Genomic DNA, 64084 nt, shown 5'->3' with positions numbered 1-64084 from the left:
AGCAAAAGACAAGGAAGGGAAGCCATTTCCTAACTACCTTCAATTTGCAAAGTTTCACCGTCAGGGGGGAGGAGGCGTGGCACTCTTTTTTTTGGGGGGGGGGGGGGGGGGGGGCCCTATGAACCTACTGTGCATAGGGCCCAGAATCTGGTGCTACGCCCCTGCGCATACCAGCACGGTCAGCTCCTTTTGTAGTCAGGAGGGTGGTCAGTTCCTGGTGATCTGTACGCAGTGTGAATCATCTGCCCCACAAGTAAGTTCTCCATTTCTCTACAGCCCACATGCATCCAAGGGCCTCTTTCTCGACTGTTGAGTATTTGCGTTCAGCAGGAGTGGAAGCAAAAGCGACTGTGCGCTCAGTGTGGTTGGGTTGGATCTGTGAAAGCACAGCGCCAAGGCCGTAATCAGAAGCGTCAGTTGTGACGATGGTATGAGATCAGGGTTGAACAGAGCTAGGGCTGGGCTCTCCACTAGCAGCTTTTTCACAGTCTCAAAACTGTTCTGTGCATCATCTGACCAGCTGAACTCGTTGTACTGGCGAATGCACTGACGCAGAGGCTCTACTACTGTGGCAAAGCTCGGAATGAACTTACTGTACCACGACAAAAGTCCCAGAAAAGAACGCAACCTGCCTGCATCAGTAGGAGCTGGAGCATGTAGAACAGCAGTGATGTGGGCCTTGTCTGGCTGAATGCCTTCGGCAGTCACAGTATGTCCAAGGAAAAGCAGACTCACCCTGTTGAAGTGTGCAACCCCATACAATTACATCATCAAGGTAGTTAGCAACATTAGGAACGCCTTTAAGTACAGTGGCCAGCATCTTCTGAAAGGCAGATGGTGCAGAGGCCAGTCCATAAGGGACACGGCAAAACCTAAAAAGTCCTTCGTGCGTGATGAAGGCAGTCAGGTCACGACTCTCCTCGTGCAATGGCAACTGAAAGTATGCACTCTCCAAATCAATGGTGGAGAACACTGTGGCCCCGTGCAGCAGGCTCAGCATCTCATCAATGTGTGGGAGAGGGAAGGAGTCCACAACCACAGCCTTGTTGGGCTCACGCAGGTCCACACACATACGGATCTTACCAGACTTCTTTTGGACGACCACAATTGGAGAGACCCAGGGGGATGCATCTATCCTCTCTATCACACCTGCATGAAGGAGATGTTGGATCTCAGCGCTTACAGCATTCCGCACAGACAGGGGTAAGCGGCGTAATTTTTGACGTACAGGCGTGGCAGTATGGGACACTTTCACCTTATGCACAAAACCTTTTGCACAGCCAAGGGTGGATGTAGGCAGAGGAGCAGTGGTCATGACAGGAGCAGAAGTCATCGCAGCAGCAGGTTGAACAGCAGCGCCTCTGAAGCACAGGCTCAGGCCATTGATCAAGTCCATGCCTAGCAGAGCAGTACCAGACTCCACGATGAAGAGGGAAGTTTGGCATGTAGCATCATTCCAGGACACTGTTACTGGTAGACAGCCAATGACTGGAATAGGAGCACGAGAGTAAGTCACTAATTTAACTGTAGGAGGCAGCTAATGTACATGTTTGAAGTGTTTATCGAACAAGCATTTCGGCAGAATGGACACAGAAGAGCCAGAATCCACTGTGAGCTCCACAGGCACTGTAGTAGTCGCAGTCTCAATGTTAACTGTGCATTTAATTTAGTCAGAAACAGTGTGGTCATGCAGATAGAGAATCTGTACTTCAGGCATGTCAATTTCACGCACAGAACGTGTTCCGGAGGAGCGACACACTCTGGCAAAATGTCCTGATTTATTACATGTCTTGCACTTGACAGAGACAGCAGGGCAGGATGCATCATTTGCAAGATGTCGGTCCGATCCGCAGCGCGGTAACAGGTTCGTGAAGAAGGTACGGCAGGACGAGCAGGAGGACGCGAAAAAACAGCAGCAGCAGACGTTGGCTTTGCAGAAGGAGGTTTATGGCGGCGTCGTGCAGACGATGTAGCAGACACAGCTTGCACAGGTGCCACGCGATCGCCAGCAATGCGTTTCGCTTGTTCACCAGCAGCCTCTATCTGTGTGGCAAGGTTAACGGCTCTCTGCAACGTTAAATCTAGCTCGAGGAGCAGCCTTTCACGTATGCGAGGATTGTGCACGTATTCCACTAACTGATCACAAAGCATTTCGTCTAAGTTAGCACCAAAGTCACATGTATTGCCCAAGTCTCTTAAAGCAGCAACGTACTGTAGCACAGATTCATGAGGGGCTTGAACACGCTTTCGGAAAGCATGGCGCTCAGCCACGACATTCCGTCGAGGAATAAAGTATTTTTCAAGCGCTTTAATAGCGGCTTCAAGAGTCTCACCTTGATCTGGCAGTGTGTAAAAGAGTCTCTGGCCCTCAGTTCCAAGGCAGTGGAGAAGGAGTGCACGTTTGCGAGCATCTGGCCAACCGTTTGTATTCGATGCTACCACTTGCAAGTAGTTGTTGAACATCTTCAGCCACGTTTGGAGAGGTAATGCAGGTTCTCCTGGGCTTAGCAAAAACGGTGTTGAAAACGGTGTGGAAACAGACATCTTTAGTCTTGGTGGGTACGTAGACTCGTCGCCAATTTGTTGCGTTGTAAGGTGTATTAATAAAGTAGTAGTTGCACTAAACTAAACTGTATTCTTAAGCTAGTAGTTCAGGAGTAATACACGGACACGTCATTCCTCATTCCTTTCTTTACTTCTTCTCAATTCCGAATCATCTTCTTTCATACTAAAACATCTTACATTCAACGCATAGTCGCCACCTAGTGGTGGTGCGTTATAGAACACAACAAACTTGAAGGACAGTATGTTCTGATCGATGATAAACAATCAGTAAAGGTATTCCTGTCTGTCCACACAGACCGGCATCCAATTTTTTGCCATGTCAAAGGTAAGTTTTAGAGATGCCACTGTGTGGACTGTTGAAGAATGATCTCAGTGCACACAATTAATTCAAAAAGCGTTTTGATAAGTGGAGGTAAACACAGACTTTAGGTAGGCTATACTTGCATTGTAGTGTTTTATGTACTTTTCAGTAATTGCATTCAAAGTGAATAGGCTGTTCTTTAGCAACAACATCGTGTGACATGGATCTTAAATCTGCAGAAACCATTCTGGGCAATGGTTGAGAAGCTTTTTATTAAAGAAGTTCCAAAACAGCGGTGTGGAAGCAGAAGCGGTGTTACATTTCATGTCGAATAAGACGTCTTCTTTTAATTATAGATTTACATGGCATTCCTCCACACATACAAAGGTGTCTTCAGGGTTATTCACTGGCATTTCCCCACTCGGCATCTCTCTCTTTTAATTAAGATGAGGTCGACTGAGTCCGGGTGACGTCGCGAATGTAGTTGGGTGACTCCCCTCCGCGCGCACTATGCTCTGAGTCTGTCGCTCGCACTCACCAGGTCACCATCGAGAGAGCGAAGCTGCAAGATTGGTTTTGGCTTTTTTTTTTAAACTGTTGCAAAAATGTCGGATATGAGACGTAGCTCCACAATGAACAGCTTCATGAATATGGCGTCTATAGGGGAATTCGATCCGCTAACGGCTGCCATTCCCGCCACCAAAGTTGAAATCACAGTGTCGTGCAGGTGAGTGTGCTAGAGCGTCCTTGGTTATTAAACGTCTCCGGTGCGCTGCCCGAGCAGAGCCGTGCAAATGCAATTTTAGCAAGCTGTCATGCTTAACAGTATTTCTACCGTAATAGTCAGTTTTACACTGGTGGGAAACATCACGTCTCTGTATATTGTTTGATGATATAGGTATGCAAAATTATAAAGAATACCAAAACTGCAATCTCGGATGAATGTAAAATGTGTAGCCTATATGATGAAGGAATTTTGTGTCCGTATAGCGAGTGTATTGCATTTTGAAGTTTTCTATCCTTCACCCCAAACGCGTGCTGTTTTATTTTGTCTTCTATATACCTAATATATTCAGTAATAATACATTTGATTTGTTTTTAAGCATTTTTCGCTTAAATTACTCAACTAAGTAGATGCGTACAATCGAACTAACCTGCTTCTAGGGTGAGCTGTGGCTTAGGGCACTTTGAATTCATTGACGCTCTACATTGGCCATGACATGAAGTGAGTAGAAAAGACATTAGGGATGATTCACGGATGGCACCGCATTACCCTGAGGTTGGCGTCTCATAGCGGGGTCTCGCCCGCTCTTTCCTCGTAAGACTCGCGCTTAGAGTCAGCCGCAGTCTCAGGTCTACCGGATCCCTGAGCATCACGCGCTCAAGTGCATCATGTCGGTAACAGCTGTTAGAACCATTCAGGATTAGAGCCTGTATTTTTTTTAATTAAATGCACCGTCTTGTCATCTTACTCAATGCATCGCGAATCAAATAGGCTATGTTACGTGTTGTATGAATAGCCGAAGTTACTAGATTGTTTGTGAACAGTCAGTAGCCTACACGTCTTGTAAATCCTGAGATGTGACTGAGGGTAATATTGATGGTTCAGAAAATAACACCTAAAGGCACTTGTTTAAGAAACACTACTCACATAACTTACTTACAAAAACCAGTCATGTGCTGGTTTATACCAAGACCAACTATGTATTGGCTGTATTCTGTCATACCTGAAATAAGTGGATTAAAAACCTCATAGTAGCAGTCTTGGTGAATCACATGGCTACCTGTGCTTGTAAGTATCAATTAGGCCTGCCTGTCACCTAAGACTTTCTACTGGAATCTGAAAGATGAGTCAATTCTAAAGAATATTTTTTTAGGCCAACCCAATTAAATGCAGTAATACTCACTCTTACTCATACTGACAAGGCATTCTGACTTTGTTCACATCAAGATGGCAAGCATTTATCGGTCCACAGGTGGATTTTGGTTGACTCCCCACTGGTGGTGTGGAGTGCCACATCTGGCCCGCTCTTGCACCACTATCATCTTTAGTTAAACTTACCGTGGATATTAAGAAAATAACATAACATTTTAGCAATTCCTGGAATTTTTTAAATCCTATCCGTGGCATAGTCTATTTCAAATATCAGCTGCAACAGACGAAGTTCATGGTACTAGAAGGCTCTCAAGATAAAAAATGCATTGTCAGTTACACACCAAAAAAATATTGAGGGTTGGTGGAATGGAATAAGAAGATTTATTTTTTATTTTTAAGCAAGTGGCCAAAAGGTGAGCTGTTTGTCTGTAACTCACGGGAAAATCCAGTGGGCTGACAGTCTGGCCTTTTGCTATCTGGGCAACGGTATGTCTGCAGCGCTGTGCTACTGATCGTGTATGTACATATGTACATGCCATTGGATGTGTATCCACTTCACCCTGTTTTCACCTTGCATCTCATCGTTCTCACTCCTGATATGGCCTTTGGCAGATAGCCCATACTTTTGTGTGGTGTTCAGTGCTACAGGTTTTCTGTTTAATAAGGCATTACTTGCCATGAATGCCTTGTGTTTTCTCTTAGGGTTTTGGCCTTGGTTTCTATAAGGTTGCTCAAGGACAGTTCTCATTGTTAATGGGCTATACTGTACATTACAAAACAATTAATTGTAAAATGTAGATGTTTTGGGGCCCTTTTAATACTGTGATTTTTCAGTGATTGTTACGTGACAGTTGGAGAAAAACGCTCCATGCAGAAATATAGCAATTAATTATGCACTGTTTTCAACTGCAGATTTCATCCCGGAAGCAAAATTGCGAGATTTTTCAGTTTCAGCAAACTTTCCTCACTAATGGATTTGGCCTAACATACTGATGTTTAGACATCTGGATGAGTTTTGAAAATAAACTGTCTGAGGCAGAAGATTGAATAGATGTTTCTTGAGTTCCTCTCTGATGTCACTAGGTGTTCCCAGTAGATACCTCATACCAATAAATGCGTCTTTTGGTCCATTAAGCGTCTGAAAGCTTTCATATTAAAAAATTGACTGACGCTGTCAGACTGTCATACAATTTGCCAGAAGCTTCTCATTCTCTGTCTCTCCTATCAATACCTTACTGTTCACCGAGGTAGGGGGTGGACTAACATTGGTGTTAAGTCTTCTTCCTTTTAGCCTTCATCCCACAATCACAATCTTTGTCATAGGGTATGATTTTATACATATCCAGAATTCAAAAGCAGGATAAATAGGTTTTGATGGTTATATAATGATTCTAACTGTCCTTATTCAGAGATGAAGATATTAAACAAAAATAATGACTGCAAATAGGGCAGTTCTCCCTCCCAGTCACAGACAAATCAGCTGCACAGTGTCGCTGTTACAGCAGGAACATCACAAGTGCATTTATAAAAGAATATGCAAGGGGAATGCAAAGAGGGACTCTGGGCCACTGAATATTCCAGAACAACATGTACCCAGTTTTATCTGCTTTTAAGACATAATTACTTTTCTGTGACAACTGCGCCATGTCCCAGGTTCCAATCCAAATAGCTGATGCCTCCAGTTTCCCCAAATGGTTGTTGTATAATCTTATCATTGGTTCCCATGATGCAGTCAGAACTGCTTTGTTTTTGACTTTTGCCATGTTTCATGCATCAGAAGACGATGCAGCCCCTATGGATGAACATGACCTTCACCATTCCTACCTCCTGCAGCCCCTATGGTTGAACACAACCTTCATCATTCCCACCTTCTGCCACTCAAAAGAATGGCTGGCACATATACCAGTTCTGCCTCCATGACCGATCAGCACATCGACTCTTCTGAAGGGTTATTTTGAGTCCTTCATCAGACCCATTGATCAGAGGCGAAGGTCATTTCCCCTGTGACCATCTTTAACCGTGGGAAAGTCGTTGTCAGTATTGGTTATTTGAGCAGTGCTTTCAAGGCAAGAAATCCATTCATGTGGGAACTCCAGACCCTCTGCCCTGTGTACAGGTGTGGATAGACTGACTTGAAGGGACTGTGAGGTGAAGATACTATAAAGTATCAGCTGCATCAGTTGATAACAAAATATAATTTACCTTACTGGTTTCTAACAGTGTGATGTATTTTATACCACAACTGACAAAACAAAAAGAATGTGATTGATGCAGTACTCTCCAATTCCTTCTGTGCCTTGCTGTAAGAATGATGCACTCAACATCCCCCTGGCACATACGTAGCTCTAGGGCACAGGGGTTTTAGCTTATTTCCATGTCACTGTCAGCCATTTTGTTTAAAGGTCTGATAATCAGATATTTACATTGAATCAATCCTGTAATGACAGCAAGGGGAGCAGCCAGTGCTGTTCATCAATGGAGCATGCTTCAGCAGTAATGCCTTAAACTGTCCCTGGATGGTAAGGGTGACTTGTTTTAGTCCTGACATTTGAGATTCATCAATCACATAGACATTGCATATTCCTGTATGCTGTTTACTGTACAACAGTGTACTTAAAAGCACTTTGAGCTGCATTCTGTTGCATTAAAGGGGCTATATAAATAAAGTATTTTTTATTATTATTATTATTATATTAGAAGTAAATGACTGAACATGATATTATTTAATCACAACTGCTCTAACAGTTTTGATGTTTCATTATATTATTACGGCAATTATTATTGCCGTGCTCCTCAATCAGACATCTATCTGCCAAGTCAAATGATAGCCTCTGAAATGTAGTTTAAGCATATATGGGAAGCATTATGACTATGTCCGAGTGATGTGGAACCAAAGCCTCCTATGGGTAGGGGACTGATGGGATTTTAAATGGGAAAGTGGTGTTATGTGGAGACTACATTGTAAATCTTTCATAAGGAATTCTCTGCTCTGCATGCTTACCTTCGCTTTCCTAGAATTGCTCCCAACATGAAAGTGCCTTGCAGATTGCCAGGGTGGAGGAGTTTTTTCCCTAGGCATTTTTCTGTTCATAATGTTGATTGGATTAATGGGCACAAAGCTTTGCATATACAGTATAGCTATCCCGACTACCAGTTATCAGAATGTCCGACACCTCAGAAGCTTTTCTTCTCTGCTGCTATCAAAGAGAGCTCAAGATCCTCTAAAGACTTCACTATTGTGAATACCATAGAAATGTAATGAATCTGCGTGACAGAACTGATACTGTCATATGCAGTGGATTTTCTTTTAAAAGCTTTACCACTAACACAAACTAAAATACACCACCACCAGAGTCAATGGTTCAGTGAGTGTCCTTTTCATGGATGACCAGTTTGAAATGGATGACTCTCCTTCTACTCACTGTTTTCACAGTTTGTACATTTTGTAGATAATTCTGTATTATCTGCCAAATGAATTGCTGTCCCCTCAAGTGACTGTGAATTGGGACACACAGTTGTGCTATCCAGCCAGTCTTGACACCATAATATTAACATGTTGATACCATGAGTTTTGCTGCGTAGGATATCCCAAAACACAGCGGGAGAAAATGGTGTGTGAGATGGAGAATTGTGGAGTGTTTGTGGTTTGTGCTGCGACACAAGTGTTCCCACTTTAATGGGTTTTATTGGATGTGGAGAGAGGCTATGCATATGCAGTGACACAATCAGCCTAGCCCAAAGCAACATCACACCATCTTCATATCACTTCGCCTGAGCACCAGCGGAGCAGCTGATCTAGATACATCACTCCCAATCAATCGCTGAGAGATGTTTGGGGGGTTTGCATGACTACTTAAGGAAAGCTTCAGCCCTCAGCTGTTTCTGCCCGTTTCATGCAATAGATGTTTTTGGGAGTCCTATTGAATAAATCATGTCATCATTTCGGGTCTGTGAACACCCTCCACAGAGAAAAAAGGAACAGGTCATGAAAGGTTTATGATTTAATGTAGGATTTGGCAGGACGTCAAGCAGCATGTTGCAATGGTGAACATCTTCCTAGGTTGGTGTTGCATGCTATATAACTCATTTTTTGGGGCTCTCTAAAATCCATGCTTGATGTGCATGTGAGTGTTATGGTGCAACTGCGGTACAGTACATTTCAAAGCTAAAATAAGTATTACATGTAGTTGGATAAAATCAATGAAAAATATATTTTTATACCGAGAAATCGAAAACAAACAATCCCTCCTTAAGTGCAGGTGTGAATGATTTGAAATGGATTCAGATAGGCTGTATTTAAGACCTAGACTTGTATGTTAAAGGCAGTATGCTTTTGATTTTTAAAGTTTCTATTTATTTAGGTATTAGGCAGGGCCGGATTAACAAATCATAGGCCCCTGGGCACAAAATGTCTGAAGGCCCCCCCCCCCCCCCTCCCCGAAAAAAATCTGGAAAAAAAAATTCTATATATTTTTTTTATTATTATTATTTTAACACACATAATGACACATAAAGCCGGCTTGGTCTTACTCCGCCGACTACTGCGTTGTGTTCAGGTGCATAGATATCACAGGACACTGCAGTTCTTTTAAGACACTTTACTTTTAGTCTCTCAGTGTGTAGATTCCAAACTCTTTTGTTGGCAGGCAAAACATAAACAGACAAAAGAAAAGGACAACTGAAACATATGGGCTACACTACACGACAGAAAAACTAAAACTAGCATAGTAAAATAGGTAACGCACGAGGTTAGCTATATCTAATCCCAAAACTTACAAAACAGCAAATACATCCCAAAATCCCAAAACAAACTAACCAACTCTACATGCCCTGACCACAAAACATATTAATGAACCCCCGTGTGCACCACAAATTTATCTTAAACACATATATTACTAATCTACATTAAATGATTATGGACACGCTATTAACACGTACCTTTTGTTGGCAGGCAAAACATAAACTGAGCCAGGCACGTAACGGCAGCCTATAGCCATTAAACCAGCCAGTAGAGGGCGCACTTACTCAACAAAATAACAATACAATCCTAGCTATAATGAAAGAAATCAAGATTTTGGTGAAATAAAACTTATATACATAAAATAATAAATAAAAGATTGCACACATATTAATAATTTCTAAACCTGTTACATTAAGCACTGCTCATTGCATCAAATAACTATAACTTCACTAAGAGGGGAAATCCGTTGCCACAGCCGTCCCAGAGCACAATGACAGCAACAGGGCCTAGAAAGGAACCAGGCAAAGAAAACCAGTAAATTTACAGCGTCAAATGAGTTTTGTCTAAAAGAGACAGAGATAAATAAATAAGCTTTCTTACCTTTAGCAGAACTGCTTCTTTCTTGATTTTGCGCAAGCAAAGGTGTTGACTACATCCTCAAAGTCCAACTCTTTCACCAACTCCGATTCAATGGTGAGCAGTGAGAGCGCTGTGAGACGCTTCTGTGTCATAGTGGTTCTCAGTTCATTCTTCAACCGGGAGAACGACCTCTCGCCTTCTGCGTTGGTAAAGGGCAGAGTTAAGAAGAGTCGGAGTCCCACAAAGACGTTTGGAAAGGTGCTTTGGAGTCCATGTGTGTGAAGAAGCTGTAGCATTGTTGCTGGGGAGCGTTTTTTCTCATCTTTGACAAATGTCTTGAAATGGAGCAGTTCTTCGCCAAAGTCTTTGTCCAGATCATCTGGATACACGGATGAGAGGCTCGAAGCGCATTTACGCACGTTCTCGGAGTCTGTGTCAAGGTTCAACAACACACTGAACAATGCGTTCAATTCCGTGTATGCCCCGATCCGTTTGTTCAGACACGACACCAGCTTGTCAAGGAGGCATAGTACGTTTCCACCTGGAATCTTCTGCTGCCGTGCAGGCCAAGCAGGGCATCGCTGTCTTCTAGTTCACCTGGAAAATGTTTTCTTTTTTTGACCCGTTTAATCTCCTCTTGGTACAGATGACAAACGCCTTCAATGTCACGAGCAGCATTCTCGTATTTTTCATCTCATCTCTCTCTGATGCCACATATGCACGCAGTGACTGCAAAAGGCGCTCTGCGGTGTCCAGTGTGATGTTGGTGTTTTGAAGCGCCTCTGTGGTGATCTTGAATCTTGACAGTATGTTATCCCACACATGTGTCAGGACCGCTGTCTCCAACTTGTCGAGATGTGCGCATAGTGATGCGGCCTCACGCCTGGTTTCCCCCTTCTCCTCCGGGTCGGTCGAAAATCTCCCCAAAGCCTCTCTGATGGCCTTGTAGTTTTCTCGCAGTGCCTTCGTGGAATCCGCCCTGCATGTCCACCTCGTATTGGAAAGTGGCTTTAGGGTCCTCGTCACGTCAGTGTTGTGGAAAATTTTATCCCAGCGGTGGGTGGACCTCGCACAGAACACATAAAGTGACTGAAGAAAGTCGAAGTAATTCCTTGCACTTTGGCAGCTGTCTTCAATACTATTCACTCCCACGAGATTGAGGGAATGTGCTGCGCATGGTACGTAATGAATTAACGGGTTGATTTTTTTTAGGTGAGCTTGGAGACCATTATATTTCCCGGACATATTGCTGGCGTTATCATAACTTTGGCCTCTGCAATTTGAAAGATCTAAGCCGAGATCGGCTATCATTTCCTTGACACAACCAGCCAGACTCGCTCCTGTGTGGCTGTAGATTGGCTCGAAGCCAACGAACCGCTCAAGAATGTTTCCTCCTTCACTCACGCACCTGAGGATGAACGTCAGCTGATCGGTGTGCGACATGTCGGGTGTTGAATCCGTAATGATGGAGAAGTACTTTGCACACTGAATTTCGGATGCTATCTTCCGCTTCACTTTCTCGCCCATCAAGCAGATCAACTGATCGCACACTGTAGATGACAGGTAAGACGCGTGCCCTCTTCCCTTTTGGCCATGCTTGTCCAGATGGTCTTTGAGAAATGGGTCGAACTCTGCCAGTAGCTCAATCAGCCCAAGGTAATTGCCATTACCAGATGACCCCAGCAGCTCGTTGTCTCCCCGGAATGCCAAGCCCCGTTCACTTAGAAACTTGATCACGGCCACAATGCGTCGCAACACCTCTCGCCAATACTTTGGCGCATCATCGTTTTGTTGCCTCAGAACAACATCAACCGTACCTGCATTTCGTGACCTCCTGAGAAGTGCGAGCATGCACTTGCGGTGGCTTGCGCTCTTCTCGTGGGCTATGACTCTGTCAGGGTGTTTCCAGTCACTGTAACCGGAGGTGAAAGCATTCGGCTGCCCGGCCAGGCATTTGCATGCAAAGCAATAGACCATTCCAGTCGAAGAGGAATAGACCATCCAATCCCTTGACACTGACAGTTTATTCGGCAGTTGGCACTGTAATAAATAATTCGTCAGACATCAGGTTTTCATTCCGTCGTTCCGTGCAGATGCTACATATTTATCCGCCCGGTTGTGGTAGGTAGCGGGACCATTAGCAATAGCTAGATCTTTTTTCCACTCACTGAGCTCTCCCCATAGCGCAGGATCAGTTGGAAGGTGTACTGGCATCGGCTGCGTTGGGTGGTTGACATCCTCTTTCTCATCACATGGGGGGGGTGTCACTCCATGGCTTAAGGTGGCTTCTCACACATCCTCCTCCTCCTCACATCCCTCCTCTTCTCCTTCGCTCCTATCTTCCTGGAGGGGACCATCATCCTCATCGTCGCGGCCGACGCCTGGCTGTGATGCTAACCTCTCCCCCTGTAGCACTGTACTAGCACTGGCATCTCCCCGGCTAGTGCTGGCGGCTAGTGCTGTTTTTATGAAAAAACGATCCAACACCGGAACATTTTGAATTGCGGCTAAACGCCTGTTGTCTTTCACTTTTTTTTTTTGTCTTTTAGCGAAACCACTCAGTTGATGTCTCATCATGTCTGTGACTGTCAATTTTTCATCAATTTTTCATATCTACCGCGGTGGACTGGCTCAATTGACAGGTTATGGGAGGGGGGTTAACTGTCACATTAGGCCACTATATTATTCAGAATCATTATATTGCTGTTCTTATGACATTCGTTTTAATAATGAATTTTAAATGAATACCCTATTTAATAATACCATGTATAACTATTTTAAGAGTACAAACATTCATTCAAAAAAACAAAAAAAAAAGTTTCTTTTGTGTGGTGCCCCCCCACTGGCTGGGAATGGTTGGGGCCCCTGGGCACAGTGCCGTGGGCCCTAATGGTAGATCCGGCCCTGGTATTAGGTATGTATTCCATTAAAAAATGAAGGAGGCGATTTATTGTAAGAGACACCCAAGGAATGTGTATTGTGTCCATAATAATAAAACATTATAGAACATGATGAGTTTCATGCATTCACAATTCCACATGACTTTCACATGTCTGCAACAACATTACTGGGATTGAAGACGTGTATTGACAAACTAGGTTTTCAAAATATTTTTGTCCTGAATAATCTTAAAACAAATCTATTGACAATACATTTTCTCATTGCCTCCACAGAAATCTTCTGGATAGAGACACGTTTTCCAAGTCTGATCCAAGTAAGGTCCACTCATTTTTTTATTTCTCAAGTATTTACAGTAGTACAAATAATGTCATGAATGCCCTTTCAAACTGATGAGTCATATCTTTGGATATTATACTAAAATATCATGTGTTTTATGTTACTGTAATAACTGTAAATTATTACATGATCATGATGGTATGATTGAGTACATATTATGATTATGACATATTATATTATATCCTTAAACAATGTATAATCATGTGGGCTGCCTGCCTTTAGAAGGTTGACTATGTCTCATATGTCTGTGTTTGGTGTGGGGGCACAGGACAGGATATATTAGAGGAGATGGATGCTTGTGGACGTTTGGGTGGAACAAATGTCTGTGGGGTAATGCATGTATGTGCTTTCTGTGTACTGCATTGTGAGTGGGTGGATATATGTGTGTCTGTGTGTGTGTTTGTGGGTGTGTGTGCTTACTACCCGGTGATACGTATGTTGTAAAGACAGCCTCTGACAATGAAGTTGTCTCTCCAGGTTCTGCGTTGCATTGTTCACACACAATGCCTGAGCAATTTCATTTAATCACATAATGCACCTTTTCTTCTTTTGAAATCTTTGAAAAGTTGTTGGGCTCATTTTTTAATTCAATGTGAAATCCTGTTTCAACACAGAGGACTCTTACCTGTCTTGTTATTGACTTATGGCTGCATTAGTTTAGTTTTTTGTTGGAATTTCCACCCTTCCCGCAAATACTGGGTTTTTGTTGAATATTATTACAGAAAAATTCATTCAGTAGTATGTTACAGCCCTGCATGCATCAGGTCTGTAGAGTCACCATTGCTACGTCTCATAAAGTTGAATGTTTTAACCTCTGGATGTAGAGTCACCATTGTAACGTCTCATAAAGCTGATTATAACCTCTGGATGTAGAGTCACCATTGTAACGTATCATAAAGCTGATTATAACCTCTGGATGTAGAGTCACCATTGTAACGTCTCATAAAGTTAAGTGTTATAACCTCTGGATGTAGAGTCACCATTGTTACGTCTCATAAAGTTAAATGTTATAACCTCTGGATGTAGAGTCACCATTGTTACGTCTCATAAAGTTAAATGTTATAACCTCTGGATGTAGATTCACCATTGTTATGTCTCATAAAGTTGAAGGTTATAACCTCTGGATGTAGAGTCACCATTGTAACGTCTCATAAAGTTAAATGTTATAACCTCTGTTTGCCAGCTGGATGTAGCCAGCTGCTGTCCTTGCCTGTGGCCCTTGGCTAATTAACATTGCAGAAGTGCCACATATTATATCCAGAGATTAGTGATAAGACTATCCCAGATATCCAGCTGCAGTCAAATATAGTCCCTTTGAAGCTGAAAAGGAAAACATCAGCAATATTTTGACAAAAAGAAAGCTGGGGGAATATCAAGTAGCTTGTCGAAAGAGTGAAACAAGTTCAGATGAAAGAGATAGAAAGGGGGATTATAAAGGGGAATGAGTGAGAGAAATAAGAATAGTTCTATATTCCTGACATTGAAAGAGGTAAGAAAAAGATGGAAAGAGAGAGGGAAAGCAGTAGTGCTCCTGGGCCATGCCTTACATTTGAGGAAAAGTCAGCAGGAAGAGACTGAGGGTGGAGGGCTTGCCTTCCATTTATGCAAGGAGGCACTTGTGCTGAGTCCATGTCTTAGCTATACTGACGTTATTGCCCAGGTCGCACAAGATTAGAGCGCTTCAGTAGATCCAGAGCCAAAAGACACACGTTTCAGTGGCCGTAGGATGCTAAAATTAGATCCAGCTCTGGTGCTGGCCAGGGCTGTGTGTGTCTTGCTACAGTATAGTTACTGTTTGTGCTTGTATCTATTGTCTGTTTTGTGTTGATGTGCTCCTGTGTGTGTGTGTGTGTGTGTGTGTGTGTGTGTGTGTGTGTGTGTGTGTGTGTGTGTGTGTGTGTCTGTGTCTGTGTGTGTGTGTGTGTCTGTGTCTGTGTCGATGCAGATGTAAGTACATCATTTGCAGGGTTTTGTGATTACGGGTGAAAAGAGGGGGTTACAATAATGAGTTGTAACAAGATGTTGGGTCCTGTCTTCCTTCACGCTCATGTGCCCAAGTCTTTGCATGTGGTGTTGGATTCAATTCAATTCAATTTCCCCATGTGATGGAAGATGACATTTAGGCTGATATTTAATCAGTCACATTGGCATGAACACACCGGCTCCGCATACACACCACAGCAGGAAAACATCGCATTTTCTGAAACAGAGAGCACTGCAAAAATGATGTCAAATACAGCCCTTTTCTTGGTCACATTGAGATTCTGAATAAGGCGTTATTGTCACATTAAGTTGGGAATGGATATTGAAGGGAAATTCCAATTAAAAAGAATCTACGATTGGTTGCTTCTTTAGACAAATCCATGGACAATGTATATAAGAAAGGAAGAAAGAAAGGCTATATGTGCAAATAACCAATTTATATAAGGAAGAAAGGCTATATGTGCAAATCATCAATGTATAAGGAAGGAAGAAAGGCTTTATGTGCAAATCATTGCCCCAAGTGCTTACAAAGGGCTGCAGTGGGATCCTCATGTTTAGAAAATGTAGGACTGAAATGCAGCTTGTAAACCATGTTAATTTAGCAATGTTGTATCATAACTTCTTTCCCTGAGCCATTTTATTTGTCATTTTCTTGACATAGATTCACACTATCTTCTGCTGCCTGCTCTTTTAAGACACTGTTCGTGTCTACAAAATGCATAAAGAGATATGCCCTGGGTCTGTGCCATCCTGTCCTGGAGAATATTCTGTGGTTGAATTTTTACTCTGAGTGGACATATTGCCAAAAGGCTCTTCATGATTGTGTTCCATCTGATATTAGGTTCAAATGTACATGTGGGCCTTTGACAAGTTGGACATTTTGAATCATTGTGGTTTGTGTAAGGTTAGGTGACCTAAAGCAAAATCACTGATGTTTCTGTCCCCAGAGGTTCTCTATTCCCACTAGCATGTGCAGCCTTCTAGATTCACTTAAGTGCACTGATGTGCTATTTATTTGATATTTTTTAGTGATGACACATGCTTTTGTGACAACGACAGAGTTCATCATATGCAACCACTGCCTCAGCTGGCCAACATAAAAGTATCAGAGGCAGTCAGTGTATATATGCCAGCTGATCTCAGCCTGGAAGAGCTGCTCATATTGGAGGAGTTCTTCAGCACATGCCTGATCTGCCAGAATCACTATGGGCATGTGACCCCCATCCCCCCGCACACACACAAGGGGCTCATCCCAGCAATCCCATATGGTTGAAACATTATCACAGCCTTTGTTTAGGGATGTGTCTTGGTGAAAGTTATTAGTTCAGATTTCCGTGGTGAGGGCCTGCAGACAGTTTAAGCAGATGGCTCATTAATGAGAGGATGGGTGTGAAGAGTTTCAAACGCCACTCACAGCTTGATTGAAAGCGTGTCTTTGCTCTACCGGTGCTGATGTTTACTTGGGCAGAGAAACGGAAGTTCACAACATTCTCTCTCTTTTGTCTTCTGCTTCATCTGCATCTAGTTTGCATTCTGTACACACAAACCATTGGAAACAGAGAATGGAGAGAGGTGAGTGGAAATCCCATCATATCATGGTGTCTAATCAGTCAGCAATGACGTGATGAACAAGGGAAGTCAAAATCAAATATTCTGATTTCATGCAAATAACTTCCCCCAAATAGTTTCCATCCTTGTTCTTCTACTTGTCAAATCTAACCCCCTGTGCTACCTCCAGTTTGGCAGGACAGAAGTCATTGACAACACCCTAAACCCAGACTTTGTGCGGAAATTCATCCTTGACTACTTCTTTGAGGAAAGACAAAATCTCCGTTTTGACCTGTGAGTAGAACTGTATTTTCTTCTCTTTGTGTATGTCTGTGTAAATGACTGAATCAGGGCAGCATGAATGGAATAAATGAAATTTACAGTTGCCACTTCCTTCCTGACACTGTTTATCTATTTGCCATTGGCTTAGCCCGTGTCACATGTTGTTAAACTAATGCCTGATTGGCTGCTCTCCGCTGGGAAGTGGGCTGGTGATGGATGTGACGAATACATAACTCCAATCTGTGGCTGGCTATAAATAACTGAAATATCAACAACAAAACACTCACATGCACATACAGCTTACACAGGTCACTGAGGCAGAAAATGATTGTGTGTGTATATATATATATTTGTGTGAGTGAGTGAGTGAGGGTGTGTGTCTGTGTGTGTGTGTGTGTGTGTGTGTGTGTGTGTGTGTGTGTGTGTGTGTGTGTGTGTGGGGGGGGGGGTTCCTTATCTGAAAGATTTTTCCAGTAAAATCTCTCTCTCTCTCTCACACACACACACACTCACACACACACACACACTCACACACACACACACACACACACACACACACACACATGAGCACACACACTCTCTCATGCACATACACATGCATACACATGCATAAACTACTAGAGCATTGATATAGCCTTGTTTTAGAGGGAAGAGAGAGCAGGGCTCTATTCTGTCTGCACACATCTCTTCCTCTTCTCTAGTGTTTCCATCCCGTTGGCCATTCTGCCTCCTTTCCCTGCTGCCCCTTCTACCACACCACCACTCAGCCTCCTCAGAGTGTGTACATGTGTTTGTGTGTGTGTGTGTGTGTGTGTGTGTGTGTGTGTGTGTGTGTGTGTGTGTGTGTGTGTGTGTGTGTGTGTGTGTGTGTGTGTGAGTTTGTACATGTGTGTGTGGGAGTGTGAGTGTGTGTGTGTTTGAGGTTGTACATGTGTGTGTGTGTGTGAGTGTGTACATGTTTGTGTGAGTGTGTGTGTGTGTGTGTGTTTGTGTGTGTGTGTGTGTGTGTGTGTGTGTGTGTGTGTGTGTGTGTGTGTGTGTGTGTGTGAGTGTGTGTGAGTGTGTACATGTGTGTGGGTGAGGGTGTGTGTGTGTGTGTGTGTGTGTGTGTGTGTGTGAGTGTGTGTGCGTGAGGGTGCAATGTATTAAACAGACAGAGAGAAGGATCAGTATTTTGTCTGAGATGTGTGGTGTGGACACTTACAGCTGGGATGGTGTGAATGCATTCATACTGCATCCAGGAGAGTGTTTGTTTATGTGTGTTTATGTATGTGTTTGCTGTGATCAAGTGAAGCATTCAGAAACATTGAATGAATGAGGCACACTTGAGCAGAGCATTAGGCACACATGTTATGTAATGGCCATCTAGTCTTCTACAATAAGATTGCCCATGATACATTGTTGTGTCGTCTTTCTCCCCTCTCTGGCATATCCAGTATGTTTGAAAGAATGTGAGAATGACATTGCTCAACTAGCCAAATAACCAGCAGGGCTTCCCCTGCTAAATAATACAACATTTGAACACTTTCCCAGAAAGGTCAAACGTCTTTTAATATATATTTTTATAACAAAGTATTATCTGTGCTCTCATTTGGATTGATATCAGTACAGTATGGTGCATTTTATTCTCATGCATCAGAAGAATTCTTGAGAATACAATTCCACAGAACTCTTTCTTCTGCTGAGGTTGGATGCTGTTTTCTGACTGTGTTACACAATGAGTTGAATGAAGGGTTCTTGCCTTTGTTCTGGCTAAGTAATGTCATGGCTTTGTCTGTGTATGTACCAGACTGCATGTTCAGTGGTAATTGCTGTGACTTGTGAAGTCTTCCTGACTGACTTTTCCTTTGCCCTGTCAGGTATGACCTTGACTCCAAGAGTGAAAACCTGTCCAAACATGTAAGTAACTTTGTATAGATGCTGCTGACAGTGCAGTCCATGTTTAGATGGATATTAACTGGTTACAAGGTTTACATTGCACCAGTGACCACACCCAAGCACCCCAAACTGTGTTGTCAGATCACTGTTCAAAGTATGTGACAAGATCCCTCTGTCTAAAGCTCGATCTGACACCAGTTCACGCAGGAGATCTTTGCTCCAGCCCCACAGCTGTAGGCAAGCTGTCTCTTTCAGCTCATCAGCAACCAACAAGCCAGGTGAAACTAAGATGGCGCTGCCGCCAGGCATTGTGGGAGATGTAGGCATCACAGGCATGCAGCTGGACATGTTTTTCTTCTTTCTTTTTTTTGGTGCGTGGAGGCGAGCCTTGGCCCTCGGGCACAGCATCAAGAGCAGCCCCAGTGGAAGTGAAGCCTGCTGGGGTGGAAGAGGGTTTGATCCGTTCCACTTGAATGCCATTGTATTGGAACCAAGACATGGAACAATGCATTGGGCTCATTCCCTACCCACTGGGTTCTTTATCGTGCTGAAACAATCACAATTAAATTATTTCAATGATTTTGAGATTGCATGACATCTTGAAAGAAATGCCCAAATCCTTGCAATCACTATTTTTGCCAGTTGCTATTTGTATACTCATCTTGTCAAAAATGCACAAAATTGCCTTGTAGGGTGCTATATTTAGACACAAAACAAACACGATGTTTTTTAGACCAACTTCAGTGTACACAGAACAAAGCAGTCCTTTAATTGAGCTTAAAATAGATGTGGTATAACCCAACAGAAAAAATACATTTTTAGACCCAGTTAATAATAATAATACATTTTATTTATAGGGCGCCTTTCAAGACACCCAAGGTCGCCTTAAAGTTAAATACTTAATTGCGTTCAAGTTTCTATATTGAGACTATTGCATAACTCCATATTGTGCCATTTGTTTCATGGTTTGTTGCAGAACAGCTTGTGTTGAGTTATATGAATGTGTGTACCTTCATGCGACAGAGTGGACAGCTTGTGACTTTGCCATCTTTGGTCAAATGTCTTCAAGAGTGGGATTTGCTGTATATGTGTTAGGGATCGCATAAAGAAGTTTTCAGTTATATTTCTTCAAGAGTGGGATTTGCTGTATATGTGTTTGGGATCGCATAAAGAAGTTGCTTAGTGAAAACCCATTATGATTAAATATTTTTTGCAAATATTGAAGTAGTAAGTCGTTTAGCTTATAAGTCACTGCTGAAGCTGCTGATAATGGCACAAGCCACTTTAAAATTAAATGCAGAAGTTAATTGACCATGTATTGGAAAGCAAGTGTTTATTCCCACCATGTAATTTGAGGCAGATATTGTGCAATGTTGGGACTAAATAGAGAAAAATACATCTATCCATCCACCTATTTATCCAACCATTCATCCACCGGATGCTGGATATAGTACCCTACTAATAGCGTATTCATCCACAGGATGCTGGATATAGTAGCCTTCCAATGGCTTATTCATCCACAGGACGCTGGATATAGTACCAATGGCTTATTCATCCACAGGATGCTGGATATAGTACCCTACCAATGGCTTTTGGACCAAATAAATGACTGGAGAACAAAGCATTTTGTATAGTTAGAAAATAAAATATAAAATCATTACAAAGAAGCTCTAGATAGTTGTTTATGGTTTGTTTTAAGGGCATTTTCAGTTTATGAATCAATGGCCTTGAGGACATTACAAAATTATCTTTAAATCTGTTATAGTAATGACTTAATGGTAAGAGTCAGGCTGTCCTTGAGGATTGCCCCACACCAATAAATGCTCCAACGATGGGTTGTGTTCTGGATGAACCTTTCAGTCATGAGTGCTGATGTATTGGCTGGAGTACAGTAAGGAGGCTGATGTGTCGATTGGCATCGAGTGAAGCCCCAGGTGATGTGATGTGTGTCCACAGGACTTCCTGGGCCAGGCCTACTGCACGCTGGGGGAGATGGTGGGCTCGCTGGGGAGCCGCCTGGAGAGACCCTTGATGTAAGTCCACAGCCTCATTTCATATTTACTATCATACCTCTGTGGGATCTCTTTCAACCAAACCCACAACTTGCCATTGCTAGTGCCTACGCCAGTGCCTACCAGTTAAGGCACAGGAGCAGGTGGTCTTGTTGATGGTCTTACCTTAACCTTTACCTTTGGAAATACAGTCCTACTCACAGTGCAAGCAACTATGCAGCTATCACAGGTTCCTAACACAAGGAAGTAGAGGTTGTTAAGTCCATGATTTGAGTTTCTAACACAAGGAAGTAGACATGGTAAAGTCCATGATTTGAGTTCCTAACACAAGGAAGTAGACATGGTAAAGTCAATGATTTGAGTTCCTAACACAAGGAAGTAGACGTGGTAAAGTCAATGATTTGAGTTCCTAACACAAGAAAGTAGACGTGGTAAAGTCCATGATTTGAGTTCCTAACATAAGGAAGTAGTCATGGTAAAGTCAATGATTTGAGATTTACTGTAGTGTCTTTAGTATTAAGTATATATTCAGGTCAGTTGCGCAGATATACAGTACATCTGGTTTTACAGCTATAACTACTACAGGTTATCCAGTAGACAGGATTTAAGACATTTTGACTTGCCTTTATGGTACACCCTTTTAAAAAGAGCCTCTTGGATAACAGGACAGGGTAAAATCGCTGAAAATTGGAACAGCCCTTGCAGCTGATATTAATTGAATCTTAAAGGATAAAACACTGGCCTTATTCCTATCCAAGTATTAGTATTAGTTATATTAGTAGTAGCATAGTCACCATATTACCCTTGGCCTTTCACAAAGTTCTATGCTGACAGGAACTTTGATTGGACAGGATTACTGAGTTAGCGCTACTGAAACATAAGGAACACAAGCATTGGTACATTTGTCTCAGGCTTGGTATTGCCTTGGTACCAAGGCAACAACACTTTTGACCAGGGGCGTTTCTAGGATTCAAAGAAAGGGGGGGCTTAGCCCCAAGGGGAGTTGGATGTTTGCGCGCGTATAGCGCGCAACATTTTTGGGGGGGCCCATTTGGGGCCGCAGATATCCATTCTTTCAGACAGTTCATAGATTGGTTTAATCAGAAAAATTGTGATTTTGCTCTTTAGTTTTGCTTGCATTTAGTATATGATAACACAAGAGACAGAATTTCAGGGTCACAGTGAAATTTGACAACACAAATATGAACTTTTCTCAAATAAAGAGAGAGAAATAATTGACCTGCTTGTAAAGGAGAGACGGATAAACTAGCTTTCATATCTGATCCCAAATCCTAATTCTTAAAGGGAAAGTGTCAACTTACTTTATTATGAGCAGAAGGGAATATGATTTGACCAACATTTACATCTTTTTTGTTGTCCGTGTAGTTTTAACATACAAGTGATATTTTTATTTATCTCATTTGGACACTATGGGTGGAGAATGGAACTGACAGTATCAACTTTTGAGTTGTTTAATTGTTTTATTTTGGGCAGAAGGGAATCAGATTTTCAGATTTTCACACAAAAACAAGTACATCTTAATTATCAAGTGATAAATATTGTATGGTGGGCTGAAATGGAAGGCACCCAATGCATTCACTATAATCAAGTCAAACAAGGATTCACTAGCATTAACTGATTATAAACAACAACATTCTATAGGGACTGATATTATTGTTTCGAAAAACTAGAGATATATTACGTAATGCAAAGAATGGAGAGGTGACGATAGTTATTTCTTGTATTTCGAATTTGCTCGTTCACACTCACTGGGACAGTTTCTAACAAAATATCTAGCTAGCTAGCTAGCTTAGTGTAAACATAGCCCACTACAATATTCTCTTTAATTTACCTCAAGTAGCCTAAACCTTAATTTAAACAGTTAACAATCGTTAACAACTACAGATAGCCACATTCTGTAACTACCTTTACTTACCATTTCACTCCATGCATCATTTACTTTGCGCTAAACTCCTTGGCTATAATCTTGGATGTCGTTGAAGAGACCTTACTTGGCAGAGTGAGAAAACCAGCGCAGCCGCCTCTGCGAGATCCCCGTTTTATCGTTAATGATATGCTATTGGATTGTAATTTTAAACGGGAGAAAACCTACACGCACGCACATATGTAGCATTTGAGAGTTATAAAAAACGTGTCCATGTGAGAAACAATCGTTTAATTAAATGTCATCACCAATTTTTTTTTAAAGCCAATAATGCCAAATCATTTTGGGGAAGCCCCCCTAAAACAGGCCTAACGATGCCCCTGCTTTTGACATACAGTTGAATAAATTCAACGTATATTATTGTCTTTCCTGCAATGCAAACACACATAGAGCCCCCACACACTGTAAAACGCTATACTATACTAAAATACTAAAACTCATCTACTGCTTCTCCATAGACACAGTTGCATGTGTACACAAACAGTACACACACATAGATACTAAAACATATTGCACTATAAAAAAAATAATAGAAACCAGATGCAGTTTACCATAAGTAGCCATTACTAATGCCTGTGTGTGTGTGTGTGTGTGTGTGTGTGTGTGTGTGTGTGTGTGTGTGTGTGTGTGTGCAAATGCACGTGTGTGTGTGCTTGCACGTTTTGCGGGGGTGGGAGAGTATGCTTTAGTGTATATGCATGATTCATGATGTGTCTTGTATTTTTGTGTATGTGTGGGGGTTTGCACACGGATGCAGTCATCTGTTCATGTTTATTCTGTAGTGCTCCTGAAAGTGTCACACATGAATGGGTTTATTGAAGAATGACACATACTGTAAGATGATGATGTAAGAGGAGGCCTCTCTCTTTCAATTATATAAGAGCATCAGTCTCTGTCTGCTCTCATTCATGCCTTGGCTGACATGTTCCCTCATGGAATCCCTACATTAACATGGCAGGCTCAGGTAAATTGACAATGAAAAATGGCAGTGTAGTGTATAATGGTGTATTTTTTTTTTTTTAGACAATGCTGGCAACAGCATCATTCGAAATATATTCCATAACATGTTGAAGAGTGTGGTATGGGTTATTGTAGACCACTGTGTAAATCATGTCTGACTGCTGTTTAGTACCAGAGTCATTGCATGCTATTCATATATGTGTGCTGCTCTGCACTTATCCTGGATACTGATGCCATCATTTATCAGATGTGGAGCAAACAGTTGATCCACTTTAACCTTAGTAAATGGTCTTCTACATTATCCAAGTTCATTGTATGAAGTCTTGCACATCAATATCAATGTTATACGTTCCGGGCAGTTGATCTTATTATATTTTGTTTGTGTCTTTTTTGTCTGTTATCTGTAAAATACTGTCAATATGATTTTTGACAGCCACCATTCCCCATTGTGTTCAGGTGGTTACTTGCGTTTGTTCACATTGTGTTCAGGTGATTTCTGTCGTTTGTTCACATTGTGTTCAGGTGGTTACTAGCTTTTGTTCACATTGTGCTCAGATGGTTACTAGCATTTGTTTACACTGTGTTCAGGTGGTTACTAGCGTTTGTTCACATTGTGTTCAGATGGTTTCTAGCGTTTGTTCACATTGTGTTCAGCTGGTTGCTAGCGTTTGTTCACATGGTTCAAATTGTCATCTTTACACCTCTGTAAACATGACAGACAGTTTCATGAAAGGTGAAGCATCGTTTGTCATTGGATATGCAGCAAGGTTGGATTTTCTAATAGAAATAACCCATCTTGTGGCATAGAATTTATACCATCTGATGCCATGTCTTTAAAGGTCTAGCTTTGTGTGTATCGTAAAAGCTTGATAAATGGAGTCACAGCTATACAACCAGAGTGGTTATTGATCATAATGTTATGGAACAATGGAGAACATTACTAAGCCCACCAGACAGCCCAGAAGGGTGAAACATTATCCATAGGGTGGAGTTCTATACTGTCCAATCTATATTTCATGTCACAAACCTACATGTGCGTCCTCTGAATTCTGGTGTGTTCCTGCATTCAAAGGACCCAGAAAACGGAATCACGTTATTTTGTCCTAACGGTTATTTGCAGCTGTCAGTTGTTATGAATGCAAACATATTTCATATTTCTCATCATAAAACTTAATAATAAAAAGGAATGGTCATGGTAAACACATTTACAAGGACAAGGATTTTCCAGTTGAATTATTTTGGAATCTAAACTTTGCTAAACTACGTTGCATTTGGTTAATATCTACGTATTTCATAGCATAGCTGTCAGATCCAGATGCAATGCCATAGTGATTAAAAAATCCTCTTCATCAAATGACAATTACACCATTGCCCTATTTAACTGTCCTGAAAATGAAAACATTATGCTTATTGGTCTTTGAATATTTTAGGATAGTGTACTGATTATAATCATATTTGCATATCTGTTATCAACCATGATGATCATCTAATGTCACTGGGGACTTTTTTATTTTTTTAAATTTTTTTTTAAAGAAGCACTACAGTTGTGGTTGTCTTTGCACTATTGATTCAAACAGATTTGACAGTTTCTTACAGTTCCAGTTCAGTACAGTCTTTTACTGTTCACTATTCATATTTATAGTCTCTTCAGAGCATGGCTGCTTGGGTTTAATCTATCATGCCCAGATCATCAGATCAGATTGGTTTATTTAAAGAAAAAATGTGAAGAGTGTTTGGAGTTGGGAAGCTTTCACACATGCAGCCTAGATGTTCCTTTCAGATCAGTCATATGCAGTAGCTCTCAGCTGAAGAAAGTGCCTGTCAGGTTCAAGAACTAAATCAAGATCAGTCCTGGGAGATCTGTAGCATCAGATATGTGTGCTGGTAAACTGTCTGCCTTAGTTATCAGCATGTGTTCTCCTGCTTTAATGCTTTAACACACTGTTCTCTCTTGCAGAGGGATTCCTGGGAAGAACTGTGGAACCATTGTTGTCACAGCAGAGGAGCTGGGGAACTGCAGGGTGAGACATGTAGACCTTTAGGTTCTCAGGGTGGAACTGCAGGGTAAGACATCTAGACCTTTAGGTTCTCAGGGTGGAACTGCAGGGTGAGACATCTAGACCTTTAGGTTCTCAGGGTGGAACTGTAGAGTGAGACATGTAGACCTTTAGGTTCTCAGGGTGGAACTGTAGAGTGAGACATCTAGACCTTTAGGTTCTCAGGGTGGAACTGTAGAGTGAGACATCTAGACCTTTAGGTTCTCAGGGTGGAACTGCAGGGTGAGACATCTAGACCTTTAGGTTCTCAGGGTGGAACTGTAGAGTGAGACATCTAGACCTTTAGGTTCTCAGGGTGGAACTGTAGAGTGAGACATGTAGACCTTTAGGTTCTCAGGGTGGAACTGTAGAGTGAGACATGTAGACCTTTAGGTTCTCAGGGTGGAACTGTAGAGTGAGACATGTAGACCTTTAGGTTCTCAGGGTGGAACTGTAGAGTGAGACATGTAGACCTTTAGGTTCTCAGGGTGGAACTGTAGAGTGAGACATGTAGACCTTTAGGTTCTCAGGGTGGAACTGTAGAGTGAGACATCTAGACCTTTAGGTTCTCAGGGTGGAACTGTAGAGTGAGACATGTAGACCTTTAGGTTCTCAGGGTGGAACTGTAGAGTGAGACATGTAGACCTTTAGGTTCTCAGGGTGGAACTGTAGAGTGAGACATGTAGACCTTTGGGTACTCATGGTGTTCCAGACACATGGCAGGTCGACTCCAACATGGCCTTTGTGACTCTCCTGAGGCAGGATCTGTAATTCACTTTGGCCATTCCTCTCAGAGGATTAAGGCCAGAATAACTTACATTAATTGCATCCTCATCCTCAGTGAACAAATAAAAATTAGTTTAGTGACTCTCTTGATGCATATACTATATATATTCCAACTCCCCTGTGGACTCCTCTGAAATGTTTTTATCATACATGTATGTCTGAGATGCTTGATATACTTGTTTACTATGTTCTGTGGGTGTTATTTCAGGAATCTGTTCTGTTGCAATTTTGTGGAAACAAACTGGACAAGAAAGACTTTTTTGGGAAATCCGATCCCTTCCTCGTCTTTTACCGCAGCAATGTAGATGGAACGTGAGTAACCGAACTTCTACCCTGACCTAGACAGAATATAAAGTGTAACGGTAACAGGTTGTAGATATCTCGTAATGCTAATTGTATTACTGTTGTCTTACTATTGGATGTAACTTGCATGGTTCTGTTACAGACTTCTTTTTAGGCTGGAGATTTAATGTTTTCAAGAGACAGGGGACTAAAATGACTAGCGGTAGACATTAGGGCTTACATTATGGAAAACATATATTATTTTAGAGAGAGTTATGACATCCGAATGAGTAGGTTTGAGGTTTTGGTGATTGATATGATGTTTTATTTATCTGTGAGAATGTCCTTGGCCTCTTTGTTTTAAATGTATATTGCTATTGCAATTAATAATTCACATTTAGTTTCATCTGAGTCTTGAATGTGTTAAATATTAAACTTTACTACTTAACTTTACCAGTTCAGTGGCTTGTGATTCTAAAGAATATGTGGTTCACCAAGCTGATTTAGTCTCCATTCATGGGTTATTAGTTTCTGGCTTTGTACATATGTTTGATTACCATTTTAGTCAGTATTGTTTCTAACAGCCACAAAACATAGGACATTGTAACATCATAGGACATGATAGATTGTTTTGTATTGTGCTGTGGTCTATGTTGGATAGATTCACCATCTCCCATAAAACAGAGGTGGTGAAGAATACTCTGGATCCAGTCTGGCAGGCGTTTAAGATTCCTGTCCGTGTTCTGTGCAATGGAGACTACGACAGGTTAGGACGCAGCATCCAGTTATTCCTCCTTGTGTCTGGTCTAGTGTGGTATTTCTGCTCATTCATTTGAATGAAAGTTCAATAATTGTTGACCAAAAGGTAATTGAATCCTGTCTGTCATTTCTCTGCAGAGAGATCAAGATTGAGGTGTATGACTGGGACAGAGATGGCGGGTAAGAGTCTGTTTCAATCTGTTTGTAAGCCGTGAAAGTCGGCCATTTAAGAAACACGCCCGCTTATTTATGGAACCAGTTATTACTATTGCAAAAGGGAATGACATCACAGCAGGACATGTTAAGGCATGAAGTATGGACCATAGAAGTTATTTCTAAAAGCCATGTCTAAACACACACACACACACACACACACACACACACACACACACACACACACACACACACAGGACATGTTGAGGCATAAAGTATGGACCATAGATGTCATTTCTAAAAGCCATGTGTAAACACACTCCATCTATATTCATCATTCCTTCTCTCCCAGTCACGACTACATTGGGGAGTTCAGCACCAGCTACATGGAGCTGTCCAAGGGCCAGTCTCAGTTTAATGTGTATGAGGTGAGTCACCATCTCTCTGCCATCCTCTTTCTCAATAGACAACTCACTCTGGCTCTCACAAACTCTCTTTTAGTATGTTCAAGGATTCAGTCACATGTCCATGCATATGCACACACATTTGAAGTGGACCACAGCCTGTTCCAATTGTTTCCTGTTGCAATTAGCTTGATTGTTATAGTGTGTGTGATTCAGAGGGATGGGGCGATATTTATATCACTACCTTGTTTAATTAGATACATATATTATCTGTACATTGCGGAAGCCACAAGGGCATAACAATCTGTTATTGTTTCCATCTGTGCTTCAGATAATTAGATGGTATGGCTCTGAAATCTGTGTCATCTATGTATGTCTTAAATTAGCATTTGTTATATATTATATGAAGATTAACAGCAGCCGCGTCCTCTCCTGGAGAGATTGTTGTGTAATTTTCAAAGAGGTTTCAGTACTTCTTATTGTCAATAGAATAGCTTTACCAAGTGCATGTAATGAAACAATGTAAATGACAAGGCTGTGTAACCAGGTGGTCATATGCATTCATACGGAATACTCGATTCTTTAAAACATTTTTCTGAATAGGTGGTAAACCCAAGGAAGAAGAAAAAGAAGAAGAAATACAAGAATTCTGGAACTGTAAGTTCACTTTTTGTAAATAATGTTCCCCCCACTGATAGGCCTGTTCTGAATGGAATGGAAGTAGAAGAAACAAAAAGAAAAAAAAATGTCCATGTTAACAATTGAAATTATTGGTAAGACTTCTTATGCAAGGTCCTACTTTCCATAACACCTTCATAAGCAATGCATCATGCCTTTATAAGCTGTATGTAAGCATTCACAAGTGCTAGTCCACTTTGACTCACTGCATGGGCATGCGCTGACCATTTGATGTGACTGAGCCTCCATCTCACAAGAGCAGCATTCCCAGTCTTCTGATCCACATCCAGTAAATGTGTTAACATTTATGAAGTGTTTATGTGGTGTTTGTGAAGGAGATATGCATTGCTTATTAAATGTGTTATGCTATGTCCCCCTATTGGACTTAATAGGAAGTGTTACCAAATTTCCATCTCGACAGGTGACATTGCTGTCCTGCCTCATAGACATTGAAGTCACCTTCCTGGACTATATCAAAGGAGGGTGAGTTTTTCAGGCCTCCCTGCTGTAGGACAAAGGGTACTGTGCACGTGTGTGTACGCACGCTGCTCATTTATGTGTATGCATGGCCGTGTGTTAGATGCTTGCCACAGCTTCTCATAATGGGAGTGATTTACCAGTGCAAAGAGGGCGGGGGAGAGCCATAGGGCCTGAACGAGAAAGAGAGAGAAAGAGAAAAGAGAGAGAGAAAAAGTGAGAAAGACATTCCTCTTGGTGTAGGCAGACCTGCTGCTGGGTCTTTCCAGGCGTGAAAAAGCCTCGCCTACATGCAGCGCTTTTATTTCAAATGGGAAGAAAACTCCAGCATGGTTAAACTCAGCTAAAAATAGCCCTGCTCCTGCTCAGAGTGGGAGGAGTTTGTAGCGCGGGCTCTATGCTCTGCACAGGGGCACAATGACTAGAGACTGCAGGTGCCACTGGTTTACTCTGAGATGCACACTCTGTCCCAAAGCTCATACCTCCCTCACATTCTTTAAGTATTCCCTTCATTAAACAGCCAGTGAGCATCAAAGAGCACCAGAGGGGGCAGAACCGGGATGGATTACAGACTCACATACCTTCTGACTCACAACCAGCCAGATACACACACACGCACACGCACACGCACACGAGCACACACACACACACACACACACACACACACACACACACACACACACACACACACACACACACACTCACATACACATACACATACACATACACATACACATACACATACAAATACACATTACACATACACATACACTTTTGTTCATTAAGTGTTTGCTTTACATTTGTTTGCTTTTTAGGCATTTTACTCATGTTACATTTCCTGCCAGTGTCATTTCATTAATTGCCTTTTCTTTAACATCAGTGTTGTATGTCTGAATTTGTCTGGGACTGAACCGGAGTCCATCATTGAAATACTATCTTTTGTGATTTCACTTGTAGAACTCAGATCAATTTTACAGTGGCAATTGACTTCACTGCATCTAATGGTAAGTGTTCTGGTGTCCACATGTGAATGCTGAACTCCCCCGTTGGAGCTGATTGCTCGAGCATTGGTCTGATGATGTGTTTGTGAGCAGGTAACCCCTCCCAGCCTACCTCATTGCACTACCTGAGCCCCTACCACCAGAATGCCTACGCCATGGCCCTAAGGGCAGTGGGGGAGATCATCCAGGACTATGACAGTGATAAGATGTTTCCTGCACTTGGCTTTGGTGCAAAACTTCCACCAGATGGCAGGATCTCGCACGAGTTTGCCTTGGTAAGAACGAAAATGGACAAAGGGATTTCCATTTGTCAGTGTTTTATCGCATGCGTTATTTTGCATGTTGTGACTTGATTACTTGTGAAAATAGAAAAGGAAGAGAAGGGTTTGAATTGAATTGTCTGTGTTGGAATAGTGGAGTTCTCAAATAACAGTCACTAACATACAGAGGCAGACCAGCCCTCTCTACCACTGTCAGAGCTAAGATACCAGTGCATCACAATAGACTATTACCTATCAGGAGATGTCTTAGATACCAGTGCATCACAATAGACCTATCAGGAGATGTCTTAGATACCAGTGCTTCACAATAGACTCTCACCTATCAGGAGATGTCTTAGATACCAGTGCATCACAATATACCTATCAGGAGATGTCTTAGATACCAGTGCATCACAATTGACTCTCACCTATCAGCCTATCAGGAGATGTCTTAGATACCAGTGCTTCAAAATAGACTCTCACCTATCAGCCTATCAGGAGATGTCTTAGATACCAGTACATCACAATAGACTCTCACCTATCAGCCTATCAGGAGATGTCTTAGATACCAGTGCTTCACAATAGACTCTCACCTATCAGCCTATCAGGGATGTCTTAGATACCAGTGCATCACAATAGACTCTCACCTATCAGGAGATGTCTAAATCTGTTATAATACTCTTAACAACAAAACAGGAATCTCTCATTTCTCCTCAACATATGCAGTTTCCACGGTGACAGTCTCTTTCTCTGTGCTATGCTCACATTGGCCCAGAGGGCAGAGAGCTGGAGACGAGCTCTATGCACTTCCTCAGATAAGCATTTAACATTTACTTAAGTGAGCTCCCTATTCCAAGGAGGCTGCTGACAGTCATGGAATGAGAAAGAAGGAACACTTTCTGCAGCTGTCACAGTTGCATACTTTCTGCTGAAAAAATCTTAATGACAGCATTTTTTTCTGTTCTTCATTTGATCATTTAAACAAACAAATGGTAACATAAGTACCTTGTCAATACTCAATTTATTTAATTGATTTTTTGGCTTTTATTTTAATATAGTGCAAGCAGAGAAACACAAACACACACACACAAACACACACACACACACATACACACACACACTTCTAGTACGTATAGCAAATACATGATGTAGTATGTCAGAAATAAAGCTTTTAATGTATCAAAATGTATGTAGGCATTCAGTGACCTAAAAACACTTAATTTTGTAATGACTGACTTGCTCACTGTAGTCCCATTGGCTGGTCAATGACACAACTGTCCATTTGCTATTGTGATCTGTCTTTCCCACATGGCCCAGAATGGAAATCCTGAGAACCCGTACTGCACCGGAATAGAGGGTGTGATGGAAGCTTACTACCAGAGCCTCAAATCAGTGCGCCTCTACGGCCCCACTTTCTTCTCACCTGTAATCAATCATGTAGCCAGGTCTGTGTCTTTCACATCCACCTCCATTCCAGAGACCCCTCAGTGTCCAATCCAATCCAATTTCCTGGATGTTCCACCTCCTGAAAACACACCCCAGGTGGTGCACACTCATACAGAACTAATTGCATGTTCAAACTGGCGACACCCACACACACGCTCCATTATTTAGAATGGCTTCTCTTATTAATGTGCTGTGGCCCTTCTTCTCCGCTCTCTATGGCCAGATATGCTTCCCTTGTGAGAGACGGCTCCGAGTACTTCATCCTCCTCATCATCTCTGACGGAGTCATCTCAGACATGGCCCAAACGAAAGAATCTATTGTTAATGTGAGTCTTCCCTCCCAGGTTGATGCATGATATTACTTTTGAATTGGAGTTGCCTATTCAGAGTCATCTTATTTTCTGGATTTTTGTGTTTAAACCAGTAACGTTACATAATTCTGATTGCCAAACGCAGGCTACGCTCGTGCGCACACACACATACAACAATTGCAAAGCAAGCGATTGCGATGTCAGCATGGAGAGGCTCACCATGCAACTTCTATGCTGCAAACACATATGAAGCTTACACAGTATGTTGATAAGCAGAGAACAAATAGCCATCAAGCAAAGCCCAGAAACTCATTCTAAGCCTACACAGTATGAGGTACTGGATGACGGCTCCTCACACTATCAATTGCATTCAGAGAATTCATCATTCATCATCAGTGACTCAGCAGCCACATATTATCACAGACACAGAGTCAAGTAGATGTTACAATTCCGTAGGATTTCTTCTTTAGTCTTGTATCTCAGGAATCGAATTACTATTGACCGTGACTTGTCTTCCCCAGTAGATTTAAGAACAAGTGCCCTGTGTGCTCTCTCAATGTCAATGACCGTTGCTTCGGGTATTTCCAGTTTATCACGCAGTAGCTTTTCCACAAATTCCACCATTGATGTCCCCTCTGCGTCTTCTGGTACATTGAACATTCGTATATTTTTCTGTCTGGATCTACCTTCTTGGTCGAGCAGTTTATTCTCGAGCTGGGTCACTTCTTTGATTAGTTTAGTTACCACTTGTTATTCTGGGTGCGGTCTTCTACCCCACCAACGCGATTCTCCACTTTCTCAACTTTTTGGTCAACTTTAGTGAGTTCAGATTTGATGTCGTTCAGTTGTTTATTCATATCTTGACGAAAATCCCGAATCTCCTCTAATACTTTGGCCAGGCTAGCTGCTGTGACTTGGTTTGAGCTAGCATCCCTATGAGGTGGGCTAGAATGTACTCGGTTTTCTGTTCAGTACCTTTTTTCCCTGTTGCTTCCCTTGTTTTTGATTTCGGCCCGACATTTTGACCGTGTATGAGTACAAAAATATTTTATTTGAGTATTTTTGGGGTAAAATATATTGATTATTGGAGGAGCTGTGTTCTTAAGCAGCCATTCGCTGTGCGGACGTCACCGGAACCAGATGTAACAACTCCATTGCAATAGATATCAATTCCTCATCTCACTCCCTAACAAAGGGCACCCTGTACTGATCCATTAGAAGATGACCCTTTGGGCCATGAGCTCAGCACAGTCATGAACAACACTGCCCAATCCCTGGCTCTGCTCTTCTCTATTGAGAGGAGAGATTCTTAATCAACTTGTGCTTGGTAGTACACTCCTGTTCTCTTTTTATCCTCCTCTTTTGAGCGCTTTGGGCTGCTAACGTATTTAAGTTCAGTTATCCGAGTCTATTTGCTAAAGAGAATCGCCTTCCTGCTGAATACACACAATAAACAGGTTGCATGTTCTCATATCACAGCAGGAAGACATTAAGTTGTCAAAGACCTCTCAATGTTACTGACGTGTCGAAGTTGCCTTTTGCATGTTGTTATGAAACCGAGGTGTGAGAGGAAGTTGTAATTTGGCAGTAGACACTTAAATACACGGTGAAAACACTTCTTCTCTAGCTGTGGTCTGTGTCTGTTCTGATATCCATATTAAAAATGTGTTGATGTTCACAAAAGAAATATGCTCTTAGTAATGTTCTTCTTCTCATTGTATTCCTAGGCTTCTTGTCTTCCAATGTCAATAATCATCGTTGGAGTAGGACCTGCTGAATTTGATGGTGAGATTGAAATGCACCTTATGTGAATGTGTGACATTTTGTCATTAACCTGTAAAGGGGCTGCTTTATCTATTTATTCAGAACAAGACATATTTGGTGCTATGATGTGAGTAGTGTGTGTGTGTGTGTGTGTGTGTGTGTGTGTGTGTGTGTGTGTGTGTGTGTGTGTGTGTGTGTGTGTGTGTATTTTTGCCCATTTGTTTTCTGCTGCTCTATGCTGCAAAGCTAAAGGAAATGTGTGATATTCCTTATCAAAGAACCACACTGAAACCACATCCCTTCAGTTGCAAGCCTAGTTCTTCATTGACACGCTGCTGTTGTTGAGAGAAAGAGAGAGAGAGAGAAGGAGAGAAATAGAGAGAGAGAGAAGGAGAGAAATATAAAGAAGTATCATTTGGCTTTGGTCGACTGCTCTATTTACATAAACATACCGTGGTCATAACCAGATGGCTCTTCAAATGAATGTAAGAAACTATATTTACAACTTCCATTTTAGACTTAGAGGCAGTGAATACTGTTTTCAAATATGCAATTTCAGACTCTTGACCTTTTAAAAGTACTCAGTACTCTTGACCTTTTAAAAGATTACAGAAATAGGTAGGGATGCACCGATACCACTTTTTTACAAACTGATACGAGTATTTTTATTTGTGTACTTGCCGATACCGAGTACCAATACTTGGTCTCCATGAAAGTGCAATTAATTTGGAGGCAGATTTTATTTTATCCTCTACAGATTATTTCATGAAAAGCTACCTACTAGTCCAGCAGAGAGTGGTAGGACAGGTAGGACAACAGATCACATTTTGTGACATTAGCATGACCAGTTTGATGTAGTGAACTACTGTTGAGTGGTTGTATCGGTGCTTGGTATCGGCATACAAAAACAAGTACGAGTTTTTTTACGAAGTATCAGTCCGATACCCGATACTGGTATCGGTATCGTGCATCCCTAGAAATAGGTTGTAGACTAGCACAGGTGTCCACAAACTGGCCTTCAGTGTAAACTCAGGGGTACTGTGTGTACTGTGCTAAGTTGAAGGTACCATTTTGAGGTACCACATTTATATTAACAATAATCAGTAGGACTTCTTATTCCTCATTCCATCTAGACTATACAATTATAATATAAAAGCAGTTGTAAGACTCATGTAGTTTAGGGCAAATAAATGAAATTCAAAAAAGGCAGAAAACATGATGGCTGCCAAAATAAGAAAGAGTATGTGTCAAAAGCTCAATTCAGAGGTGCACTTCTTCAAGGCCGGTCCAAAATATGAACAAACTCGATTTAAAAATATTTGAAAAGCATACCCCCAATTGGAAGATGTGGAAGAAAACTTTTCAAAATGATCCAGGAGGAATGCTCATGGATCCAGGAGGAATGCTATGTGACTGAAAACACTGTTTGTATTGCTGTTACTAACAGTACTGTACTTTGTAAATGCTTTGGCCATACAAACGTAGAAATGTTTTAATGAGGCTTTTTGGGTTAGATCTATACTATTTTCTTTGCTGAAATTGTTGTATGTTTTTTGCAATTATCATTAGCATCTTTACTGCATACATTTAATGGGGGGGGGATGTGCTGTCATCCATAATGTATGAGATCAATGTAAGGGATCATCATCTAATGAATTTGTTATGTTATGCAATGAATGTGTGTGTGTGTGTGTGTGTGTGTGTGTGTTTGTTCCAGTGGTTGTGTGAGAGAGAAGCAGAGTAGCAGTGGCGTTGATGTGACAACAGTGACACATCACTCATCTATACATCAGTCTTATTTTAGTATGCGTGCAATACAAATTAGTTTACAGCAGTTTGACCATCAAATGCTGTTTTTCATTTGTCTGGGAATTCCCTGCCCCTTCACTGCATTTCATTTGCTCAGTTAGTCTGGCAAACTACTCATCAGCGATCCACTTCACTCACGTAATTGGACACGCCTTTAACCAATCAGACCAACGATACTATACAACGATACAACGATCGGTAATAAAGCAAACACATATTTTTTCTGTGTGAATGTTCCAGGGCAAGTTTTTGTTCTGTTTTCAAAGAAAACTTGCCTTATCGAAGTTTTGCGGTGCTTCGGCGGCCACCATGTCCAATGTTTAAAAACTCTCCGTGCAGTAGATTTTGTAACGTAGCCGTGGTAAGCTTAAATCCGCCAATGGCGCGCCAGGTAGCTAAAATGCAGTTTGTGATTGGCTCCAAGGATTCTGGAAATCTTGAAATGAACGGCTATCCAAAGTTGGCCAGACCCAGTGCAGAGGCAAAATCAATTTGGCCGGAAGAAGTGAGGCGGGACTTCCCAGACTAGTTTTTCATTTGATTGAGAGTGATTTACAGCAGCTGGGGAGGACATATGATGTGATCAATCTGGATGAATGTGAGATATGATGTGATCAATCTGTCTCCTCAGAAATGATTGAGCTGGATGGAGATGAAGTGAGGATTTCATCCAGAGGAAGATTTGCAGAGAGGGACATCGTTCAGGTTCATTCCCTCCCAATCACACATGACCACAGGCGGTTTTTATGATAGAATCTCATTTATTTGTAAGGTAATTTTATTCTGACTTAAATTCTACTTTTCTCCTTCTGTGTAGTTTGTGCCGTTCAGGGATTACATCGACCCAAGGGGCAACCACATCCTGAGCATGGCTCGTCTGGCCAAAGACGTCCTGGCTGAGATACCTGACCAGTTTCTGCACTACATGAGAACCAGGGGCATCAAGCCCCAGAGTCCACCTCATACGTACACTTCCAAACTCCCAACAGTACCAATGCAGACCCAGATCTAAGGCCTCACCTCTCTCTTTGGACTAACAAACTTAAGCTTTCAGTAACATTCTGAAATGTGAAGATGTTTACCAGTGGCCAGACCAGGAATATAGAAATGTTTTCCAGGAGTATCGTCTTGACGCTTCCTGCAATGGGAAAGATATGAAATTTATTTTTTGATCTTCCATAGCTCCTCTGCATTCTAATGACATCACACTGTTGTCACAAATCTCTCTTGAGAAAAAAGATGTTTACAATTTTACTGATTTCTACTGATGGTTAATTTTATACTTTTTCATGCTAAGATGTGTTTTTCAGAAGTTGTAATATGTCAGCCCAGAGACTGAAGCTGCCAGGAAAGAGAAACCTTAAGCGTTCTCTCTGTGTTCAAATAGGCATGTTGATGTGATGAGCATGCAGTGTCCCCTCAACTCCACTCAAACATGTCACACTGACCAACTGTAGCTCCCAGTCCTTACCTAAATGCCTCAACATGGGGACAACCTCTTCACCCTCTGGACAGACCTTATCCCTAGCACACTCACTGAAGCTGCTTTAAAGGATGTGGTGATGATGTGTCCAGACCTTATCCCCAGTACACTCACTGAAGCTGCTTTAAAGGATGTGGTGATGGTGGGTCCAGACCTTATCCCCAGCACACTCACTGAAGCTGCTTTAAAGGACATGGTGATGGTGGGTCCAGACCTTATCCCCAGTACACTCACTGAAGCTGCTTTAAAGGACATGGTGACGATGTGTCCAGGGCCTGGCTCTCAAAAACATGATCACATTATACTTTGATTTGATTTTTATGGTGTAAAAAATATGCATATACTGTTGTATGTTTCTTGCCTTTTTCATTCAAAATGATGAGAAGAATTTCATGTAATGGTTCTGAGTCAATCTGTTGTCTGCTAGAGCTCCTGCGTGAGCTTCTCAGTTGTTCTTTTGCATGTGATGATGCAGTTGAGTGCTTTGCTCACTACTATTGGTCTCGAGGCGGAACTTCATAAATCCATTCAAACACAGTATATTTTAATCAGATGCTAAATGGGATTTTCCTACGAAGAACGCTTTTGTAAGACAGACCCTGAGCCACTTATGTCTTTGTATCAGCAAGGGTTACGTGTGATACATGGAGACTGTCAGAGATATTTTGTGTCTTTGAAGAGGACCACAGAGGCAACCAATCAGAATGAGAAGCTTATGTTATTCTGCAGTGTCCTTGTAATATCCACCTACTTGTGGCTTAAGAAATTATTGAAATGGAGATATATATTTGCATTTATACAATTATTACAAAACATATTTCACTGCCATTGCTTCTATTGCAAGTCAATCCTGTTGGGCAGGACCACACTTCCATGTATTTTATAGAGATACAAAACTACACAAACAATTATATCACTTACTGTGTATATATATATATATATATTTAGGTAATATCAGATTGGAAATATATCAAAGGTTATCATTTAGAATATTGGTCATCGTAAAATATATACATGTATAATTGTGTTTATCTCTGATGTAAGGCAGTGGTTGATTGTGGGGATCTTCCTTTAGGCCATGTTCTGTGAGAATGCACATTCGTCATCTCTTGGGCTTCTTGGTGCTTTTTAAAAGCTGAGCGAGCCCTGGTAACCAGGAAAAAATAACTCACAAATAGAGGAACTTCATTTATTTAACATGACAGGATGCCATCTTCAAACACACACCCACACTCTCTCTCTCTCTCTCTCTCTCTCTCATGCACTATACATCTCTATAAGACATGCATAAAAAATACAGCAGCATTTCAAATGCACCATTCTTTGTTCAGTGGATCCAAAGACTGTATCAGCCATTCTCCTTGTGTGGTGAATACAGCTATTAGAAGCCATCCGTAGTCTTTCTTCACATTTCCACAGACACAAGAGCATGTGTGAAGTTTGGCAAAAGTATAAAATGTTTGTTTTCTTTAATAGTGGATACTACACACCCAGTGTCATTTAATATTGTGCATTTTTGGTTGGTCCATGATCACATGCTGCCTCTCGTGGAGACTCAGGAGATTAGATGTCTGGGTATTTCATAAAGGACGGGACGAAGAGTTAGATAGTGATCCAGGTATTATCCCCATACTTCCCTTGATTTGACTTGAGGGTTTGTTATTTACGTTACAGTGTGCACTAGACAGTTTTGGGGGAATATGTAGCCTACTCTGGTTTCTAAGTAATCTTTGTAATGTTTATTTTCTATCTTCGGCACTTTGTCCTTTGACTCAGGTCAAAATGTTTCACAACATACAGTAAATAAAATGAACCTAAAGGAAGAGTCCTATTACTGTATGTGCTGATAGTTTTGTGAGAGAATTGTGAGCAAAGGGGTTTTAGGATGACAAAATTATCATTAGCACAAATGTGGTGTTTAGCCTCAGGTATAAAGTGTGAGTAGTCTTTTGAGGAGCACTGAATGATATCCAAGAGTCTCTCCACTGTCACTATTAAAGAAACTACCCTGCTTTCAAATCAGGCTTCCTCTAAAATCCTGCTTTTCCAACAATACTATCAGTGGTTCATTTGTACTTTATTTTAGTCCAAAGACAATAAACAAAGAGTTATAAACAAATTTCAGCACTAAGAAATGTCAGGTACTATTGGACAGTTGAAGAACTTATCTTACCTTTGCCTCAAATTATCGATAGCATCCAAATCACAGAGGCCCAGTGGACAGTCTCCTGTTGGTGATGCTGAATGCAGTAGAACCTGTACAATGTCTTTTTGAGTGAAATGAATATAATGTGATGATTTTACACACAAACCTCTCTCTACACTCAAAGTCTATTCTTGCTGATCTCATTTTACTTGTTATTACTGGCTGCTGCATCTGCATGAGTATAATGATGACCTGGATGCACCTTTTCCTTGACTTGTGACTTGGGTTTTATTGCAACAGAATTTGCCTTAAAATCACACTGAACTCTTGGAATTGTGTAATGCCTTCATTTTGAAGTAAATCCATGTTTGTCTCAATGCTCATTTATTTGTGTGATGTATGTTTCCCTTGAACTGACTCTTGACCTATACCAGAGAAGTTAAGCTTCTCAAATCCATGGAAGCTATACGGATATATTTGTAGGATACATGCCCTCTTAAATGCTCAAAATGTACCACATTTTATAATGTTATTCAGGCTATATTGTTGGTTCTGATAAGTTCTATTCAGTAAATAGATCTATAGACACACAAATCACAGATCTAGACATGTTGACACACATAGAAACCTAAACTTGGTATTCATCAGCACAGTTCAGTCTTTGTGCATACATACACAGCCTTGGCATCTCAGTCTCACTGGAACTAATATGCCGGACATTATATGTTGGTTGGTTATAAATGTTTCCCCATACTTGATCTATTTAGTCATCCATTCATTCTTGTGATAAATAGGACATTGTTCGTATTTCAATTTCTAATATTTCTTCATATTACAGTAGCTTATGTCTCTACCCTGTGAACCGCCATTTTATCCGATAATACAGGGAAACATGACATCTAATAAAGATCACTGATATGACACAGAAGGGTCCCATCAGTCACATGACATGTAGAGCTCAGTCGATTGGCTCCAACCACTTCTGCCTTATTGGGAAGAGAGCCCCCATTGCAAGTGTCCTCTGTATGGCAATGCCCAACTGGGTTTCTTCCTGGGCTAGATACACTGGTGCGACTCTCCTTGATCAGTGGGTATGTCAATGCATTATTTTTGCCATGTCTATAGACCACCATAGCTTGTTTTTCCTTTACCAGATCTAATTCATGCCCAGTTCACAGAGATTTGATATGATCCCAAAGGACAGGAAGTGAAACATCTGTAAATACATCCGACAAATGGCCACCAAAGACCATAGGATGCATGTTGTGTCATTAAAAGGCACAGCAAACGTAAGTAATGGAAAATAATTAATACAACAAGCAATTTCTCCTAGTATTAATTGAAAAGAAGTAAGAAGTAACTAATATTGCAATCCATTTTTACATTAGGTCTTGTATATTTAACATCATATAGTTGATCAATTGCGATGCAGTTATATATTTTATCTTAGCGTCTCAAACTCCCGGGGGCCAAATCCGGTCCCCCAAGCGAATTTATCCGGCCCGCAAAATTCCATTGATACAAAAAAAAAGAAAAGTTCCATTGATTTAAATGGGCCACCCCAATGTTTACCGTAAAAGGTCTGGCCCCCCAATGACGGGTAATTTGAGTTTGAGACCCTAGTCTTCCTGAGTTTTACTCTCTGCGAGTAATTATACAAACCACTGACAAAGAAAGGTAAACAGTGGAGCCATTTTACCCTTCTTGAGCTAAACACTCACCATTCAACCCCCATATATAAGGGAGAATATAGACCATACTTTCTTTGGTATTTTCCCTTGTAGCGTATTATGATACAGACTTGATGAAATGTCATGTCAGCCTAGCATTTCCAAAATGTTCCTGAAGCACATTCGGTCCAGGGAAACATAAATGTATAAACTTCATAATCTTCCTGTCTTAGAGCAGAACCTTAAAAGTCCATGGGTCTGCACATGCTATAACCTAGGCCTATAGATTGTCTGGATAGCCTAACAACTAAATTGCAATAATCTCCCTCTGTTATTGGTGAACAAAAAACATTGGCGAAGATAACACTGTAGACTACCGTAAAGAATTAAGATTAAAATGTTGTCAGGATTTTTTTTTTTCAGGAGGCACTTTCTCCTTTCAAAGTTTTTCTTAATTGCTTACAAAAAAATTTTATCAGGAGCATTATGCCTTTTCATGTTCAGTGTTACTGTATGCTTACTAAATATAGTAACAACAAAAATATTTCTTTATTTTTTTTCTCATAGTGCTGTAGACTATACATCACAGCAAACACATGATGATTTGCACAGAACAAACAATTGAAAATAGTCCAGTAGGCTACAGTCAACAACACTTTGTATTTGTTCGATTGTTATAGCATTATTTTCCGGAACCATATTAACAATTGCAGTCTCCTGTTCAGCCCTCAAGACTCGCTCCCTCCCACAACGCTGGGGTTATCTTTCAGTTCTGTCAAATACAGTCAGGGCCGGATTAAGACATTTTGAGGCCTGGGGCTAATTACCAGGATGAGGCCCCTATATCGCCCCGACGCACATCGTGACACGCACACAAACCCACGCCAGGTGCACTGTCACATCAGTGTTTTAAAGTCCACAGAACCACTCTATAAATATGATCAGTTTAAAGGCACCCAGTGCAACTTTATGTAAACATTCAATGAAAAATAAACATTCCATTTCTAGTCTTTTTTACACGTAGTAAGTTTCAATAACTCCATACCATTACATATAGTGATTCAAGGAGCAAAGATGAGACGTCGTTGTGTGGTGAGAACTGATAGAAAATCGTAAACAACAACAATCGCCGGTGGGGAGAGGCCATTTTTCCATTGACTGGAATCCTGCTGTATTGTAGGTTACAAAAAATAAAGAAAACGGGGCGATTGTTGTTGTTATCGATTTTCTATCAGTTCTCACCACACGACGACGTCTCATCTTTGCTCCTTGAATGTCGATATGTAATGGTATGGAGTTATTGAAACTTACTACGTGTAAAAAAGACTAGAAATTGAATGTTTATTTTTAAGCCTCGAAAGTTGCACTTTCTATGCGAGAGCACCGACGTGCGGTCAGGGGAGGCAGAGCTTCACCTGTCATCAGTAAAAAAACAAATAACGATCAAAGGAAATAAATATTTTCTACTGGTCTCTGATATAACTGTATTTTCTGCATGATTCCAATCATTTCGAGCAGTTTTATAATCAAAATCGCTCAATTTGCGCATGTCCTGTTCAAACAGACAGGAGACAGCAAGACGATGAGGCAACGACGAGCTGTGCTTCATCTCAGATTGCGCAATACCTCACAAACTGGACTGAGTGTAGAACCTATTAAGTCCTAGCCTGGATACCAGCCTGAACTCCGCCCACAAAATTTTTGGTCCGGGAGATTCAGTCTGGAGTCGAGCTAGTTGGGAGGGTTTAAACGGCCCCGAAAAGGGATCTGACCATTCAAATTGTAAGGGCGGGCTTTATACGTTGATGGACAGACATAGGTAGATTACCGGTATACATCGAACAAAGATGGCGCCGTCTCGGGAGCTTAGTGGGACATATTTGATATGATTTAAGGTATCTACACGACTTTTTTTATGTCTACATTGACTCGGTTAGTTGTGTATACGCAACACCAATGTTGCCTAGGATTGTAGGTCTTAACTTATGCACTCTAGACCATTATTGAAAGGTTATGCTAACAGCGTAGACAAAAAGAACATTAGAACTAATGGTAGCTTCTAGCCTTGAGTGCTAATTAAGTAACGTCTCAACAGATATTGACAGCGCATTCATTTTGAAAGAGGAACAGAGAAACGCGATCAAGGCATTTGTCGATTGAAAAGATGTTTTTGCCGTCCTTCCTACGGGATCAGGTAAAAGTTGAATCTATCAGATGGTAATAATACTACGTTGCTCTGATTGGTTCTAGGTATCCAATTCAGCGAAGAGGAATTTTCTTTCCTGGTTCGTTGAAACACGCCCCATAATCACAGCCCAGTGGTCCGGTCTCAGACTCATATTCTGACTAGAATTATGAGTATGACATCGTCAGGCTAATTAAGTCCTGCTGATCTGACAAAAAACCTCAGTGAAAACCTCTACACTAATATTTGACCATGACTGCGAAAATGGAAGATTCTATAGCTAAGCTAAAACATTTCACTTAGCTATGTCTAACTGGCTTGCACATAATTTGTCTATAATTTTCAATGAATTAGCCTAATCTGCAGCGATATGCGTGAGGATAAAAACTCATACATCTTCAATTGCTGAAAGAATTTACGTTTTATTAGGCCTATTTAGATGGAACCGGGAAGCCTGGCTTACCTGCATCATCGTATTTGAAAGCGCGTTATTAAAAGCGTTTATCCCTGTCTTAATGATGTGGTGCAAACCAAAGCAAAGTTTAGAAATGTGAATTAATCTTCTTCAGTCTTACTTTGCACTTGAGGGCTTTTGCGATTATAAGGTCACGGTCCACGGACCAGTCTTTTGGCCCCACTCTCGTGCTTTCTTTGACCGGACATTTTCGCGCATTATAATTTGTTTCACTCTGAATGTTTCTAATGTTATGCGCGGTGCGGTGCCGTTGACTCACTCGACATCGGGCGACCTGAGTCCCCCCTGGTGGCGAGGCCCGGGGCTGCAGCCCGGTCAGCCCATTCGTTAGACACGGCCCTGAATACAGTACAATGCAAAATGCTCTAAAAAAAAAAAAAACGATCCTCCTGACAAGGCATACAAACTAGTGTTTCCTGTCATAGTAGTGTTTCTTACCTATTCTCTCTTCTGAATGTCCGGAGAACGGATGCAACTGAGAATCGGCTTATTTGGTTGGACCCTCTGGCCAGCCTCCTGTATGGTCAAACCATGGTTGACCACATGGTTGAATGGCAGTGTGTTCTGTGTGAACACAAGGAGATTTGGCATTGATGACGTGTGCAGAATAAAAAAGGATTGTGTGTAGTGTTTTGAAGAAAGTGTGGTTTACAATTGAAATCTTGGTCTAAAAAAGGAAAAATGTGATTAGGCTACTTCAGCAGAATTGGTTTAGGGAGTTGGCACATGAGTTACAGGTTGTGGTCATTGTGTCAGAAGTTCCCGTTTTTGTGTGTAAATCTATATAATGTCATTATGCGGAACGATCCAAGGGGGTGCAACCATAGACATGTATAGATGTCTATGGGTGTAATATGTCTGGGTGCAACGACGGACTCGTGAATGTCCGCACAGGAGGTGTCAAGCTAAGAAGGCACCGGATGCCTAAAAGAGCCCGGGTGACGTAATGTTGATTCTTGAGTGACAGTTTCTATGCCAACGTTAGCATTACGTACCCGGTCACCGCGTACCCCGCATCTATATTGCTAATAGCAATTCCTCCTTTTGTGCGACAATATTAAGCGACTAAAAAGTAGCTGATGGCTTTCGAACAACTCTTGAGACTCTCTGACTGATAGCCAAAAAGTGTCGGGTACAAAGTGTCCGTTTAGGCACAATATTAAGCGACTAAAAAGTTTTAGCTACACCTGCCTGATGGTATTCTGTAAGTTAGCAATGTCCGCTAGCATATCAAAGCTAGCAATCCCCCGTTGTTCTTTACTAAAATGTTGTGCAAACAATGCACTGTTTTGTTCAAATGTAACTGTGGGTGCCGTCAGATATGTCTAAAAATCACAACACATTAAGGAGTGTCTTAATTTAAGCACAACAACAGATGAATAGCTTCAAGCTAACAAGACACTAGCACGAGCTAGCTAGCTGATGGAATGTGCTTACTTTGATACATACATTTGATTTATATAAACTAGCGAATCAACAACTTTCCTACCAAAGTCAAACATCAAATGGTTGTTTTGGTTGGTTTATTGTAGGTCAAATACAAGCAAGCCGGTCTCAGGTAGCGAAGTTCAATGCAATATGCTCTGAAGTAAATCGCGTTATGAGCGATAAAGACCCGGGTGACGTATTGGCGTTGGCATAGCAACTGTCACTCAAGAGTCGTTCGAAAGTCAACATTACATCACCCGGGCTCTTTTAGGCATCCGGTGCCTTTTTAGCTTGACAGAGGCCATTTTAAGGACGGAATAGTTCCGGGAGGGATCAGTGGTACGTTAGGTAACGTCAGTGATCTTCACAATCGTTTACACTCATACCTCGCGGAAATCTTGACGGATTTACAAATTACTTGATTTACAAACGTCATTACTAATAATTCTCGATGCTTGAACATGTTGAAATGTGCAGCTTTATTGTGTATCACGGCTATTGTGTTTCAATCATTTTACATCAATTGGCGAGGCATAATTGTTCTTTCTTTTCAATACAACTTAAGTTGCACATAATAAAACTGAAGTTGCACATGATTTCCAATCGGGTTGGTTTGTTAAACATCTACATTATGATTTCCACAGGAAATTGCTGACTTTATTGCCAATGAAGATGCCAGAATTTCTGTTCTATTGAACGTTCCTTGAACGTTCCATTGAAACGAGATCCCGTGGGATCACCTGTATTTTATTATATCAGTAATATTGCTTTTAAAAAGTTGATAATAAAAGTATACATTTATCTCCCGTTGCCATTCTGTATGCTGAGTTTTAGTAGCCTATTGATTTTACATAAATAGCTTGTGCATGTGTATTCATGGCACCTATCTGAGCGAGCTATTCCGTCTCAAAATGGCCGAATTGTGCGGACATTTGAGTCCGTCGGCCAGCTATGGAGCTTTATTCCTATCTTTATTCATAAGCGTGTTCTCTCAGTTTGCAAGCATGAAACCCTGCCCTCGCACTCAAAAACCCAGTCTTTGCACGCAAAATGTGCTCTGCTTACGCTCAAACTGTGTGCTCGCACTCAAAAACCTAGTCTTTGCGAGCAAAATGTGCTGTGCTTACGCTCAAACTGTGTGCTCGCACTCAGATACACCGTTGCGCGCACACATTTCCTGCTCCCACTTATATTTTCCGCGTGCTTGCGAAAAGTCTCCTTGCAGATTTTTCCTGCTTGCGGATTTTTTCGTGGGCAACCAATAGAATGCCAGATGTAGTGTTGACCAATGAAATGCTCGCTCGCCTGGTTGATGGTGCGTTCGCTTTAGTTCAGGACTTAGGCCCAATCTCAATACTTCCCCTTACCCCTTATCTTACCCCTTACCCTTGAAATTGCGCGTTCATGTGAGAGCTAGTGGTGTCTCAATACCCAACTTGATCAAGATTAAGGGGTAAGCTTAAGTGGTGTATGGCCCTCGTTTTTAAGCTGATCGGAGAGCTACCTTGCTCCTCCAAGGGCTATCCCAGAGCACACAGCAAACCAGTTCGGGAATTTTCAAAAAAAAATGGCTGCTTGAAGCGAGGAATATTTTACATGAATAAAGCTATCTACACAACTTTTTATATGTTTATAATGACTCGGTTTGATCTGAAATGTACTACACGAGCGATGCATAGAATTGTCAGTCTTAACTGAAGCTTTCAAACGGTAGTTTTAGGATACAATTAGCGCATATACCACCACTCCATTGGCTTATATGGTAGCTTGCCAGCTATCATGCTACATACACTACATGTAAGTATTTTTGGCTTATAATTAATTTAAAAATGACGACAGTCTTGTTTCGTGCTCTACACAGTTGTATACATATATATTTGCAACCATGTTCTTCATTAGACTTTTTTTTAAATCGCTAGTTTCATAGCTCATACAGTCACGCATGACGTACCCGAAACCTAGTTAAGACTAAGACAAGATTAAGCAAAAGCGGGCAAGGAGAAGAATCGAGATTCGGCCTTACTCTGTAACCCATTAGCCTTATTCACCTGGCGGCCATTTTGAAAATTCCACTGCCGTTGAGGGGTACACAAACCCGGAAGTTTGACTCCGACGCATACGATCTATGAAAGATTCAGCAGCACCAGCAATGGAAAATCCAGTGTGGACCACCAATCTTTCCTGTTTGCCCGAATTAACCATTCAAAATGTGGAGCAGTGGTCCAGTACCAACTGCAACATCCCCCTGGCTGTGTTAATTAAGGGATACAGTAACTGGATCGAAGGTTTTATCCACGACATTGAAGGTAAGAATGGATGCTAATTTACCTCAGTTTCTGCTAGCTTGTAGCAGCTAGGGGTAGTAAGCTTAGCTGTGATATGAAGTTGTTGACTGTCTGTGCTAGTTTTCATTACAGTGCATGAAATGCCCTGTATTGTTATTCCTAGGCTTCTTCTTCTTCTTCTTCTTGTCACCTTTTTCTGCGATTAATTCAGCCCGAACCGCTTAACGTAGAAACTTCATTCAAACTTTGTCGCGTAGGTCTTGTAAACGACACTTATGCTATGTATTTTTCTTTTCTAAACTTTATACTTTTTAAGATATTAAAGAAAAACGAATATACATTTCTCCCATTGACTTACATTGGGCCATTATGACATCATAATAGGGTCTTTAAACTGGCTTGCACCTGTGCTTTACTGACACCTGTGCCAAATCAAAGGAACCTCTTCTCTCTCTGTCCCTCTCAATTTAACTGTAACTAGGAACATAAAGACACCATCCATTCTCTATTTTTTTTTTCTCTCCATCTCTCCATCTTTCTCTCTCAGTCAACTTTCTCTCACACTCAATCTCTCTTCTTCACTCCATTTTTATCTCCTTTTTTCAATATTTTCACTCTCTCTTTATCTCTTCATCCAGAGCCACTCTTGTTCACTCTTCTTTCCTTCTTCCACTCTTCTTTCCTTTCTTATTTTCTTCTTCCATTATTCTTTCCTTCTTCCACTCTTCTTTCCTTCTTCCACTTTTCTTTCCTTTTTTCACTCTTCTTTCCTTCTTACACTCTTCTTTCCTTTATTCTTTTCTTCTTTCACTATTCTTTCTTTTCTTATTTCCTTCTTCCACTCTTCTTTCCTTCCTTCACTCTTCTTTCCTTTCTTCTTTCATTATTTCACTCTTCTTTCTTTTCTTCTTTCCTTTCTTCACTCTTCTTTCTTTTCTTCTTCCTTCTTTCACTCTTCTTTCCTTCTTCCACTCTTCTCTCCTTTCTTCACTCTTCTTTCCTTTTGTCTTTCCTTCTTCCACTCTTCTTTCTTTTCTTCTTCCTTTCTTAACCTTTGCATTTCATGCACTGGTATTTCCTTCAGGAAATGCATTTTCTAGTTTCAATATTCAAAACGTTCTTTTTATTACAGTGCATGAAATGCCCTGTATTGTTATTCCTAGGCTTCTTCTTCTTCTTCTTCTTATTCTTGTTACCTTTTTCTGCGATTAATTCAGCCCGAACCGCTTAACGTAGAAACTTCCCCGCAAACAGGGAACGTCCCCAGGACGTTAACAGGACATTCGCAAGGTCCCCAATCGTCCCCAATTGGTCCCCGCCACAACGTTCGCTAGAGGACGTTACCAGAACGTTTTTGACGTTCGTAGCAAGTCTACGCTTGGTCCTTCTGTGACGTTCGCATGAGTCTTAAATCGGACTTTTAGAGAACCTTATAATTTGGTCTGTCAGCACACCTCCCCAGGACGTCATTTAAAAACGTCCCCGTAACCTTTACCTGCAGGTCCTCTGCGTGACGTTCGCATCAGCCTTAAAACGGACTATTAAGGAACGTTATAATTTGGTCACTCAGCACACGTCCCCAGGACGTCATTTAAAAACGTCCCCGTAACCTTTACCTGCAGGTCCTCTGCGTGACGTTCGCATGAGCCTTAAAACTGACTATTAAGGAACGTTATAATTTGGTCACTCAGCACACGTCCCCAGGACGTCATTTAAAAACGTCCCCGTAACCTTTACCTGCAGGTCCTCTGCGTGACGTTCGCATGAGCCTTAAAACGGACTATTAAGGAACGTTATAATTTGGTCACTCAGCACATGTCCCCAGGACGTCCTTTAAAAACGTCCTGTAACCTTTACCTGCAGGTCCTCTGCGTGACGTTCGCATCAGCCTTAAAACGGACTATTAAGGAACGTTATAATTTGGTCACTCAGCATAAGTCCCCAGGAAGTCCTTTAAAAACGTCCCCGTAACCTTTACCTGTGGTCCTCTGCGGGACATTCGCATTTGGTCCTTCCAAAACGTCCCCTTGACGTCCTCTGATGGTCCTATCTGAACCAGAAAAATGTTTTTCATTTGACCGACATTTTAATGAAAAGCCGGCCAAATATCTAACCTATTTCTGCTTCTAAATTAGCCTATTGAAGAAAACTGACCGCCTGCATAGCTTAAATAATAACATAATCAGGTAGTTTAGAATGCAACATGTTTATTTTCCTAAGTTTACAATGGGAAACAAAAACATTTATGTCTGATGCGCGTCAATAAGTGGCCTTTAAGCGCAACCTGCTGTGGCGTTAAAATGAGCGCCGCAACATGGTCATTGCTCTGTTCAATGAGTCAGGTATTCAGTGTTTGGAAAGTTCACTTTCTACATAAACTTGCTCAGTTCATTGTTCATAATTCAAAATTTTGAACTAAGTTCAAAGCTCCAATTTTCAATATGCTGCGAGTGCTATAATTTTTCAAAATCTCTGTCTGCAATACCGCTCGCGGCTCTTCGGCGCGCAGTAGGCCTATAATAAAAGGAAACGCGCAACACTGCAGGTATTACAGGACAAGTTCATCCTCGTCAGAAGGTTTACCCTCATCACTGTTGTTCAGTTCAGTTGGCCTCTGAAAAAAAGCTTTTAAGGCTAGTCTGCTTGGCCATGTTGGATCCTTCTCACTCAGTTCGCTCCTCGTTTGAAACCGAGGGTTTGCGCTTTATTTAAAATGCAGCATATGCGTGTTGTTAAATAACTTTCTAACGGCAGATTAGGCTGTTCCTTTAAAACATAATAAGGGCAGTGCACGTTTGCTTTATAGGCCTAAATATTAGAATTGTTGTCAAATCCAGATTCTGCTTGCGAGACGGGATTTTTAAAGAAATTCCAATCAGACAATTTGACCCGTGAGCTCTTCGTTCTGTTGCAGCATCTTTGAAGGCCTATGGAAAGCTCAATATGTTAAAGCTAGACACTTTGTCACCTTCCTATGTATGCATTGTATTGGAATCATGCAGACATTACATTTATAGCACAGATCAGTAAAGAAGCATTCATATTTATTTTATTTCATCATTCTTAGTTTGGCTAGTTATTCTGCCTCCCTGCCCGCACGTCCGTGATGTGCCATGGATGTTAATTTAAAAAGTAATCATTACGGAAAACCCTCAATGCGTAGTGACTGAGATTGCTACAATATGCTTTTCCTCAAACCCTCGGAAAAAAAGACTAAGTTTGTTGGCTGTCTCACACTGTGATAAACCTGTTAAAGTGACACAATCGTAATCAGACAGTGTTAGGACAGTAGGCAGCGATCTCGTTTAGTAATAGGAAGGTTTACGGTTCACTTCCCATGCCCGTAATCGTGTGTGTCTGTGTCTGTGTATGTGTCTATGCATATCATATGAAATGTGTAAAATAAATGAACTTGAACTTGTGTGTGTGTGCGCCCTGTAAGCAAAATGACGGCTCCGCGATCTATTATTATTTTATTTTATTCATTTAGCTCAGCAAAAACGGTCGTGCCTGCTACGTCCGCGGTGCATCCTTGAATAACGTACCCAGGACGTCTAAAACACGTTTCCCAGATGTCACCACAATGCCCTCAGGACGTTCTTGCAACTTCCTGCAGAACGTCCCCAGGACCTATAGAAACACGTTCCCCAGACGTAACCACAATGCCCTCGGGAGGTGCTTGCAACGTCCTGCATAACGTCCCCATGACCTATAGAAAACGTTTCCCAGTTGTCACCGCAACGTCCTCGGGACGGTCTTGGAACGTCGTGCAAAACGTCCTAAAGTTGTCACGGTAACCATACACATTTACGTTTTTAGAACGTTCAGAGAGACCATTACAGGACGTCTAGGGGACGTCATTTTGCTTACAGGGTTCATTCAAACTTTGTCGCGTAGGTCTTGCAAAGGACACTTATGCTATGTATTTTTCACTTTTCTAAACTTTATACTTTTTAAGATATTAAATAAAAACGAATCTAAATTTTCCCATTGACTTACATTGGGCCATTATGACATCATAATAGGGTCTTTAAACTGGCTTGCACCTGTGCTTCACTGACAGCTGCATCAAATCAAAGGAACCTCTTCTCTGTCCCTCTCAATTTAACTGTAACTAGGAACATTAAGACACCTTCCATTCTCTACTTTTTTTCTCTCCATCTTTCTCTCTATCCCTCTCAGTCTACTTTCTCTCACACTACTACCTACTACGCAAACCTAGACCATTGTGCCAATCTATGTTTTTTTGAACAGCCTGTTTTCTGATGTTCTGGTTCCTTGTCCATGTTTACAGTATACAGGCAGGCCATTTTACTGTATTCCCCTGTACCAACTTCTATGTACAAAGTTACCTTTACAAACCTAGACCCTTGTGCCAATCAATGTTTTTTTGAACAGCCTGTTTTCTGATGTTCTGGTTCCTTGTCCATGCTTACAGTATACAGGCAGGCCATTTTACTGTATTCCCCCGTACCAACTTCTATGTACAAAGTTTCCTTTACAAACCTAGACCATTGTGCCAATCAATGTTTTTTTAAACGTTTTCTGATGTTCCAACCTATTCTGGTTCCAGTATATTAAATTGTAAAGTTATGAAGGACATCCATGTGTAATACAATTGTACTTTATTCTTTAGAGATATAGACATCCAGTAGCTTATACATACACACACATACACGTAAAAAAAAAAAATGAAGACACTCACAGGTAAAGAGCATGAGAAGTGATTATAAGGTGATTATAAGGTCTGACAGGGACTAATCCTGTGATACATTGACCATGATAAGGTGCTATGGTAACAGGAAAACTGTTTTTGTTGAAGCTCTAAAATTAAAAGTTCTTGATCACCAACGATCTTGCAGGCTTCCTGGAGTTGATCTTGAAGTGAGGGCAGTGTAGCATATTCATGGTCTGGGTGCGGAGGGGGGGTCTCTTCACTGGAAGTGTATAAGAGAAACATATTGATGGACACATTAGGTCTTTTACAAGGATACTCATGCTCAATTCATGTAATCAATAACACCTTTTGTGTACCTCAACACACTCACACCATGACTATCATCGAGATCCGTGGAAACATTACTGGAAATCATCAACAGAGAAATACTGTCACTACAAAGTTAATACATGTGTAACCGGCAGAACTACGGTCCTGTCTCCAAGCAGCCAACGTAGTCTGGGGTCCTACTCTGCCCCGCCCCCGAGTAGCACTCTGTGGCTGTTCCTTCATTAGCCAAAGTGCTGCTCATATATAACAAGCTAACCAAGTAGGATCATACAGGTATTTGTACTGCACAAGACGCTTCCGGGTAGCATGCGTGTCGCTACCGAAGGTCTTGGTTTGAAGACAACAAGTGAATACAGCCTCCCTTGAAGACTGGTCAAGGTTTCGATTGTAAGACGCCAGAGAGCCTATTGTCATGTTTGTTCTGTCCGTGCTGCATGAAGGTAACGTGAGACAATGTTATGTCTTGATTTGTTATTAAATAAATGTTGATATTTTATGATTAGATGCATAACAGATGTAGATCATCGTATTTCCTTTCTTCAGGAGATTTGCCACTGCTGCTTTGCCTGTCGTAAAATTAGTGTTCCTTCAGCTTTGCCCTCCGTCGTTTTGGTTTGTTTGCTTTTATATTTGTTTGTTTGACCTAGCCTAGGTGTGAGGTAGGTTTAGCGTGCTACCTTTTATTACTTTTATTATTGTCCCCTCTCCCCCCTCCGGCAGTGATACGGGTGGTACTGGCTGTCCCAGCGTTCTTCCCCTGTTGAAGTTAAACCTTAAAGATTGAACTCTGCCCTGTTCTAGTCAGCTAGGCTTAACCTCAACCCTTCTTCTATTGCAGCTGTTCTACAGGGCAGGTCCCTCGATCTGAATCCTCTTCTTCGTGCACTGCATGCAGTATTTTGGAGTGGTAACTTGCACCTCACTATTTGCAGTGATTCTTTTGCAGTGCCTGTGCCTAGGCCCTAGGTGTGTTGTGTGTGTTTGTGTGTGTGAGTAGGCACCAGAATCCAGAACACGGGTGGCGTGGCGGTCTCACCCCCTTTTTCAGGACAGGTAACCCCTGCAACAGCTGCTCCCTATATCCCCTTCCATTCTGGTGGCAGCCATTACCCACTCCCTATTGCCGGATGTTATCCTCATTTAGCTGTGTATAAATAAATACTGTTTTATACTGGAATACATTGTCTCTGTTTGTCACTAGAACGTACCTGGGTGAGAACCCGCTTGTCTCTGTTAAAAGGTACCATTGCAACAAAAATATATCTTGGTGTGAAAGGCACCAAGTGGCGTAGTCGCAGAGCCAAGACCTAACTACCACAAGGTTACAATTGGCGTAGTTCGGCAGGATCTGGTACACAGAGACGTGTATTTCTGGTTTGTTTTGTTTTTCTTTGTGTTTTTGTTAAAAGCTGTGTAATAGAAATTTTAGGCAAAGCAGCAGTCGGCACGTCGTGGGACCCGACGACTACACTGGACAACAGCAGCGCACTTTACCTGCTGACGGCAGAGAGACTCTAGTAGTTTGCTTGTTTGTATTTTGTTTTGCCTGTTTAACTGCACTGTCCTTCTTGTGTAATCATGAATGATGAGCTGCTGGACCTGAGGGAGCAGGTGCGACAACTTCAGGCAGACAAAGAACTTTTACAGCAGGGACGGGCACCAGCTCAAGCATGTTCTGCAGAGACTTCTGGGGCTTCTAGTAATGTGACTTTTGGTTCTGTTAACCCTGTTGCTACCTCTGAACAACTGTTGTACCTCCCTAGGGAAAGAAAATGTCCATTGTTCAGGGGCAGAGCAGGTATGGGGATTGTGGAATGGGTGGAAGAAGTGGATGCTAGCATAAGGGCAAGACACTTGGGGGCACTTGATCAAGCCTATTTTATTTTTGACCACTTGGATGGGGAGGCTAAGGATGAGATCAGGTATAGGACTAAGGCTGAGAGGGAGGATCCAGAAAAGGTCTTATTTATACTGAAAGAACTCTATGGTTGTTCAAAATCTTACATTGACTTACAAGAGAGCTTTTTCTCTAGAAGACAACTTCATGGAGAGTCCTTTCTAGCATATTCGCATGCCCTTTATTCTCTCATGAATAAAGTGACCCTGAGTTCCCCTGTTGCAGTGCCTAACCCTGATGTCCTTTTGCGGGATACATTTGTAGAGCATCTCCTTGACCTCGATCTCCGCAGGGAGCTGAAGAGGTTGGTCCGCCAGACCCCAGGGCTTTCCATGTTGGACGTACGAGCTGAAGCCGTCCAGTGGGAGCGTGAAGGTAGGCCCAGTGGTTTTGCTAGAGGTGGACGTTGTTCTGTCCCATCTCTCGGTGCAATGCAGTCCTCTAGAGCCCAGCAGGACAGCCACCCACCCCAGGAAAACCGATTTGCCTCTGAGATGACAAAATTAAGAGCAATGTTGCTGGAACAACAAGAACAGATTCACCAGCTCATCAGCAGTTTGGCTACTTTGCAGGTACCAGTACGCCAGGCTAGACCTGGATGTCCTCCCTCTGTTGTTTGCCGGCGATGCCAGAGGCCTGGGCATTATGCCAGAGAGTGTGATGGTGATCGAGCGGTTCCTGTGCAGCAGACTGCGGCATGACCAGAGGGTACGCAGTCAAGTACAGCGGACCATGCTGAAGCCAGTCCTACGGAGTCACTGGCCAGACCTCCCTGCTGCACCTCCAGAACCCCAAGAGCGGCATGACCAGGGGGTACCCCGTCAAGTACAGCAGACCATGCTGCAGCTGGTCCCATGGAGTCACTGGCCACACCCCCCTGCTGCACCTCCAGAACCCCTAGTAGCGGAGCCCGAAAGTACTGAACAGGATGAGGCGGGACAGTGGGGCATTGTTGGTCCTCCTGATGCTTCAATGCAACCTACACCACCCAACCCGGCTCTTTCTCCTGCGGCACCCTCTGGGTCTGTAAATCCCCATGAGCAGATTGAACTGCCTTTTCCTACCTTTGCTCTACCTGTCCCCACAGATCCTGGCCCTGGTGTACTACCTCCACGGAAGACGTCCCGGGTCACTGCAGGAAGGCATGGAAACCCCAATCACCTTCCAGTGTCGGTGAGTAGGACCACCGTGGATGGGGCTATGAACTCCCAGGTGCCTGGCTCTATTAATAGGACTATAGCAGGTTTCCGACCTTGGTTTTAAGAGCCCATTTTATGTTTTTCTTTATTATATAGGGTGTTTTTGTTTTATCTGCGGGACGCCGATAAGAAATGGGGGGGTAGAATGTAACCGGCAGAACTACGGTCCTGTCTCCAAGCAGCCAACGTAGTCTGGGGTCCTACTCTGCCCCGCCCCCGAGTAGCACTCTGTGGCTGATCCTTCATTAGCCAAAGTGCTGCTCATATATAACAAGCTAACCAAGTAGGATCATACAGGTAGTTGTACTGCACAAGACGCTTCCGGGTAGCATGCGTGTCGCTACCGAAGGTCTTGGTTTGAAGACAACAAGTGAATACAGCCTCCCTTGAAGACGGGTCAAGGTTTCGATTGTAAGACGCCAGAGAGCCTATTGTCATGTTTGTTCTGTCCGTGCTGCATGAAGGTAACGTGAGAAAATGTTATGTCTTGATTTGTTATTAAATACATGTTGATATTTTATGATTAGATGCATAACAGATGTAGATCATCGTATTTCCTTTCTTCAGGAGATTTGCCACTGCTGCTTTGCCTGTCGTAAAATTAGTGTTCCTTCAGCTTTGCCCTCCGTCGTTTTGGTTTGTTTGCTTTTATATTTGTTTGTTTGACCTAGCCTAGGTGTGAGGTAGGTTTAGCGTGCTACCTTTTATTACTTTTATTATTGTCCCCTCTCCCCCCTCCGGCAGTGATACGGGTGGTACTGGCTGTCCCAGCGTTCTTCCCCTGTTGAAGTTAAACCTTAAAGATTGAACTCTGCCCTGTTCTAGTCAGCTAGGCTTAACCTCAACCCTTCTTCTATTGCAGCTGTTCTACAGGGCAGGTCCCTCGATCTGAATCCTCTTCTTCGTGCACTGCATGCAGTATTTTGGAGTGGTAACTTGCACCTCACTATTTGCAGTGATTCCTTTGCAGTGCCTGTGCCTAGGTGTGTTGTGTGTGTTTGTGTGTGTGAGTAGGCACCAGAATCCAGAACACGGGTGGCGTGGCGGTCTCACCCCCTTTTTCAGGACAGGTAACCCCTGCAACAGCTGCTCCCTATTGCCGGATGTTATCCTCATTTAGCTGTGTATAAATAAATACTGTTTTATACTGGAATACATTGTCTCTGTTTGTCACTAGAACGTACCTGGGTGAGAACCCGCTTGTCTCTGTTAAGAGGTACCATTACAACAAAAATATATCTTGGTGTGAAAGGCACCAAGTGGCGTAGTCGCAGAGCCAAGACCTAACTACCACAAGGTTACAATGCATTACAAACTTGTAACTTAATTCATCTAAATACTATCTTGCAGTTCTAACAACACTCCTCTCTGGTCTGGCAGAACTCAATGCAAACACAGTTGGCACAGCTCCCGGTTTTAACTTGGTGATGCCAGTCTTGCTTTTCACAAGGCAGTCTGGGAGGAAATGCTACGAACACACTTTTGTTATGTGTTTATCTGCATCAGTAAATAAAATGTAATCATACTAACATTTTTACATGTATAATTGTATTGATCAGACTCAATGTGACTCCTACATCCTCATCCTAGCTAGGAAAACTGATGTGATGTGTTCCCTAGGTTAGCTTAGAAGCTAATACAAAAAAGGTTACTCAGAATATTCTTATAACTAGTAAATTTGTGGTGGTAGATTTTAATAACATACTACTAATTTTGGACTAGACTGTATATTTCAACAACCTGGCTCTTTGCCTTAATTAGGGTGACCAGACGTCCTCTTTTTCCCGGACATGTCCTCTTTTTGAGACCTAAAAAAGACGTCCGGCAGGGATTCCCAAATTGCCCGGGACTTTCATTCTTTTCTCTTTGTAGAAGATTCCTGAAAGCGAAAAAGTCTTGGGAACATACCAGCGATCAATGATTAGCTATATAGTCTTTTAAAAGTACCATATGCTATATATACCCTCGGAATGGCCAACCTATCTCGGTCATGGTGGGTATTATTTTGTAGAAAGGAAATAGTCAGTAGCAATCTATAACACAATTATATGCTTATCCTACATAAACTATGGAAACTATTAAAAAAACTATTCAATTAAATGAATAATTTCTTATTTTCATTGGTATTGTTGTCATATACAGATATGCAATGATTTGTGGGTAATATTTTGTTGTCCAATGTCAAGTCTCTATTTGATCATGTGACGAGACGATCTAATTTAGACGCACAATCTAAACGTCAAGACCTAGAGGCAAAGTACACAGGCAAGCACCTTTCCAAACATAAAGGTGGTGATTCATGATATTCTTTTTCAATGGAAAGGATAGCCAGCCAATTCAGCCTCTCCTGCTCCATGCGGCCCCTCAGGTAGGTCTTTTTGAGTTTCAATTTGGAAAAAGATCACTCGGCTGTTGCCACTGTCACAGATGTCAGAAACAATAGCAGAGCAGTGCACTGCACACCTTACCGAAGGTGGATTTTAGGGAATGATAATCCACAATCAGCATCTTGGCAAATTGGGAGACTACGGACTGCCAGGCAATCTGCTCCAAAACAGGCCCTGAATGATAGGTCGCCGCCGAGCGCCTGTTTCATTGTATGTGTTTTTCAGATGTTGGTAAAGCTGCTGTGCCGCCGCAACAAATCGTGCCTTTCATAAGTGTTTTTAAAGAACCTTTCAGCACTTTACGTTAGTGTGTCAGAGTGCTATTGTTGATATCTTTCTTTTTTACATGTCTACTTTCCCAATACAATAGCCGAAGTAAATAATTCTCCCCACCGGCGATTGTTGTTGTTTACGATTATCTATCAGTTCTCTCACCACACAACGACGTCTCATCTTTGCTCCTTGAATGTCGATATGTAATAATGGTATGGAGTTATTGAAACTTACTACGTGTAAAAAAGACTAGAAATTGAATGTTTATTTTTCATTGAATGTTTATATAAAGATATAAAGTTGCACTGGGTGCCTTTAATATTAAGATATTAATGAGAGGGAGGCCAGCTATCAGAGTTTGTTGTTGCTTTATCTTTTGCAAAAGGAGAGATGACACAATGGATTATACATAATTACAACATAGGAAAGTTTAACTATTATATAGTGTATATGCCTAATGTGTGTGTGTGTGTGTGTGTGTGTGTGTGTGTGTGTGCGCGCGCGCCTCTTAACTAGTAAATAACGTGCACTAGGGCCCTTGATAATAGCATGCACGAGGGCCTGTCGTAACTACCAATCCCCCCCCCGACCGTCACCGCTGAAGTGTCCTCTTTTTCGCCAACTCAAATCTGGTCACCCTACCTTAATCTACTAAAACTTGCTTGCAGTAGTCTGGCTAGTTGCTAGCGATACAAGCTAGTTATGGAGACGGCTCAGCATCACAGCAGAAGACATATAATAAAACTTGCCTTAAAATTACGACCAGGATCCCTTCTGATGTTTTTTATCCATTGCCGACGTAGTCCCTGATCGTTGGGGAAACGGTGAAAGGTTTGTCCTCGGTTGGATTTTTTCCTGTGTGACGATGTACAGTTGTGCCATTGCACTGAGAAATCGGGTTATGAGAATTCCCGGAAGTGGTAAGTGTACCCCTCAGGCTCGGTGGAACGTTCGAGGTGAATAAGTTACCGAACTAAAGCGAACGCACCATCAACCAGGCGAGCGAGCATTTCATTGGTCAACACTACATCTGGCATTCTATTGTTTGCCCCACGAAAAAATCCGCAAGCAGGAAAAATCTGCAAGGAGACTTTTCGCGAGCACGCGGAAAATATGAGTGTGAGCAGGAAATGTGTGCGCGCAACGGTGTATCTGAGTGCGAGCACACAGTTTGAGCGTAAGCACAGCACATTTTGCTCGCAAAGACCAGGTTTTTGAGTGCGAGCACACAGTTTGAGCGTAAGCAGAGCACATTTTGCGTGCAAAGACTGGGTTTTTGAGTGCGAGGGCAGGGTTTCATGCTTGCAAACTGAAAGAACACGCTTACGAATAAAGATAGGAATAAAGCTCCATACCAGCAACGCGGGCAACTTATCTAGCCTTTATTATGTAAGGGATAATGTATTGTCGGTAGTCCTACAAAAGACTTCATTACCCACAATTCCCTTATCACCCAAAGTCTTATCTGCAAGAGAAAGTATTGGCTGAAAACAAGGTGTTAAAAAACGTGACGCACTTTCTCACTATAAACTGCGTTGAAATGATAAATTCATTCTCTTTGCGCTCTCTCTACTCTGGCGTTGGCCAGCTCACACCTCTCTATCTCTTGGCGTCGCCCAAGGAGCGTCTTCGTCCTTCCACGATCAACTGGTGAAGGCCTACTCTTTTGTTCTCAACAAAGACAATCTCTCGTTAGCCAAACACTGCCCGCTAACTGAGACAAAGTAAATTTAGCAAAGCAGCTAACATTAGACCTGCTAACTAGCTATCTCTGCAACCGGGACAAAGCACAACAGAACTCACGGAAACTGCAACATTCCGAGCGATCAAAATCCTCCGATCTAAGCTGCAGTGTAATACCGACGACATCACAGCAAGGACAACTTCTCCATCTCCGGACAGCATCATCTCTTCTCTGCCTCCTCAGCGTCGGATGCGCCAACACTTTTCCAAAGGACTGGTAAAATCATCGACTGGGCAGCTAGCTATCATTTAGCTATTCACAACCTGGCTTAGCATAGGACTGTTTACATATGCCATTGTTCATGTATTGTATCTGTTTTGTTTACCGAACATAACTGTTATATACTTTCATTGTTAGTTGGTAGTTGGCTTCGCCACACCATCTAAGGGTTAACGTTATGATTGCTTCTCATATACATCGGGACTTGCATGCATTACTAACCACTTCCCTCTTCTAACATGGCATCTTAAATCACATACGATTACAAATACATTGGCCTTCATATAGCCACACACGCGAAGCTCACAAACTCGAACTTCCCGGTGCATACATAGGCTCGTACTCTTTCACCACACATTTATGTTCAGGAACGTGCACGTATGCACGCGGAACTGCGGTGGTCAGACAAAGGGACACACACGCACATACTTTCAGGCGCGCTCCTAAAAGCGCAACACCGAGTTTACAAGCTCGCTCACACACACACTCCCTCTCTCTTACACATACATATACTTCTTCAATTAATTAGTTAGGTACATTTAGCTAGATTACATATTGTGTGTTATTTCTTTATCATTGTGTAATAAATACTTTGATTTATATACGCTGGTTTATTTAATGTTACACAAGAATGGACGTTGTCAACCTCTTCTATTCTGAACTCCAATGACCTTCAACCATACTATTAATAAGGTAACTGTGTTTGTAGTTATTAATTTAATTATTAATCAGAGTTCCAAATTGATAGTATAATATATTTTATGAGACTGATATATTTAATGAGACTGATTTGTGGATTATCAACCTAATTGATCTGCCTTTGTGTTGAATGGTTGATCCCTGTCCAATCGGGTGAGATTACCAACATATTGTTGCTGTTGCAAGGACAGCACCAGTGTGTCTTGGTGGCCCTTGTGAAGACAATATCACAATTCATACACAATTGCACCCACATTCACCCGGCGCCTGCTCATTGGGTAAGATACCTACATAATCTGGTACTCCAATATGAGAATGGTACCCATTTTACCTACATAATATGGTGCCCCGTGTGAGGATAGTACTGTTGGCAATCATTCATTATTTGTGTAATATTAATGACCGCTTAATTTCAGGCCAAATTCAGAATTTGATATTCTAGTGTTAAACTAGTCTAAAAGTCGTAACACTCACCGCCACTAGTCTGTCATAGGACTAAGCACTAGCTGTACTTACAAATAAGTGCAAAGCTTCATATCAAATTGAGCTTACAAGCTATTCGAAATTTTATTAGTGAATTAGCACCTTTTCCAAACCTTGGAAATCTTAGAACTTGCTATTGCTGCTAGCCATTCAGGTTGAACCTACTCTGTAGGAATTGTGAATTTCTGTCCAGCATTTGAATACCACGTATTCAATGTAACATTGTCAAGCTGTCAGCTGTAACTGTGCTTAATCAAACTGTTTCCCTTATTTTTAATTAATTCACAGCGTGCCACCGGCCCTGTGAAAGAGAGCTTGTACCTGACTGTTACTGCCATGCATTCCAGCCAGTGATCGGAATAGAGACTGAGAGAGAGCCACAGCGAGCTACCGGCCCTGTGAAACACTTGTGTACCTAGCTGTTACCACCACGTGTTCCAGCTTGAATTTAGGTAACTGTGACTGACCCTGACTGTAATTGCCCTGCAAACAGTTAGTGTGCCCAAACTTTTATGCCCACTAGACCCACTAGATGGTGCTGTAGCTACATCTCATTCACAGGAAGCTACTCCTCATAGCGTAGGTAACTACACTTCTAGGTTAGGCTAGTGTACTGCCCAAGTTACACTACAAGGTGTCTGCCACTGCAACACCATAGCCAAGTACCTAAGTTAAATTCATAACCTACCCTATTTTTACATTACTTTAGCTTACCCCTCTAGCTAAACATAACAATGGATAACCCCTGTGTAGATCAGTTTATCTCTTCCGTAGCACAAAGCCTAAAACCCGGCTACCCTGAACTCATTAACAGTTTGAGTTTCAGTGAATGCAGGAAGGAGATAGACTCTCTACTAAATAACAGGTATGATGCGCAGACTGCATCCAAAGACCCATTGTTAATATGCTTGCTACTGAACTTTCACAGGCAAACCAGCCTTGCCTTTCAGAGCAATGCAGCATTAGAAGCGCAGAATGCTAGTCTCCTCCAAGAGGTACAGACAGCTAACAAGAAAGCTATGCGCTACCTAGGAGACCTACACTCAACAGAGTTAGAACTCTGTTCACACAAGGAGGAGCTACTGAAGGTTAGGTCAGAACACCCTGCCCCACCACAGTCGTTCAGCCGATGTGAATCTGGTTACTCTGATTCACACTCCTCCCTTGGTGAAAGGTCTACCCCTCCTTCATTCAGATGGGAACACTTCCCAACTGACCATCAGTCCTTGGGAAGGAAGTCAGCTCCTCAACCTCCACCGAGAGACAGAGTTAACAGCCTGACTTCCCATTTGCCCCTAACAGACACAGAAGAAACAGGTAGTTTATTCCCCAGTAGATATAGTGCCCATCCTTCTTCTCAGCCTCTGTTAAATAACACTTTCTTCCGTGCCCTTCCCTCCGAAGGCAGGACTAGGTCATGTCCAGACTGTTCAGCCTCCTCTCCATACATCCACGAGAGTGAGTACCGCTGTCCAGCATCTGCCTCTCACCCAGAGAGAAGCACATTAGAATGTGATAGACATGTCCGTTCCCATGCTAGATTAGTCTCGCCTTCTTCAGAAAAGACCCTACAGAGTCCCCGTCTAGAAGTGCTTGAGCTCATAGCTAAGGACATTAAAATGTTTGACCCAGACCACCGTGATCAACACATTGACGATTACTTTAGGGAACTAGACAATAACATGACTGACCTACCCCATGCAAACCAAAGGGAGAAAATTAAACTCATGTGGAAAACCAGCTCTAAAGCAGTCCACAAGTTTATTCAGGCACAACCTCCCCGTATCAGAAATGATTACGCCGAGCTCTGTCATGCTTTAAAAGAAGAATACTCTTCTCCTGTTGACGAGATCGCATCATTGGTTGCTGCCTCCCAAGTCAAACACACCCGTCGAGAACACCCTAGGGATTTTTATAAACGTTTGAGACATGCATACTTCCAGGGCAAGAATGCACCAGGCTTAGAAGAAAGCTCCACCTTCAAGTCTCTGTTCTTGCGCAACCTGCACCCATGTGTGCGCACTCACGTTTCCCTAATGACGCATGAAGGTAACCCCTCAATGAATGAGATCAGGAAGATGACACAGATGGCTTGGGAAACTGTTGTCAATTCGAAAGAAAGGGGGAAAACAACTGAGCCTACCTGCTCAGGTAACAAAGCGTCGACCAAATTCACGGCCTCACAAGTTCACCCTCACTACAGATCAAAGGGGGGTGACAAACGGCCACATAGGGACACTGAGCGTAACCGCCATGTCCATCATCAGTGTCGTAATGGAAATACATCCCCTAGAAGCAGCAGAAGGCCATATTCCGAAATCATGGCCCAGAAACATGACCTGCCCCTAGATTCGACGGATGATGACTACCATCACACTGACCGACACTCAGACCATGGCCGCAAGGCTACAGACAGTGATAGTGCCTCTG

The 64084-nt window shown here is 41.9% G+C and overlaps 1 protein-coding gene across 1 annotated transcript; it reads left to right on the top strand.

Annotated features, from left to right (window-relative positions):
• Positions 1-3471: 3471 nt before the first annotated feature.
• Positions 3472-37085, top strand: cpne8 (copine VIII; the record flags this gene model as incomplete). The annotated part of the gene is made up of 20 exons (XM_080841953.1): positions 3472-3593; positions 13236-13276; positions 16808-16854; positions 17021-17124; positions 18972-19011; positions 20947-21023; positions 25865-25928; positions 26938-27041; positions 27673-27777; positions 27909-27950; positions 28276-28351; positions 28931-28984; positions 29427-29488; positions 30440-30486; positions 30577-30758; positions 32061-32188; positions 32413-32515; positions 34228-34285; positions 36705-36778; positions 36891-37085. 20 exons carry the CDS (start codon positions 3472-3474, stop codon positions 37083-37085), a joined length of 1725 nt encoding a protein of 574 aa, XP_080698079.1.
• Between the last annotated feature and the right edge of the window lie 26999 nt (positions 37086-64084).

Source organism: Sprattus sprattus (genome assembly GCF_963457725.1).
Source record: "Sprattus sprattus genome assembly, chromosome: 7".
NCBI classification, from domain to species: domain Eukaryota; kingdom Metazoa; phylum Chordata; class Actinopteri; order Clupeiformes; family Clupeidae; genus Sprattus; species Sprattus sprattus.
Note: the sequence above shows the minus strand (reverse complement) of the source record. Positions and strands in the feature narration are given on the sequence as shown.